The sequence below is a fragment of the Prosopis cineraria genome, unplaced genomic scaffold (genome assembly GCF_029017545.1).
Source record: "Prosopis cineraria cultivar Desert tree isolate PC_DT_omini unplaced genomic scaffold, ASM2901754v1 PC190, whole genome shotgun sequence".
Taxonomy (NCBI): Eukaryota; Viridiplantae; Streptophyta; class Magnoliopsida; order Fabales; family Fabaceae; genus Prosopis; species Prosopis cineraria.
Genome location: NW_026555517.1, coordinates 1 through 63,779, shown reverse-complemented (window position 1 = coordinate 63,779; position 63,779 = coordinate 1). Strand labels below are relative to the sequence as shown.

General features: G+C 35.3%; 6 protein-coding genes, 1 long non-coding RNA gene and 1 other non-coding gene across 10 annotated transcripts; 7 read left to right on the top strand and 1 right to left on the bottom strand.

Moving 5' to 3' along the window:
- The first annotated feature begins 356 nt into the window (after positions 1-356).
- Positions 357-4,147, top strand: LOC129295798 (E3 ubiquitin-protein ligase SIS3-like). Its single transcript, XM_054934372.1, has 7 exons — positions 357-409; positions 1,250-1,388; positions 1,469-1,561; positions 1,752-1,817; positions 2,551-2,670; positions 2,972-3,085; positions 3,401-4,147. The coding sequence occupies exons 1-7, from the start codon at positions 369-371 to the stop codon at positions 3,800-3,802; spliced, it is 975 nt and encodes a 324-aa protein (XP_054790347.1). The 5' UTR covers positions 357-368; the 3' UTR covers positions 3,803-4,147.
- Positions 4,148-5,997: 1,850 nt separating this feature from the next.
- LOC129295795 (protein EXECUTER 2, chloroplastic-like) lies at positions 5,998-11,519 on the top strand. Of its 2 annotated transcripts, none has more exons than XM_054934370.1 (11): positions 5,998-6,421; positions 6,895-7,011; positions 7,116-7,181; positions 7,787-7,893; positions 7,964-8,045; positions 8,488-9,174; positions 9,739-9,865; positions 9,963-10,132; positions 10,231-10,305; positions 10,861-10,953; positions 11,080-11,519. In XM_054934370.1, exons 1-11 carry the CDS (start codon positions 6,089-6,091, stop codon positions 11,179-11,181), a joined length of 1,959 nt encoding a protein of 652 aa, XP_054790345.1. In that variant the 5' UTR covers positions 5,998-6,088; the 3' UTR covers positions 11,182-11,519. The 2 variants fall into 2 exon arrangements, with proteins under 2 accessions (XP_054790345.1, XP_054790346.1); XM_054934371.1 differs by having other exon boundaries at positions 6,011-6,326.
- Positions 11,520-11,995: 476 nt separating this feature from the next.
- On the bottom strand, positions 11,996-12,868 carry LOC129295797 (uncharacterized). Its single transcript, XR_008589646.1, has 2 exons — positions 12,662-12,868; positions 11,996-12,207 (listed from the first exon to the last, which is right to left on the bottom strand). It is a non-coding gene; the product is annotated as an uncharacterized LOC129295797 (long non-coding RNA).
- An 11,256-nt stretch (positions 12,869-24,124) lies between these two features.
- Positions 24,125-27,166, top strand: LOC129295799 (CASP-like protein 4A2). The gene is made up of 3 exons (XM_054934373.1): positions 24,125-24,881; positions 26,043-26,178; positions 26,759-27,166. Exons 1-3 carry the CDS (start codon positions 24,331-24,333, stop codon positions 26,951-26,953), a joined length of 882 nt encoding a protein of 293 aa, XP_054790348.1. The 5' UTR covers positions 24,125-24,330; the 3' UTR covers positions 26,954-27,166.
- A 4,069-nt stretch (positions 27,167-31,235) lies between these two features.
- LOC129295800 (serine/threonine/tyrosine-protein kinase HT1-like) lies at positions 31,236-34,443 on the top strand. 2 transcript variants are annotated; one of them, XM_054934376.1, is made up of 4 exons: positions 31,236-31,694; positions 31,780-32,259; positions 32,628-33,083; positions 34,173-34,443. In XM_054934376.1, exons 2-4 carry the CDS (start codon positions 31,900-31,902, stop codon positions 34,410-34,412), a joined length of 1,056 nt encoding a protein of 351 aa, XP_054790351.1. In that variant the 5' UTR covers positions 31,236-31,694; positions 31,780-31,899; the 3' UTR covers positions 34,413-34,443. The 2 variants fall into 2 exon arrangements, with proteins under 2 accessions (XP_054790351.1, XP_054790350.1); XM_054934375.1 differs by having other exon boundaries at positions 31,776-32,259.
- A 2,747-nt stretch (positions 34,444-37,190) lies between these two features.
- Positions 37,191-37,270, top strand: TRNAL-UAG (transfer RNA leucine (anticodon UAG)). The gene has a single exon. It is a non-coding gene; the product is annotated as a tRNA-Leu (tRNA).
- Positions 37,271-44,678: 7,408 nt separating this feature from the next.
- On the top strand, positions 44,679-48,380 carry LOC129295801 (protein KINESIN LIGHT CHAIN-RELATED 3-like). Its single transcript, XM_054934377.1, has 3 exons — positions 44,679-44,940; positions 45,494-47,640; positions 47,936-48,380. Exons 2-3 carry the CDS (start codon positions 45,548-45,550, stop codon positions 48,174-48,176), a joined length of 2,334 nt encoding a protein of 777 aa, XP_054790352.1. The 5' UTR covers positions 44,679-44,940; positions 45,494-45,547; the 3' UTR covers positions 48,177-48,380.
- Positions 48,381-53,799: 5,419 nt separating this feature from the next.
- On the top strand, positions 53,800-54,917 carry LOC129295794 (transcription factor WER-like). Its single transcript, XM_054934369.1, has 3 exons — positions 53,800-54,059; positions 54,154-54,283; positions 54,505-54,917. The coding sequence occupies exons 1-3, from the start codon at positions 53,942-53,944 to the stop codon at positions 54,890-54,892; spliced, it is 636 nt and encodes a 211-aa protein (XP_054790344.1). The 5' UTR covers positions 53,800-53,941; the 3' UTR covers positions 54,893-54,917.
- Positions 54,918-63,779: the final 8,862 nt, after the last annotated feature.

The window sequence follows — 63,779 nt, the reverse complement described above, 5'->3', positions numbered from 1 at the left end:
TTTTAATTTCTCTGCAAGAATTGAGGTTTTGGATTCTTTAGTTGCATACCATTATCCCGCATTTCGAATTCACTCACGGTTTCTTTGTTTTCAGCGCCACCCTCACCTTCACTCCCTCCCTCTCATACAGAGGATTATAATTCTATTGTTTTCTTAAGTCATTTGACTTATAGAGTTATTGTCGCGATTAATTGAATCGGTATCATACCTGTACACACCCTTTGCACATATGGATTGTGGTGAGTTCCTCCATTGTGATATGCTGTTCGGCTTTCTATTCCAAGTTATGGAAGTTTGGCCACAATAATGAGTTGCTGTCTATTTCGTTGTTCAGGTTGACTACTCTACTGTGTTTTATCTTTCGGTTGATGATGTTTGTTGATAATGGACTTTCTGCCGGAATGGGTTTGTAAGGCCTTCCATCTAAAAATTTTGCCCTGACTATATGATAAAGATTTGTGTTGTATTTTTCTTAACATTTATTTTAATTTTAAATGTTGATTGAGCAGAATTACTTTGGGCTTATGCTTCAATGAAGGAAGCATTGATAAAAACAGTATGAAAGATGAGGCGTGGAAATTCATAATTCTCATTTCTTCCATGTTTATAATTAATTAAAGATCTGCCAAATATGATTGTACAAATACCTGTATTTTGTGATTAAGAACAATGCACAAGATCAAGGTGATCACAGCATCAACTAAAAGCCTGCTGATATTGGTGTTGAACTCAATCTGCATGACGCTAACACAGCTGTATTTGATATTATATGGAATTATGGATTATAATAGCACCACTTGGTTATAAAATTGTAGAGAAGTTGATGCGATAGCCTAGTTATCTAGTTGGAATATTCAATGCAGGAATGCCTGGAATGTGTGGTGTGGAGTGAGATAAACCCTGTTAGGCAAGAAAAGAAGGGGTTTAGTTGAGATTTGTGGAAAATTAGATGTGGCCATGGGATTGTTATGCCTGGTGGTTCTATGGAAAAGACTCTTCCAAAATATGGAATTCTGGAATATAATGCTTGCATACATGATGTAGATCATTTAAATGCAAAGTCATTCATGGTCACTTTCTGTCATGGCTGACTTCTAGGATTTCACTATATGGTTAAATCCACTGTAGTGTTTCTGAATCATTAATATGTCGTCAAGGCAAAATGAAGTTCAACAAGGTTATGACCAGTCAAATCCAGGTGCTGATTCAGTGTTGCTTTCATTTTCCATTTTTCCTGCTGTTCTCGTAGAGACTTTGGGTGGCAACAGAGATATGCCCGCTTCTGTGGAAGAGTAGTGGTCCTTTCAATACTTGCTTTGCTTCTATATCCATTTCTCTGGGCTTGGACTATCATTGGTACATTGTGGTTCACTAGTGCCAGGAACTGCGTATGTCTTATTTTGATTCAAACCTCAATGATGTTTTTGTAGAAAGATTTTAGGCACATAATGCAAATATTTATCTGCAGTTGCCTGAAGAAGGTCAGAAATGGGGCTTCCTCATCTGGTTACTTTTCAGCTACTGTGGACTACTTTGCGTTGCTTGCATGTCATTAGGCAAGGTTAGTGGTACCCTATTATCTGGTTCAATGAGAAAAGTTTATTTTTATTCTGCATGTTATGCATTGCTTATGTCCAGGGGACTATCTGCTGCCCCTTCCTGCCATTTGTTATTCATCTTTGTTGTCTGCTGGCTGCTATTGTGGTATACTGGCATTCTCTTCTTGATCTAGTTCAACTTTTTTGTTGCAGTGGTTGGCCCGAAGACAAGCACATTTGTTACGTGCCCAGCAGGGTATTCCTGTGTCTGAATATGGAGTAAGCCTTCAACATATTATACATGGCAGTAATAGTTGCATATCTCTTGGAAACTCCATATAGTTTACGGCATGAGGCTCCTCAAATTGGAGCATTTCTAACATAACCATGAACAATATGGAAATGATTTTCTCCTTTTCTTATTTTTGTTTAAATGAGAGGGACTGAAAAATTATTTTACTGTGTATTCTTGTGGCTTTTTAGTCTACCACTGCCCTCTATTGATTGTTGAGATTTGAATTTCTATCAATCTGATATAGTATTGAAGCTTGCTCATTGACAAATTTGTATTGTGATTCTTTACTATTTCCTTTCTAGTTTTTATCATGATGTTGTACGCTCTAACTTTCTTATCTTGATTTGGTTTTTGGGAACCTCATCATTTTTAGCATTTTATGAATTTGAATTATTCTGGTAACTGCGCCTTTTTTAATGCACGTTGTGATGATTGTGCTCTGAGAGAAGTATTTCATTGCCATCATGAATAATCTTATGGACAATGCATTATTACCATGGTCTCACTTCTGGCTTCTTTCTCGAGGCAATAAAATTAGCATTACGCTGTCTCTTCATTTCATGGACGTTTCATATACAGCATGCATTGGAGTGTGGCCGTGATTATGTTCTTAGGTCTAATAATCTAATTGTATATTCATTTCCGTTCTGTTTTGTGATTATGTTCTGTTAGTAATCTAATTGTAGCAATTACTCCCCCCCTTCCTTCTCTCTCTAGGTTCTGGTGGACATGATCCGAGTGCCTGATTGGGCATTTGAAGCTGCTGGTCAGGAAACAAGGGGTATGGGCCAAGATGCTGGCGCATATCATCCTGGTCTATACCTAACCCCAGCTCAGGTAATTTTAGCTGATATTTGAAAACGCCTTATTTTCTATTCAAAAGTTCTGTAAAGCAGTGTTACCTTACTTTGTTCTAAGCACAGTGAACATCACAAATGATCATGAATAAATTCCACTACTTAAATTTTCTTCATGAAATAGTCATACTTTGTTCTTTGCTAGCTTGATGTTTATAGGCGACATGGATGTGAATGACTATGCTGTGTCATTTCTTTGTAAATCATATTTAAAATTATCTTTTGCATATTTATTGACTTTCACAACTGATATTTTGAGTGCTTTTATGGGTTTGGCACAGAGAGAAGCAGTTGAAGCTTTAATTCAGGAACTCCCAAAGTTCAGGTTGAAGGCTGTTCCAACTGACTGTAGTGAATGCCCCATCTGCTTAGAAGAATTCCACGAGGGGAATGAGGTATGCTTTTCACTATTTAAGGGTCTAAGCATAAGGGATGCCTTAAGATGTTTGTTGTATTGTTGCTCAGAAACATGTTCTTTAATCAATTACTTGAAAAGCTAATGGGCCCTTTTGTACCAACTGAATATATATGGGGCCATATAGGGCAATAATAAACAAATTAAATTTTAAATTGCTTTCAAATTGCTTTATATTTTCCTGTGCATTTTGATATTTAATTTTCTGTGTACCTCTAATTCTGGGAGCCATATACTTGTAAGAAATTTGAAATGCTATAGGTGTATAGAAAATAAGGTTTTCAACTTGATGCAGGTCCGTGGCCTGCCTTGCGCTCATAATTTTCATGTTGAATGCATTGATGAGTGGCTTCGCCTTAATGTAAAATGTCCTCGGTGCCGCTGTTCAGTATTTCCAAATCTTGACCTTAGTGCTCTGTCCAATCTCCGTCCTGAATCAGAACGATCTTCTGCCAGTGTTGTGACGACAACAAGATATGTGAGAGGTCAACCCTCTAGTCAGAGTTATTTGTTGAGATTACAGGGTCTGCTCCGCCCAGTGCGTTCAGAAATCGCTGGGCCGGGTGGTGAGGTGCGTAATACTTCAGAAAATGCAGAGAATGGTAGTGTGCCTGTCGTAACACGAAATGCATCAATTGGAGACCAAGGCCGTTCAGTCGAATGCATGCCTGTCAGTCTCTCCTCTGCACCAAACTAGAATGACATTTTCATTACTTCTGTCATACTTTAAATCCATTCTAAGAAATTGAAGTCGAGTATCCATATCTGGCCATTTTATGAAGCTATATAAAATGGTATATACATAACCAGAAATTTTCGCATTTGATCCATGATGAAATGGATCTATTTCCTTCTGCGGGAAGTGACAGAAACCTGAAAATACTAGCCCGCCCGGCCCAAAAAGGAAAGGTGGGGCGGGCATCCGAGCCTTTTGGTATTTGTTTTTCTCTTAGCTAACGTAGATTAGAGATGTAGACGTGTAATTGTTTTTTGTTCAGTGAAATGTAAAGAGTTAAAAATAATTGTAAGTTGAATTTGGTCCCTTCTTTTGCGCCCATTTTCCCTGACATCCCTTTTTTCAGTAGTTCCTTGTACGGAATAAGTTCTTTTTACTTCAGGGCTGCAAGTGATTCTTGAATCTTGATAGATCAGTAAGTTGGAATATTTCATGGAAAGCTTGGTGATTAGATCAAGGGCATCACTTGATTTATAATTTTTTTAAACCTTTCTAAGAATCTTCTGTGTATGTTTGCTCTCATTGATGCTGGCCCGAAATTTTAGGAAATGTTTGGATATGTGCAAGGTATGATTTGGCGTTCACGTCTTACGGTTCTGGACAGGGTTCTATCCTTTATGTCCCCATGTTTGTTTGACCCCGCAACTTCCTTGGAAACGTGGTTTTCAATATTTCATCATCCGGAGTTGATGGCGTCAAAAACACTTATTTGTTCTTATTTATTGGAGAAACTCTTACTTTTATTTTTTTATTTTTTACAAGTAAAATCATATACACATTTATTTATATTAATGAGAAATAATTAATGTATATTTATATTGATCAATATAAGGTATTTTAGTTTAACTTTTTTATTTTATAAACATAATTATTATAGTTAATTAATTTTTTAAAAAATTGAGTGACACACACACAAATATATGAAAGGAAAGAGCACCCAATTACCCAACTTTGAGGGGGTTATAAACTGTTAAAAATGGAATTTCGATTTTGGCCCATTCAAGTAAGTGTGGTGTAAGAACCACCCCGGGTCTGCTTCAAACATCTCGAGACTATATCTGCTAGGGTTAACAATCAGTGGACCTCCCCCTTGATTCATTTTACACAATCAAATCAGATTCGGCCACTTGGGGTTGGCTAATGGACAACTACAGATTTTTAGGAATGGAACCTGCACACATGGCGCCGATCCTTTTATTTCACATTGCCATGATTTTTAAAGAATTTTTGAGTTGTGGAAGCTGTTGTGCTTAGAATAGACATATTTTTTTTTTTTTTTTTGGTAATATTTGTTTATTTATTTTTGATCCAAAATTTGCTTCTTCTTCTTTTAACCTTCAAAAGCATTTCCTTGTTTCATGGTTATTTAATTTGATAAGAGAGATGTAATAATGTAAATAAAATAAATTGAACAAGAACCTTATTTTGGAAAAAAAAAATTATTCTTTCTGCAAATGCATAAATCGTGTTTATTGATAGAGCAATAGCTTTCCTGCCCATAGTTTGACCGATATTGAGATTATAAATATTTTTTACTATTATAAAAATATATTAATTTCTTTATTTTAAATTTACTTATTTTGAAAAAATATATTTAAATAATGGATATAAAAGCATAAAGATCAAATATAAAAATTAAAAAAATTCGTGAATAGTGTTTACTAATTTCATATAAGTGCATGAAAAATGCAATATTCTGTCACCAAATATGGGCATCGTTTCCATAAAAAATATGGGTAAGGCATGTCATCCTATGGGACAATGTGTGCAGAATTTAATCTCAGTAACATAAAGAGAATAATTGGTAACCATTGTTTTTTTTTTAAATAGCGAGAAAAATACCATGTTTTGGACTTAAAAAAAAAGGAGAGTAAACTATGCTATTTAACTAAAATAAAAGTAAATTATTATTCACTTTTTAAATTCTAAAGAAATATCCCTCTTAATTTGTTGTAATTTCACCCTTTATAATTTGTTTTTTTTGGCAAACATCCAATAATCATTTTATCATGAAAGAAAACAAATTCAATTAATTATTTATATTTGCCATCAGGAGAGCAGATTTACTTTTTATCATTAAGCTCTTGCCAACGATTTTTCTAATTTTTTCCTGTACCATGATAATGACGTACGAAGACAAAGTTTATCTCTATCCTCGCTGAGTCGCTTGTTGCTGTTAAGTCCAATTCGCAAGACAGCTTCCCCTGAAAATCGAACCCTTGCCTGAAAATAAACGGCGATAGACTGATGGTGGTGACGGTGGCGAATACGTGGGCAGTGGGACAACCTCTCTCCAGCTCACAACCAAGACCCTTCTCTGGTTTCGATGTCTACGCCAACCCAAAGAAATCAGTCAGCGTCAGCTTCTTTCTTGGTTGGGGCTGTGCTGTTCAAAGCAGGCTATCGATCTTCTCCCGTCGGAACCGCAAGAATTCAGACTTATGTTGCCGTTGTGCGACCACCACTCACGACAGCAACGACAATGGTAATGTTCCTTCTTCTCTGGATTGGGATTGGAACCGATGGAGCCGCCATTTCTCTGAAATTGAACAGGCTGAGAACTTTGCCTCTGTTCTTAAGGTGCACCTTTTGATTGCTCATCGTGATTCACTTTGGTTCGCTTTGATTTCTCTAGCTTCCTGTTTCTTTTCTTTCTTTGTTTTTCCCCCTGGGTGTTTGTGTGTTTTTTTTTTTTTTAATTTCTATTTCCCTTTCCACCCTAGCTCTATAGACTTAAGTGTACATTTTATTTTGCCAGTCTCTCAATCGATCTGACTGGTCCATGATGAGTGAAAAGCCAAGAGCACTTTTAGTTGTGAATATTTTCGAAATTCTTCTATATTCAGCGAAATTGTCTCTACGAAGCGCGTTTCCGGATTCTCCAATTATCATTTGTTCATTAAAGTTATGAAGAATGCTATTTGAGCGTCGTTACGTTAAAGAACGATTGCCTTGCCGTTAGTGAGAAATCGAAAACCGTAACAAATTTTGGGCAGCATTTCAAAGATGATTTACTGATGCTTAAGTATATGCAATCATTCTATGCTTTTCAGTTTCAACTTGAAGAGGCGATTGAAAAGGAAGACTTTCAAGAAGCAGCAAAATTAAAAAGGGCTCTGTCTGAAGCAACATCAATGGATAGTGTTGCTGATATCATGTCTCAGTTGAAGGCAAGATCAAATTTCAATTAGTTAGAGTCTCCAGACTCTCAACCCTTCTAATTATTGTAGGGTCTATAATCTTTATTGGTGACAAAATTTTCTCTATATTGCAGAGGGCCATAGATGAAGAGCGATACCATGAAGCTTCAAAATTATCTAGACATACTGGAAGTGGACTGGTATCTTTCTCAATTGCTACTTCTACCATCCGTTATTCTACAGCGCTTTTTCTTGTAGTTTTTTATGATCTATTCTCAAGAACATTGGTGTCTTTTTACTGAAAGATTTAATTTTTTTTCCCCCTCTAATGATTATTTCTGCTGGCAGACATCTGTGCATTTTGCCCAAGGTAAAAGCAGGAGTAATATTTGAATCCTAATATTATAGATATTTATCTTCTTTTCATAAATAAATAAATTATTGGCGATAGAGTGAAAACAAGACAAGATTGAACTTGGAATCATTGTAATTTGGAAACATTTAATTGGGAAATGTTACATGGTAGGAGGAAGTCAGCTTTACTTGTCTCCAGATTAAGAATCTTAAAAAAGGAAATTGTTCCCCTGATTTAGCTATTGAAGGAACAAGTATTTGTTAATAAATCTATGCTGCGGTCTGGGAAGAACCAATGTCCATCCAGAAAGATGGCTTGTAAATGGCAGCACAAATGCATTGGTGATTGTGAGAAATAATGATGGTCCTAACCGAAGCTTTACTAACAGATATGTAATTATTGCAAAGGGCTGTCTTAATGTCAATTAATTATTCTTGCCATTATGTGCAGGTGGGTTGGTGGGTAGGCTACACCAAAGATTCAGATGACCCCTTTGGCAGAATAATACGCATCAGTCCCAGTATGGGCAGATTTGTTGGCAAGAGTTACAGTCCAAGGTACGATCTTTCTTATTTCTACTTTGCCCTTCATTAATTTTTCAGCACTGCTTACTTTTGTTTGTTACAGACAGCTGGTCACAGGTTCCCCTGGGACTCCAATTTTTGAAATTTATGTTGTAAAAAACTCCGACGACTCATACCATATGCAGGTAATGTTCAAATTGTTCAACTAATTTGTTTTTATTTTTTTCCCAATAAACGATGCATGCTTTATATTTTCTGTAAAATGGCACAAACATGAGTTACTAAGATAGTCGTAAGGGGTACTGTCCCTCCAAAAAAATGTTTACTAGTGGAATTTGTCGATCTAACAACTAGAAATACCTCCAGGAATAGGGTGGAAGGATGAGCTTATAGGTTCAAACCTACTATATGTTTGCTTGTTGGTCTCTGACTACCTGTGCAGTATGCACAGTGGGAGAACAATCCTCGCAATGAAAATTTGTATTTGATGGGGATTTTTGGCGGTCTTGGATAATATCAGCAAAAACTTGCTTTTTCACTGGCCTGCATTTAGTGGGATTCTACTGTATTCATATCTTCCAGGTTCTGTATACTTCTGTAAGCAGTACATGTCATGTGTTTTGACAGGTGGTGTACTTGCGACGAGCTAAAGGAAATTCAACGGGTAACTCTCCATCTGTGCTTGCAAAAAACCCGTCCAAACCTGAAGTTGATAATGTTCCTTCAGTTGAAGTGCAGCAACATGAAGAGAAGGTTGAGAGAAGTGATGAGAAAAGCAGTAGTATTGAGGGAGCAACTGAGGAGGGCATAAAAAATGTCATCAACTTTCTCAAAGAAAAAATTCCAGGATTGAAAGTTAAAGTCATGGATATTGATGTTGAAGAGGAAGGGACTGAGGATAATGATCCTGTGAAGCAATTGATGGAGGAAGAGAGTAATAAAACTAACTCCAATGAGAATCCTGAAGAGGAAGCTAGTAATCTGGATGAAACTGATGAGGTCACTTTACACGGAGATAGTGATGCCGCTGGAGATGAAAAGGATTTGGATATGAAGCTTTTTATTGGTGGGGTTGTACACAATAATGAAGAAGCTCCTGCCAAAGATGAATTTATGCGTCTTCCAGCTGAAATAAAAGATTTGGAAAGGGATTCTTTTGTCTTGCATATCCCTAGAAGAAATCTAGACTATGATATTAGAGAAAATAAAGTATCCAATATCAAAGTGGCAGCTCTGGCAACACAAGGAGTCTCAGAGCTTATGCCTCCTGATGTTGCCAAGGCATTTTGGAGTTCTGACAAAGTCTCTTCCAAGGTGAGATGAAACACGTTAAATCATTTTTAAGAATGTTAATATTTTTTCCGTTAAGTTATATAAATAAGAAATATCTATTGTGATGATCATAATTATGATATTGTTTTTTGGTAAGAATTTGAGGTTTTTCATCATGATAAAAATGACTCTCCCTGAATTTTCATGCTAAAGTATTCATATACTAATTATAGACAGATGTCTAGTACTGAATGAATGATGCTTCTGGCCGGAAAAAAGAATGAATCATACTTCATCTTGATAAAGGCAGAACATTTGGACAGTCATATTATGAGCTCATAGTTACTTTTCTAAATAGTTTGACATGACTTGGTTATCTTTGCCATTGCATATGTTCTTGGTGATCTTTTTTCAAACTAAACAATGACAGTGAGTAGTAAAATATGGATTCCAGTCATGTATTTATGCATCTAAAATTACCTAGAAATATGAGATCAGATTGTGGTTTCTGCCTGTCCCTCTTATGAAGTACTCGTACTCTTAACTTTCAGTTACAATGTTATGTTTTCCTTGACAATAAACTGAAAAATATTTTACTTGAGTTAGGTGTCCAAAAGTGTGCGTGAAATTGTCAAACTTGCAATTAGTCAAGCACAGAAAAGAAGTAGATTATCTGAATACACATCTTTCAGTCGGATTATGACTTCACAAGGTGATTTAGACCCTTTTGATGGTAAGATTATTTGTACTTTTCTTTTGATTATTTTCTTCGCAAGATGAGCTGAGAATGGCTAAGAGAATGAAATGGAAATCTGCTGGTTGACATTTAGGCCTCTATGTTGGTGCATTTGGCCCTTATGGCACTGAAGTGGTGCAATTGAGGCGCAAGTTTGGACACTGGAGTAATCTGGGCAAGGAAAACAATTCCTCAGATATGGAGTTCTTTGAATATGTAGAGGCAGTGAAGCTGACTGGGGATCTTAATGTTCCTTCTGGCCAGGTTTTTGCATTTTGAATCCCTTGATTCCTGCCATATTACATTCTCATATAATGTTCAAACATATTAATAAAATTTGAATTTGTATACTTGGTATTTAGGTGACATTTCGTGCTAAAATTGGGAGAGGCAATCGCAACACCAACCATGGAATGTATCCAGATGAATTAGGAGTGGTAATTACAGTTCATTGTTTGAATTTTTTTTTTTTTTGGTACGTATATGGATATGGATGCGTACTTTTCTTTTTGGGCCACGTATAAGCATGCATATTTATTTATAAATTTCTTTGAAGACAAGACCATCATGCCAGAGGTATGACCAATATTTGAAGTTAACAATTTAATTTCATGCCTGCTGTTCTCATTGTTTAATTTATATCTTTTTTTGAGCCCAGGAGTTAACTTCTATATTGTTGGTAAATTGGAATTTATCAATATTGGCACTTGGCATAAAAGAATTGCTTTTTCCCTTCCTCTCAAAAGAGTTTTATTCTTTGACTGTCAGTCAATTTAACTTCTGTCATCTCATTTTTCTTCCCATCTTATTGTGTATGCTTTTCCCCCCAGTCAAAGTGCGTATACATGTACTTGAAGAATGCTTTCTCTTTACCCCAATGTGTAGTTCTTGACATTTTTTTATGGCCTTCCTTATCGTCACCCTTTGTACTGTTTTGATCGCATGCAACTTATTTTGAATATCAAAATATTGAATCATTTATGAACAAACAGGTGGCAAGTTATAAAGGTCAAGGGAGAATAGCTGAGTTTGGCTTTCGAAATCCAAAATGGGTTGATGGGGAATTGCTCCAGCTTAATGGCAAGGTAAATGAATAGTTAGATGTGTGGTAGTATTTCTTATGTGAAAAAAATAACACTTCTTCTTGCAAACCGGAATGTATCAGCGTGATTTCTTTTGACATTTTTCCTTTTCTTCACTAACATATTCAGGGCATTGGACCATATGTAAAAGGCGCAGATCTTGGTTTCCTTTATGTTGTGCCAGAGCAGAGTTTTCTTGTCATATTTAACCGATTGAAATTACCAGAGTGAGTCACGGTATTCTAATCCAATCTCGGTCTTTCTTCAACAATATGAGACGGCACATCGGACACTCTGACACTTGCCAAGAGAGTACCATCTAGAACCTTTATGAGAGGGGGCGATAATTTTACCCAGTATGCAGGCCATTGTACTTTCTTTTAGCCTCTTAGCCGTTCATGATGCAGAAATTCTTTTGTTCCTTTTTCCTTTTTTATATGATAAGATATCTTGTGTATATCAATTTTGCTCGTGAACCAATTAATGTGATAGGAACTCAGCAAGGAATTAAACAGAGCTTATTTCCCCCATGCATTCTAGGTATTAATGTGATTTTATCTTTGAAGACTTTTTCTTGTGTATGAAGCATCTATAAAGCTCCTGCATGATGTTTTGCCGTTTTGGTTACATTGTTTCTTCTACTAAGATAGAAGACAAAAGTCGTGTTGTATAAAAAAGATAGATCTGCTATTCTTATGGATCCTTCTAGAAGGATGAGCATAGTTAATGTAACACACCAAATTTTTTTTTTTAAATAATTTAACTCAACCATAGTTGGGTTAAAGCCACCGAACACATTTTTATATCAATAATTTCAATATAAAATATTTTATAATTAACATTTCAGATAAATTTTTACCTCCTACATGCCATTAGGTTAAATCACATTTGTCCATCCTTATACTCCCAATAAGTAAACTAAATCACATTTGTCCATCCTTATACTCCTAACAAGTAAAATAAGCAATTTAATAAATTTTCAACACAAACCAGTTATTTGGCCTTATAATCATGCCATTTTAACCAATCCAAAGTAAACCAAATATTAAAATTACAGTCATCCAAATTGTACTAAAAATAGAAATAGTTTGAAAGGCATGATTACATTTATATATTCATATAATTGACAATAAACAAAAAGCCCTAATATTGGCAATATAACACATTATAAATCATAAATTAAATACCCAAAAGAGACAGTGGATCTATACCACTAAGCCTCTGGGACTCCTCCACGTGTCACTCGTGGCTCTTCTCCTGAAAATTGTTAACCACATAATGAGACTCAAAAGTCCCAGTAACCAAAGCCAATTTATGATAGTGTATACAAACAGTTAAGTGTGTGCTTACTAAGTGAAAATTAAAAATAATATAATTCCAACAAATATATGAAATATTACAATACACACAAACAACCATCCTTATATCCCTCCATTAACCTCGAGCCGTAGCCCTCACTCGGTGCTAAATTACCCGGCCAAAGGTAGATTAGCCCGAGCCCTTACAAACCACCTATTGAGCTCCAATAGGGGCATACCACGTGGCACATAAATACAACAACAATAGCAAGTCTCCCAACACCTCCCACAATAGTCAAACAAATTCATAATAATAATATTGCACAATATACAATAAAAAAAATTCATAATTTTCTCAATAATCACCCAATTAACATGAAGTAACGCTAATCATAAATTAAAAGCATGGTTACCTTGTGGCTTTTTCAATAAATTATTCCTTAAATTTCTCTCTCACCACAATCTTCACCAGTAATACAATCTACAAATAACATATTATTTATAAATATTAGTTTCAATTTTTGAAACTAATAAAATAATTCTAATAATAGAATTAAAAATATAACATAATTCTTAATCTCAATCTTAATACAAATCTATAGTTAATACTATTAAGTAAAATTTTTAACTCCTCTTTTAATTATCAATAAACATTAATAATCTAAAAATCAACTTCTAAACTAATTTTTATTATCAAAATTTTCTTTTTATTTCATAAATTCGTACCTAAAATACCCAAAAATTAAAAATTAAGTCTCTAGCTTAGAATCATAATCCTATAACCATAATAATTCATTTCTCATCCCAAATAATCATCTAAACCTCAATAAATCAACATATATTTTCAGATCTAGTTTAAAATTTGATCCATAAGCCACGGATTCAAAGATCATCAATAAATTTATACTCTAGAACATTTATTATACTACTGACAACCTCAAAAATCATATTTATTCAACATAAATTCATCCCTCTTCCAGATCTTAAATTTTCTACCACTACAAACTCAGAAACTAAATAAGAAGGATGACTAAGAAAAATTTTTAGAACACTTACTTAGTCTTGAAAAGCTTAAAATCACACCCTAAATATCCTATTAAAAACTCTTACCTTAAAAATTTAGATATTTCGCACCGGTTACTCGCGTTCTCTCCGCCTCAGCTCGCGCGCAGGAATGAATGAGGAAATGAAGGAAGGTAAGTTTTTATAAAAATTCAGTGGGTCCCACACATTTTTTTTATTATTTCTTCTTCTCTCTCCCCCTTTTTTTTATTATTATTTTATATTTACTATTCATGCGGCGCCGAAAGCAAATTCGTTTTCTTTTCTTCTTCCTTTTTTTTTGGCATACCTTTTCCCCTTTTTTTATTATAATAATAATTTAATAATTTTTTTTAATTAATTTTTTTAATAAATTTATTTTTTTTTAAAATTTTTTTTAATTTAAAATTATATCCTAAATTAGATTTAATAATCATTTTCTATTAATTTTCTTACCTCTAAATATTATTTTTTTTTAAATTTCTATTAATCTAAATTAATTATTAAAATTTAAATTGAAATATTACAGTTAAGGCGTTGTAATTGCAAAGTGACCCCATGTATGGTGGGGAGAAAGATGTTTCTTGATGGTGGTAGGTAGATTCCTGCACGTACAGAAGAGGGCTAGAGTGAAGCATGAAAAGGTGTTTTTGTGAGAAGTAGAGCAGAGTGTGGCATCCTGTGGCAGGTTGCTTCTCATGGCGGTCTTATATATGAATAGGATTGAATGTAAATGAAAAGGGTAGGAGGAACCTTTACAGCAGACGCTTGTCTAAAGTCCAGTGGGAACATTTGCCTTTAGTTCACTAAAGATAACCCACTCTGAAAGAATCAAATCTTCTTGTTTGGTTGAAGATTGTGGAAAATTTTAATGGATCAACTTGGGGTTTCTTGCGTTTGTTCTATGCGTAATCTAGTAAACTATGTCGTGGACTTATCAAGATGCTACAAATCAAATGGGTTAAAGCGTTAGCAGTTGGTGGGTCCAAGGTAGAGGAGCATGTCATGCAATGCGTAACACAAAGCTTGTCCCAATCATCAACCACATTATTTGGGAGATTTTAAATTCAAAGACTTCAATTTAATAAGGCTAATGGTGAAGGATCTTGTCACAATCTGATCATCTCTAGTTTAAAAACAAAACTTTCCCAATTTATATTTCAAGTAGAAAAATAATTTTTAGAGTTAATTGTCACGGATGATATTTCCGTGACCGTGTAAAGACCAAGATAATGATCGGTCCGCTGGTTAGCCTCGCACAATATGGGTAAAGGGGGCGACATTAGCATTGGGGGTGTTCTGCCTCAGTCTTCGGACTGTGTGCACAACTGGTCGGGGGGCTAGTGCCGCCTCCCTGATGAGCCCATGGCAGGGCGAAACCAGTGTGATCCGTACGTGGTAAGGCTTGTCCTGAGGATTATGGGGTCCTCCAGGACGCCGCACGGGCGCCGTGTGCTGCGCCAGACTCTCAGCCCGTGACACAGTTGGTACCAGAGCTCGGTTCTACCGTTGTGTTTGAAGGAAGGTATTGTACGATGGCAACTGAGGAAGGAAACGTCGTTGGCACGGAAGCACTGGAGCAAGCTCATGCACAACAGGAGCAAGCTCACCCCAGGTCCAAGCGAGAGCGAGGCCGGAGCAGGGCACCCGCAGGTGAGTCTCTTGAACCTCGTGTTGGTAGCTTGGAATCTAACATGGAGGAAGTGAGAACTACTATAGGGGGACTCAACGATCAACTCAACAATCTCCTCCAAGAGAATGCTGAGATAACACGGGCTGCCAAGTTGATGATTGCAGACCTTAACGATGATTTAGGGGAAGACATTCGTTCCCTCAGACGTGATCTCGCCGATCTCCGCAAATATGTAAGAGATGAGGTACGAGGTCTACGCTCTCAAATGGATGAGATTCGTCATGAATGGGATTCTCATCACTGTGTGAGTAGCCCTATTAGTGGTAGTACTTCAAACGCCACTTCTCAGGGTCTGAAAGTGCCCAAGCCGGCCATGTACAATGGGGCTCGTAGTGCTACAATTGTGGAGAATTTTCTCTTTGGCCTAGAACAGTACTTCGAGGCCATGGGAGTCTCTAACGACTCGATCAGAATCAACAATGCTTCAACTTTTCTCCGGGATGCAGCCCAACTATGGTGGCGCAGAAAGCATGCCGAACGAGAAAAGGGCCTTTGCACTCTCAACACATGGGAGTTGTTCAAGTCAGAACTCCGCAAGCACTTTGTTCCCCACAATGCTGAGACAGAGGCTCGAGGTAAGCTTCGTAGATTGAGACAAACTAGTAGTATTCCTGACTACATTAAAGAGTTTACTACCATTATGCTTGAGATTGAGGACCTGTCCGACAAGGAGGCTCTTTTCTACTTCATGGACGGACTTAAAGACTGGGCGAGAGTAGAACTCGATAGACGTAAAGTGCAAACTCTAGATGAGGCAATTGCTGCTGCTGAGTCTATAATCGACTACTCCACCAAGTCCAAAAAGCCTAATCCTGGTAGCAGTGGAGGAGACAAAGGAGGACAAAAGAAGAATTTCGATCGTAAGGATGGTGGTAGATTCTTTGGTGGGAGTTCTAGACAGGATAAACCACCCTCAATCAGGCGTGATGCCTCAAAGCCACCGAGGCCATGCTTCGTGTGCGATGGTCCACACTGGACTCGGGACTGCCCCAACCGCAAAGCTATGAATGCCTTGGTTGCTGAAATGAAGGATAACCGGGACAAGGAGCAACAGATCGACCTTGGTTCCCTCCAACACTTGAATTCCTTGACTGGACTCTTTTCCCCATCTAAGAAGGAAGAGAAGGGTCTACTTTATGCTGATCTTGCCATTCAAGGCAAGTCCGCCTCTGCCATGCTCGACACAGGAGCATCCCACAACTTCATGGAGGCTGAAGAAGCTAAGAGATTGGGTATCCAACTCAACAAAGGAGAAGGCACCATTAAGGCGGTGAATTCCCCAGCCAAACAAGTCCTTGGGATTGCCAAGGATGTGAAGGTGAAGATCGGGGACTGGCAAGGTAAGCTAGACTTTACTGTTGTCCCTATGGATGATTTCAAAGTTGTATTGGGACTTGCTTTCTTTTGCAAAGCACATGCCTTCCCTATTCCCGAAGCCAAGTCTATGGTGGTCATTGACTCTAATATGATCCGGGTAATCCCCTTGAAACGCTTGGAGAAATCCAACCCTATGATTTCTGCCTTGCAATTCAAGAGGGGTCTCAAGAACTCAGAAGGGTATATTGCCACTGTACGTTCATTGGCCGAGGAAGAGGATGGCCCAACCAAACCACGGGAAACCTTGCCACCTGGTATCCAAGAGGTACTACAGGAGTACAAGCACGTCATGCCTGATGAGTTGCCCAAGAAACTACCTCCCAGAAGAGAGGTAGACCATCAGATCGAGTTGGAGCCTGGTGCCAAACCACCTGCCTTGGCACCTTATCGCATGTCACCTCCAGAACTTGAAGAGTTAAGGAGACAACTGCAAGATCTCCTTGATTCAGGATATATTCAACCATCTAAGGCCCCATATGGTGCTCCAGTCCTTTTCCAGAAGAAGAAGGATGGATCGTTGCGAATGTGCATCGACTACAGGGCCTTGAACAAGATTACCATCAAGAATAAGTACCCAATACCTTTGATCGCCGACTTGTTCGATCAGCTTGGGAAAGCCAGGTACTTCTCTAAGCTTGATCTCCGATCCGGGTACTATCAAGTACGCATCGCCGCAGGTGATGAACCGAAGACAACCTGCGTGACGAGATATGGAGCATTCGAGTTTCTTGTCATGCCCTTTGGACTGACGAATGCCCCGGCAACGTTCTGCACACTCATGAACAAGTTGTTCCACCCTTACTTAGACCAGTTTGTGGTGGTATACTTGGATGACATCGTGGTGTACAGCAAGACTCTTGAAGAGCATGCTCAACACTTGAAGAAAGTCTTCCAGGTACTCTCTGATCATGAACTTTACATTAAGCTGGAAAAATGTTCTTTTGGTAAACAAGAGGTGGACTTCTTGGGGCACAAGATCAAGGATGGAAAGCTCATAATGGACCCAACTAAGGTTCGAGCCATCCAAGAATGGCAGCCTCCTACCAAGGTCCCAGAGTTAAGATCATTCCTTGGTCTGGTGAACTACTATCGGCGATTCATCAAGGGGTATTCAACTATCACTGCTCCATTAACAGATTTGCTCAAGAAGAACAAATCTTGGCATTGGTCACAAGATTGCCAGGATGCCTTCAACAAGCTGAAGCAGATGGTCGCGCAAGAGCCTGTTATGTCCTTGCCCGACTACTCCAAGCCGTTTGAGGTACACACTGATGCCTCAGACTTTGCAATAGGGGGCGTGTTAATGCAAGAAAGACACCCTATTGCGTACGAGAGCCGCAAACTCAATGACACAGAGAGGCGCTACACGGTGCAAGAAAAAGAGATGTCTGCCATTATCCATTGTCTACGAACCTGGCGTCATTACTTACTTGGGAGTAAGTTCACTATTATGACAGATAATGTTGCTACGAGCTACTTCCAAACACAAAAGAAGCTCAGCCCGAAGCAAGCTCGCTGGCAAGATTTTCTTGCTGAGTTTGATTATCGGTTGGAATACAAGCCAGGCAAAGCAAACGTAGTGGCGGATGCCTTAAGCCGGAAAGCCGAGTTAGCCACTCTCTCAACAAGCATGCCCCAGAATGACTTCCTTGAACGAATCAAGGAAGGTATGTCTCAGGACTCATCTGCAAGCAACTTAGTAAAGCTTGCTACTGAAGGCAAGACTCGAAGATTTTGGGTGAATGATGGAATACTCTACACCATTGGGAACCGAGTCTATGTGCCGAAATGGGGCAACCTTCGAAGGGATGTCCTAAAAGAGTGCCATGATTCCATGTGGGCCGGACATCCAGGTATGGCACGAACACTTGCTCTCGTACAAAATCATTTCTATTGGCCACATATGCAAGACGATGTCGAAGCATATGTGAGAACTTGCTTAGTGTGCCAGCAAGATAAGGTTGAACAACAACATCCTGCTGGTCTACTCGAACCTTTGCCGGTGGCTGAGAGACCATGGGAGAGTGTCTCCATGGACTTCATAGTTGCTCTCCCTAAGTCTGAAGGATGTGGGAGTATCATAGTGGTGGTTGATAGATTCAGCAAATATGCCACCTTTATACCAGCCCCAGCAGATTGCAAGGTTGATGAAGCAGCACGCTTATTTTTCAAGCATGTCGTGAAGCTATGGGGGATCCCTCTCAACATCGTCAGTGATCGAGATCCCCGATTCACCGGGAAATTCTGGAGAGAACTTTTCAAGCTCTTGGGGACAGACTTGAACTTCTCAACAAGCTTTCACCCTCAGAGCGATGGACAAACGGAGCGAATCAACGCTTTGTTAGAGCTCTACCTTCGCCACTATGTGAGCGCTCATCAACGAGATTGGGCTAAGTTGCTCGATGTGGCCCAATTCTCTTACAACTTGCAGCGAAGTGAGTCGACAGGTAAGAGCCCTTTTGAGATAGTTACCGGACAACAACCTCTAACCCCCAACGCACTTGCCACTCCATACAAGGGAGACAATCCAGCTGCCTATAAGTTTACCAAAGAATGGCAAGAAGAAGCCGACATTACTCGTGCATGCCTGGATAAAGCTTCTCGAAAAATGAAGAAGTGGGCAGACAAGAAGCGGCGCCCCATTGAATTTCAAGTAGGTGACTTGGTCATGGTTAAGTTATTACCGAATCAATTCAAGTCACTACGCAAAGTCCACAAAGGCTTGGTCAGGAGATATGAAGGCCCTTTCCCTATCATTAAACGTGTGGGAAAGGTTGCGTACCAGGTACAACTCCCTCCCAAGCTTAAGATTCATCCTGTCGTCCATGTTAGTCTCTTGAAGAAATACTATGGAGACGAAGAAGATCCATCTCGAGGTATCTCTAAGAGAGCACCGACAGCGGTCATCACCGAGTACGACAAGGAGATAGAAGAAATCCTCGCCGACAGGGTGATCAGGAAGAGAGGAGTTCCCAACTACACCGAGTACTTAATCAAGTGGAAGGGTCAACCAGACTTTGAAGCTAGTTGGGAACGTGAAGACCTCCTGTGGCAGTTCACTGACCAAATCCAACGCTACAAGGAGGAAGGCGCGACGAGGGCGTCGCGAAATCAAGTGGGGGAGAATGTCACGTTTCGTCATTTTTCACAAGGTTAAAGAGGTCCGGAATGCTCCAGAACCCTCCAGAAGGCTCCCAGCTAACCTTAAGAGTGCTAGATAGTGCAAGAACATTCTAGAGAAGCCTACACAACTCTAGCCTCAATATTTTAATATTGTCTCTAGATTCTTCCATTAAAATATCTAGCACTATCTAACGAGAAATCAAGTGGGGGAGAATGTCACGTTTCGTCATTTTTCACAAGGTTAAAGAGGTCCGGAATGCTCCAGAACCCTCCAGAAGGCTCCCAGCTAACCTTAAGAGTGCTAGATAGTGCAAGAACATTCTAGAGAAGCCTACACAACTCTAGCCTCAATATTTTAATATTGTCTCTAGATTCTTCCATTAAAATATCTAGATATTTGTTAAGAGAATTCTAGAGAATCAATTGTAACCGTAGGATAGATTTAATCTCCACCGTCCATTAAGGAGGTGGGAACATTCTAGATCCAAGGGGAGGCCTATAAATACCTCACCCCTCCTCATTTGTAAATCATCCTTGAGTTCTCAAAGCTATAGAACTCTCACATTCTCTCTCTACTCTCCTTTGCCTTCAAGCTTTCCCTTTCCTCTTCTTAGCCAAGCATCCTCCTTTCATACGAGTTAGGCTTACTTAGCGACTTCCAGTGAAGGTTGTCTAAGTGCCGCACGGGTCGAAAGACTAGCCCCGTGACAGTTGGTATCAGAGCCGGACGTACTTTACTGCCGTGTGCGCGTGGGGTCCCACGTTGGGATTGGTCGGCCTCGGCACCGCTCCAGAAAGGCCTCCGAGCAGGTGGGTCCAAAAGTGGGGACTCGGGCGGGATGGTTGGCCGTTGTCGACTCCACTCCTGTTGGCTCGCGGGTGCGAGTGGGTCCGAAGAGTGCAGGACTCGGGTGGCCACTCAGCAAGTAAGCTGGTGTGTTTGTGGCAGTACTGTACGTACGATCCTTGGGCGGAGTCGTTCTCCCCTAGCACGAGGGCGTGCTAGATTGGGTGTGGGAGAATGTCACGGATGATATTTCCGTGACCGTGTAAAGACCAAGATAATGATCGGTCCGCTGGTTAGCCTCGCACAATATGGGTAAAGGGGGCGACATTAGCATTGGGGGTGTTCTGCCTCAGTCTTCGGACTGTGTGCACAACTGGTCGGGGGGCTAGTGCCGCCTCCCTGATGAGCCCATGGCAGGGCGAAACCAGTGTGATCCGTACGTGGTAAGGCTTGTCCTGAGGATTATGGGGTCCTCCAGGACGCCGCACGGGCGCCGTGTGCTGCGCCAGACTCTCAGCCCGTGACATAATGCTCTTGAATATGCTTCTCCTTTTTTTTTTTTGGTTGTTGCATATAGTGGGATTCTTTTATTTAAGGACATGGATATCCTCACCCCACAAAAAAAAAAATAGTAATAATAATAATTAAAGCACATGGATTCCACGAAGGAGGGCCGGCTAAATATGAATCCTTCGAACTGAACATGGACTCGGACCATCTTAAACATTTCAATTTATTTATTTTTTGGTAGATTATTTATTTATTTTGTGCTGTTCTTTTTAGGTTGTGTAACTTAATTTATTTCTTTCATATTAAATTTTTGACTGAGACATGCAATGACCGATGTTTTATATGTGCCGCGCCCACCAGATGAGATTGCACAGCTGTTATTCTGAGAAATGCGGTAGAAGGCTCATTTAATTTTCTGAAATGGAATAACCTCCAAAATTATGCAATATATAAAAAATAAATTATGTAAAAGAGAACAGTTTGTGTGTGTAAAGCTCATCATCGTTACTGTTTATATACAGTTAATGAATAGTAACAATGGTGTAAAAAATATTTTGTATACTATTTTATGAAAAAATATAATTTTAAATTCCTACACTTTGTCTGCATTTTGTTATTAATTTTTAAATTTTTTTAATATTTTTTATTCATATATTTTTATTTTTTTAATATTTGGTCCCTTTAAGGTCCCTACACTTTATTTATGGAGGGACCTAATATAATGAAAAATAAAAATGCAGGGATAAAAGCTCTAAAAAAAATACAGAAACTAATAGCAAAACACAAACAAAGTATAGGGATTTAAAATTATATTTTCTCTTATTTTATAAATCTTACATATTAAAAACAGTATATTATTTAAGTCATTAAAATTAAATTTTGAGTCCCACACCGTTTTTTTTTCTTATGGGTCTCACAAGGATTATATTTTTAAAAAATCATTATTTTTGTCCATCCACCTGTATCACTAAAATTAATATCATGTGTTGTTGTTAAAATATCATGTGGGCCTCATAGTTAAAAAACAAAAATAAATGTGGGGTGCATGGTAAAAAATTAATAATAGATATAAAATTTATTGTAAAAATAATGGATATAATATATATTATTTGTTGCTTACATTTTGTATAGCTATAAAATAATACATTGTATAATAAAATACAAAGTTAAATGACAAGTTATAAGCTAGAATGTTTTATTTTTTAAATTTTAATTTGTATGAGAATAACATATACAGAAATAATAAATTATTTTTTATATTTTTAATATATAGAAATAAAAATTTATATTTGTAAATTTATGTGAAGTTTGCCTTTTCAAGGAAGAAAGAAAATTTTTTTATATTTTATAAAAAAATAAAATGAAAAAAAATTAAAAAAATAAAACCTCAATGAAATTTATAGATATTAAATTTAGAGATTTTTTTGTCAAGAAAAAAATTTAGAGAATTTAAATCCAAATTTTTAATATGCAAGGGATGTTATTTATGTTTTCAATATATATGTAAGAAAAAAATTTAAAATATGCCCAGTTATTTAAATTTTAATTCATATAAAATAATAGATAAATTTCAAAATTTAACTTATAAAATATAATTTTATTTCAAAATAACAAAACGTAAAGTAGAATATCTTGTTATTTAAATTTTAGTTTGTGAGAACAACATATCATAGGGTATATAACAAATTGTTTATTACATTTTTCATATACACAAGAGTAAAAAATTATAAAATAACATACATGAAAATAAAATAAGTTATTGTGGATATTCTTAATATGCATGAGGTAACACATTTATTATTAATCTATAGTTATATACAAGTATATTACAATTTGAAAACCTACTGAAAACACTAGAATCGTGCACTACAAATTTAATCCTATAAGATTAATGAATTTATTTTTCATTGTACATCTCCTAATCCTAAACTTCTTTCAGTCATTGTTTTATCATTATAAACATATATATGATTAATAAATAGTATTATGATATTGGTTATTCTACTTGCTTAAATTTAAAAGTATTATTCATATTTATTTTTACTTTTGGCTATGATTATGATTTATAAATATTATTATGACATACTCCCTCCATTAAAAAATGTAAAGCATTTTTTAAAAAGTTGGATGTTAAAAAATATAAAATATTTTTAATATTTCGATGTGTAATCATTATTTTTTAAAAAAGTACCTATATTGATAATGATTTTATATTTATTATAAGGTGATTAATAAGGATAAATATAAAAATATAATACTAGTTTGAAAGTAGGTAATTATTTTATTGAGAGTGAGATTCAGTTAAAAATGACTTACATTTTTTAACAGAGTGAGTAAATTGTAAGATGTGATTCATTATGATACATGTTTTATTTTTCTCAACATGCGTTGACCAAAAAAATTCTTAAAGAAAATAAGCTAATTTTATTTTGCATGATATGCTAAATTTAAAAAATATATATAGCGTTTGGTATCCATGATGGCAATACATTGTAAAATTGAAACTATTGTTTAGAGAGTTGAACAAAGAAAACAATGACAAATCTAATAATATTTGTTGGGGAATAAATTTTCTTATTGAATTAATTATGGGGTAGAACTTATCAGAAAATTTATTCTTTAACCAATGTTAAAGTTTCCCCTCACATCAATTGAAGGAAGAGCACAAAGGTAGGTGTTACCTTCTTAAATTCATTATGTGAGCAACATATTTTAAAACAAAAATAAATTATTATTTATATCTTTAATATATTTGGGTAAAAAAATTTAAAATTTTATTTAAATTTAAATTTACATGAAGTAGTATATTACAGGTACATAAAAATAAATTATTTTAACATTTTCATTTTTTAAATTTTATACTTCTCCTTCAACTGATAAAAGACTCTTATAAATGCTCAAATGTATCTCAAGCAAGTTTTTATGGTATCTATATACAAGTAAAAAGTATTCCTGTTCATAGCACCGGTCAAAACCTAATTAATCTATTAAAAATAGAATTGCATATTCAATAATCAGATTTTTTTTTTTTTTTTGTGTTGAAGTGAAAATTCCTTGCTTGCGGGAAGCCACCTGATCTAACTGCAACTGCGAGTACGAGGGCACTGACAGAATCTGAATCAATGCGGTAGAGCTGTTATCTAGTACGGCTAGTGACCATTTTCCTCTCTTTAATTCAACAATGAAATCATGACACGTATGAACATGTCTCATTGCGGCGAGTGATCATTTGTTGGACTTAGTCTTAGCCTCGCCAAAAACTCTAGCCTTTAGCACAAACAAAGATTCCCTTGGTTGACGACGGTGGAAGAATCGAACCATTGCTGGATGGTCCCACTCTAAATTTCTCAATGGGATCGACACGAAGCTCAAGCTTTGTGCTTTTTCTTTTTCTCTCTCCTTTCTTGGCACTCAATCAGACTTTTCTGTAGAGTGTTCAATAATTTTTTATTTATTTTCCGTGAGGCCGAATTCTCTCCGCCTGCGTTTAAAATCCACGAACTCGAAGGCATTTAACGGTACCGTTATTGGAGAAATTCAGCGCTTCAACGATGAAAAAGCAATCGTCGAAGAACTCCGAGGCCTCCGCTCAGGTGGACTCGCCTCACTCCCCGCTTCGGTTTCAATCGCCTTTGCGATCCGAACAGGGCGACCCGCCTGAATCACCCGAGTTCCGATCGCCGGAGAACTCGCCGGACAACTCTAAGGCCATCGTAGCCGTCAGCAAAGTTAATCAATACTCTCCCGCTAGATCCGCCTTGCCTCCTTCGGACCGCCAAAAGGTGCCGGAGAATGCGCCTCCGGCGAGGTCCCCTGTATCGATGATGACGGTTAATCGGGCCATGAGGGAGGAGCCTCCGCCGTCCGTGACGAAGGTGGGCCCCGCAAGCGGCGTAGGGCGTGCTGTAGACGGTGGTCACGGTAGATCGAGGGGGGCGGGGTCTACTGTGGCAAGGTTAAAGAGGGATGTTATGTTGAGGAGGGCGGCGTTAGGGTTTAGGTTGAGTGAGGTGTTGCTTTGCTTGATTTCTTTTTCGGTTATGGCTGCTGATAAAACCCAAGGTTGGAGTGGCGACTCCTTTGACCGCTACAAGGAATACAGGTATTCTTCTCTTCCTCTATTGAAGATCTTATAGCTACTATTTTACAATGCTACATTTTCAATTTTTATTTTGGGAATTTGGACTGCTCTGAATGTCAATCTTCATATGAAAGAGAGTAACAAGTCCACGTTGTCCCTTTGCTTAGCTTTTACTTTTCTATTTTTTAAGTTCAGAGTCAGACGAAGCAGGAGTTATAAAGACTGACAATATTAAGAGGCATCCCCATCTTTTCTACTAGGTTCCATTACTTGCTTCGGTAACATAGACATATCTAAATCTATCGAACTGTCAACGTGGCTGAACTGCTTCTATCTTCTCGTCCTGTTTATTCCCAATTCCTATGAATTCTGTTCTTTGAAGCTAGCCGTACATCCTTTCATAAGGGAAATGAATCATACTGAATACTTATAAAATAAATTACTCTTTCCTGAAAAATATTTGTGCCCCCTCTCCAAATCTGGTTGTTGATGCTTCTTCCCCGATCAGTTTGATGTACCATTAGTAAGTACTGCTGGACACTACAGTCACCGTAGACTTTGCATTAATTCTAAATTATAGTTCAAGCAATCTCCGAATTATTAGCATTCTACCTTACCTTTTATTTGGAATATTGGGCACAATGATCCTGATTCCTGATGTGTTTTATTTATTTCAGTTTTATCCCCATTTGGAGTATTAAGCCCTCTTGCTCTGCATCTTAGGCCTTAGCAACCCTTGAATGTTAGTAGCTCCTTAATGTGAGCTGTCTATAGGAATGCTTGGGGACAATATTCCCCAGAATGTTAATTGAACTGACAACAGTGATGGTCCCAGAAGCATGTTTGTCCTAACAACTAGCGTAACTTTGCCTTTATTATTTATGTCAGCACCAAAGTGCTATTTGAACTAACAGTGGTGGTCTTGGATTAATTTATAGGACTGGTTTGTCCTTGTTGTATCCAACTATCCACGAGTTATTTGAAAATCTTGAAAGCTATGGTGTTAATGATAATAGTAAAAAAGGGCATTGTAACTGTATTTCCAAACCGTAGTCCTTGCCGCTTCGTATTGAATTCTAGGTTTCTCTGCATCTCTATCAACCATCAGTTTGTTGTTTGTTTTTTACAATCTCTCGCTTTCTTAGCTAGATTCTAATGACAGTAATTCTTATTTTTGGGCAGGTATTGTTTATCAGTGAATGTTATTGCTTTTGTATACTCTGGATTTCAAGCATGTGGTCTGGCCTGGCGATCAGTCACTGGAACAAACATTATCAATCACCATCTCCGCTGTCACTTTGATTTCTTCATGGACCAGGCAAGTTAATGGGCTCAAAATCTAATCGTTAGTTTTGTTTCTGTCAAATGGTGGCCATAATCCTTCCTCTCCTCACTGGTTCCTCTCTATTACTGGAGAGGATTTGGTCTCATGGAAGACGCAGCTATTGGCTTAAAAATATTCGCTATTGAATAGAAGTAAGAATAAGAGTAGCGAGGGAGATAGAGAGAAGTTGAATGTAGGGACCGAAAGAGAGAGAACAATGAGTTCATCACTTTATTGGGTTGTGGTACTACATTGATATGCTACATGAGTGTGAAACAGAATTGACTAACTGCTTTGAGTTAACTGAGTTTTTAACAGAAGACTAACATGATCTAACTAAAATCAGAGTCTAGAAACTTCTCAAAACATTCCTTACACCAATACAACTGTACCTCGAGAAGATTTCCCGAACAACGAACTATCCTGTCACTGATTTAAATCCATCGAAGTGTTAATTCCGCAAGGAACTTCTTCTAGTGTCTGTGATTTGCATCACTGTGGACACTATGAACTAAAACGAGACTTGTATTTGTTGGAATAACGTTGTTGTGACTTGTGATATTGTGGTTGACAGATTCTGGCATATCTTCTAATATCAGCATCGTCATCTGCAGCAACGCGGGTTGATGACTGGCAATCAAATTGGGGGAAAGACAAGTTCACAGAGATGGCCAGTGCTTCCGTTGGAATGTCATTTCTGGCTTTCATTGCCTTCGCCTTCAGCTCACTCATCTCAGGCTACAACCTCTGTGCCCCTACCTCCATTTGACCTTCATCTATACGCACCCTCTAGTCTCTGCTCTTTTCTTCTTGTTCCCCTATTTATGTTTCGAGGGAATGGATCGTTGGAGTAAAATGTTGGAACCCGACATGATTTTTTTTTACTGTACAGGCACACACAAAAATCTTGTTAAAATATACATGATGTATTCCAATTCCCATTACCATAATGAAGCAGAAAGGAGGTCTTGTTTTCTTTCCATTTGGACTCTGCATCTACACCTAAGATGATTGAGAGGAGAAAAATTGATGATCTCAAAATGGTAAGATGTTTATTGATTGATAATTAGAGGAGATGAATTATAAAATAAGATAACGGAGAGTGAAGGAGGGAGGAGAGAGGTGATGTCTCGATCAAAGAAGCAGAGAAGCAGAGAAGCAGAGAAGCAGAGGGTATGGTTGGCGGAGTTGTGTGACAATGTTGGGTGTGATCTTGTGGGGTGTTGGGGTCTCCCGGACATGACATCCCTCCTCTTAACTAATTTATCTTCCTTCTGTCCCCAACAGTAACACCAACCCACCTTGCCTCCTCCTTTCTCCTCACCCTTCTCACTCATTTCTCTTAAATGACCCCACCTTGTCCTTTTTTCAGTTTTTGTCATTTTAATGTAATGACATTTTCGTCCCCTGCAAAAGAATTATTGACATTTTGGTCTCTTCAACAATCACCCTTTTGAGATTGGCAACTATTATGTGTTGTATCAGCAACTTTTTTTTTTTTTTATAGTGGAAAAAGGGAATAAAAATGTCAGTAATTCCCTAACAAGGACCCAAATGTCATCTCCCCGCCCCCCCTTTTTTAAAAGATTAAGGGTATCCTCCACTTGGAATTATCCTCAGTATAGTCTCCTTTAGGTTGTGGAGGGTAAATGGAAGCCTCTTCTAACTGTGTTTCTTACTCCATTCAATTCTTATTATAAGTCATTTAGAACTACTAACAAGAACGAAGAAAAATTAGTTGCATAAAAGAAATTGTCTAAAAAATTATTTTTATTTTTATTTTTATTTTTATCCCTAATAAATACCATAATTTAAAGAATCAACATTCTCCATCCTCATTTGAAATTTGAAACGGAGAAGCGAATATTTGAAATAAAGTAATTATTGGCAGACAAGGTTTTATATATATTGACATATATTAAGAATTACAGAATTCTTCTAAAACCTGACTAATAAATAGGATTAAAAAGAATATATATAAGTTGGTATGCACCATAAATTTTCTTTTTGCTAAAAAAATGCATACGAATGAATTTTGAAATGGAGAGGAAGTACGTGCTTGAAATAAAGTAAAGTTAGATAAATTTTTATATAAATTAACTTCTGTTAAGAATTACAAAATTCTTCTAGAGTCCGACTCATAAATAGGATTAAAATTCCAAAAGGAATATATATAAGTTTGTATGTCTGCTAGAAAAATTGCATGCGAACGAAGATTGAAAATGAGCTCAATGAAGCAAGTAATTGACAAGTCTGAAAATGGTATGAAAAAACAGTTTCACGTGGTCGATTGCATGAGCCCAGCTCGTGTCCTGGAAACTAATGTTCACCTTTAAACCGAGTGACCGATATTCTTACCCTCTTCTTTTCTCTCAACTCTCAACTCAGCGCAGCCCCCGTGAACACCTCTTTATCGATTTCTGCGCTATTCTTTTCACTTTGCTCATATTTCTTCAAAGCCCTTCCATTTTTCCATAATACGGATAGAGCCATCACATCACATGATTTCTAATCCACGTGTTATTGGGTTTTGGTGGGACACATGTTACTCTGTTTAAATCTTCTCTACATGTAATTTTCCTTCAAAAGAGATCCAAAATGTTTTGACTATGCGCCAAACTTGATTAAGGTACCGTGGAGGGCTTAACTATACGTACCAACAGCCACGGGTTTAGTAATAATTAGCAATAATTGAACTCGAGAGCCGCTCGTATCTGGACACGTGGCATTTAGCCTGTCTTATTTCATGTGCTTGAATCTTAAGATTTCACGAAATCTCTTTGAAATTACTAAATGACAAACAAAAATAATCGGCAACCACCATTCACAGGTGCCTTTTATGATTCTTGGAAAGAAATTAATGTGGCCTTTGATAAAGATTTAATTGCATCACTTAATTGGTGATTATTGATTAAATTTACCTCCATACCTAAATAAAATAGTGACATTGATTGAAAGATTCAATGTTGACATCATTAATTATCACCTATAATTAATTACTCTTTCACTTTGTTTATCCCTAATTTACAGTTTAAAAGATTTTTGTATGGACTTGATCCACCTCATTATTTATGCTCCATCTAATAAAAATGTGATATTTAAATAATATTAAATATAAATTAATTATATTATTGATAACAACAGAGAAAGAATAAGAACTTAAATAATCATTCCACTGTAAAAATAAAAATCATTAAAAATAATGACAAATAGTTTTTTAATTTAATTAGTGTAATTTTATTAGATAGAGCATGAATGATTTAATGCATTAGACCTATGCAAAAATTTCTCATAAAGTCTAAACCTATTAGTTTGGATTAAAAAAATACAATCAATTTTTTATATTTTTAAAATTTTTCATATGCGTTTAATTTATGATGAGTACGGGAAATTGTTATGAGAGTATTATATTAAAAGATAATCATTAATGTTTTGGGACTCTTTATTTTGTTCGGGTAATCTGAATAAAAATATAAAACATCAAGAAGAAAAAGAGAAAAAGATAAATCATAATGCGTGGTTAAGTATCTCTAAAGATTATTCTACTATGATATATGATACTTGATATTTTGAAGTCAAAATTAGAAGATGGAGTAATTTTTAAGGACTATTATGAATGGATTGGGAGTTTAAAAGTAAATAAAATCCATATATTTAAAAGTCTATTATGCATAGATCTTACAATAAATTTAAAGAAATAAGGATATGCCAATATCGGAGGTTCATCCTAAAATATAATCCTAAATATCGCATCTCAGAATTTAAGTTATCTCATCTTTTAAGTATTTTATCTTAGAGAAACCCGAGCTCCAGTCTTTCTATAAATAGAGGCTAGGAGAGCGCAGGCCAAGGAGGTAGAGAAAAAGGAGAGCTCGCTGCAAAGAGAAACGTAACACTTGATTAAGGTAAAAGCATAACTTAAATTTTCACTTGTCTTTTTCATCTTGAATTCTCTTATTTCTTAGCCTGTTTTTAAACGCAGCTCTCAGTTTTTCTGAATACTAAAATAATCTAAGAAACGAGTAGACAATTTAAATCTATAAATTATATAAAAACAATGCATCCTACAATATTTTGATCTTCACTCGTAAGAGGGGATACGAAGGTGTTCACGTTAGATCAACAAAGATTCATCTAGTTTTTAAAGATTTAATTTACAATTCATAAAATTATGAGATTAAATCATGTTATAATTTTATTGATAAGCGATTTAAAAATATTTATTTAAATAGATAAAAAAATAAGGCGCAGGCGTTGGAGTTTGACATTTGTGGGCAACTTATATTAAGAATTTAAAGCCAAAATCGTCGGCCAAAAAATTAAAATTAAAATTAAAGGGGAACAAATAGGACGACACTTCCCAATAAAAGAGAGAGAAGGGTCTCTAAAGCATTCAATTGAGAGAGAGAGAGAGAGAGAGAGAGAGTTCTTCCAAATCCAATAAATAATTTTTTTTGGGGGGGGGTTGAAGTGAAGACCGTATACGGAAGAGGACCATACGGCTTGTCCGACACTTTCAGGGATACCAACACCTCCGCGGGCCCAACTCTTCTCCATTATTACTCTCTCACCCCTCACCCTCGACCTTCTTTCAATTTTATTTTATTCTTAATTTCTCATTTTTAATCTTAGTATGCTTCCCTGAGTTTGCTTCACGGCACCATTAAACTTCCCTTACTACACAAAAATCTGGCCCAAAAAAAATACTGCACCAAAAAATTGCATGATTAAAATTAATACAACAACGATTTCGACCAAAAAAAAAATACAACCTCGATCATCAAGTATCTATTATAAAGGGAAAAGATAAAGAAGAAAAAAGAATGGCCATCACATTTGGTAGGATGGTTGGAGTGTGGAGGGCACACGCGCATCATGATTGAAGGCTGGAAATAATGGAGGGGCAAGGGTAGTATGGTAAATTAGGGGATTGGGAAGGGAATAATGGCATTTTGGAGAATATAGAGAAAGAGGAAGGCGAGAAAGGGAATGAGGGATAGGAGGGAGGGTTCTAAATCCTAATCAGAGCGACCCGGGTTGTCTCCTCAGAAGTGGATCTTCTCACGTTGTGAACGTAGAGCAGTGCAGTGTACTTGCGAATGGCAAGTCCACAATGGCCCCCTCTTCTTCTTCTCCTTCCTCTTCTCCTTCCACGCTTCCAACTTCTACCCGCACTTGTCTTCCTCACATCCTCTTCTAATCTCTTCTCTTGAACGTTGAAAAAAGCAAAAATTAAAACTTTAAAACCAGAGCTTTTCCTCTGTCTTCAGTTTCCTTCGTCTTGATTTCAGCTCACTTAGCTTCAGGATTTTAATGACCCGGGGGACCAGCTTCCTGACTTCTCTCTTCCCCACGGAATCGTACTCTCTCTCTCTTTCTCTCTCTCTTCCAAAAACAGACTCGGTCTTTCCTTTTAATCATGCTGGATTTTGCTTCCCTGATTCCTTCCCCTTACTTAACAACAGTATAGTCTCTTGGTGTTTGTTTACACAAGTACAAAACAAGATGAGGTAGTTTGGAGCTGATTAATCTCTCCTTTTCTGTTTTCCAAGTGCGTTACTTACTAACGATAAATACTTCTCCACATGTAGTTAGCTCGGGAACTGGTTAACCTCTTCAAAATCAAGCTGGTTCTGGATCTACATTGGCCTTCAAGAAGAGAGGTTAGGAGGGGTTGACGATTGTGACTGGAGCTTCTGATAATAACTCTGACCCATGAAGAACTTTCACGGCTTCACACAGATTCATAACCCCAAGAGGTCGGGGAGGAGGCTGTCGCTTGGAGAATACAAGCGAGCTGTGTCATGGTCCAAGTACTTGGTCTCTTCAGGGGCTGCCATAAAGGGAGAGGGAGAAGAGGAATGGAGTGCCGACCTGTCTCAGTTATTCATTGGATCCAAATTTGCTTCTGGAAGGCATAGCAAGCTCTACAGAGGCATTTACAAGCAAAAGGATGTCGCCATCAAGCTCATAAGCCAGCCGGAGGAGGACGCCGACTTGGCTGCTTTGCTTGAAAAGCAATTCATTTCCGAGGTTGCTTTGCTCTTTCACTTGCACCATCCCAACATCATCACTGTAAGCTCTGTTTCCTCAAGCCATCCCTATCATTCACGTTCTTGCAAACTTTTTATTTATTTATTTATTTTTTTACACTGACTTCAATTCTCCTGTTTCAATTTTTATCGTCATATATCGTCTATTTCTCCTTGTTTTCCTGTGAATTCCTTCCATCAAACCCACATGTAAGAACTGATTGTAAGTTAAGTCCATTCTGATGGTATGGTATGTAGAACTATAGATTGAACTTAAAAGCTGAGAGTTATCTTTAGTTTAGCGTCTTGTGGATGTTGTGGCCGATCAAATATTGATGAGCGGACAATGTATGCATTCTTGCTTGTTATTAACCATTTTCTAGCAGCTATTGACTTCTTGTGGCCCTGCAGTTTTTGGCCGCTTGCAAGAAGCCTCCTGTGTTTTGTATAATTACTGAATATATGGCCGGAGGATCACTGAGAAGTTACCTGCATCAGCAACAGCCTAATTCGGTTCCGCTCAATCTTGTTCTGAAATTAGCCCTAGACGTTGCGAGGGGAATGCAATATCTTCATTCTGAGGGGGTGCTTCATAGGGATCTTAAATCAGAGAACCTATTGCTTGGGGAAGATATGTGTGTAAAAGTAGCAGATTTTGGAATCTCGTGCTTAGAATCACAGATTGGTAGCGCAAAAGGATTCACAGGAACTTACCGTTGGATGGCGCCCGAAATGATCAAAGAAAAGCATCATAGCAAGAAAGTAGATGTCTATAGCTTCGCCATAGTCCTGTGGGAGCTCTTAACTGGACTGACCCCATTTCACAACATGACACCGGAACAGGCAGCTTATGCAGTCTCACACAAGGTACTTGCAGCATTAGAATTTTCTTAATCACATGCTTCATTTTCTCATTGTTATTAAATTGAACTGCCTCAATTTCATGAGACTTCCATAAGATTAATCTTCTTATTTACCTCCTAAAAAACTATACGTGAGCTTGAGAAAAGTTAGGACTCTTCTGCTGCTGTTGTTTACATTGCTGGCAGAATAAGTTTCTTGATTAAATCACTTAATTTGTGATTCTAAGCATCTTGATATAAAAAAGAAGTGCACTTTTGATTTGTTCCTTTTTTGCTAGTCCTAATCCACTTGTAAAGTTGCTGGTAGTGGTGATGTTATTATCAGATATACTGGTGTACCTGTTATTCAGGATGAAAATAAAAGATTGTCAATCCACTTGAGTGATCAACGAATGAAATGCAAGTAAAAAAGAACTTGCACGACTATAAAGGCTTAGGAAGATGTGAAATGCAGTTATATCCATATGCACGTTCATGTTCAAGCACTTTGGTAGCACTATAGAGGATTCATTTCATTTTGATAATATCTGTCCTTGCACATTCTGATAAAAAAGATTGCCATGTATACACTTCGTTTTATATAAAATAAGTCACGTTATTTATAAACTATGAACAGTATAACTTATCTTAGAACCTCATAAAGTAATAGCTCCAAAGTCTAGTTTGCATATAAAAAGAGATATAGGCACATGCATATATTTAGTAATAGTTGGATAGAGATTCTAAGGTTCCAATTAAAACCAAGAGGAAATATAAGTTAGACTTGGTCTATTAAGTCAATCATAATTCAACCTTGTCCATTCATAAAACGATTCTGTACATAATAAAGTTGCTGTATGCTTGGAGTGCTTCAGATGTGAAACCACTGAAATTATCTCATAGTGCAGATTTGCATGCGCATTTTTCTTATATGGTATGGTTGCATATGAGTGGGTCCTTTTAATGTTGATATGGCTGTGTCTTTCTCAGATATTGCTCTGTTGATGATTAAATTGGAAAAAAACCTCTAGTTTACAACAATGAGTGCTTTGTCCTCTTTGAGACTTGAGATTCACTGTGTATTGTTCCACGTTTTTTTTTTTCCTTTTGGTAGAATGCAAGGCCGCCGTTACCAGCTGAATGTCCAAAGGCATTTAGTCATCTGATAAACAGGTGCTGGTCAAGCAATCCAGATAAAAGGCCACATTTTGATGAGATTGTTTCTATTTTGGAGAGCTATAGTGAATCCCTTGAAGAAGATCCTGAGTTCTTCTCAACTTATAAACCACCTTCTTCCAATTCTCTTGTAATGAGATGCTTGCCAAAATGTAATAGTAGCAATGGATCTTCTTGAAAGGCTTATCAGGTTCCTTTTCAGTTTGTGACGTGCTTACCAATCCTATGAACATCATGCATGGTCAACTAGTAACTAAGATCTTACAATAATCTCTATTCTTGTTTTAATTTAACGTTCTTTTTAGGTTTTACAAGCAAAGCAGAGAATATGATGCAGCCATCAATTATTGATGGTTGGGCAAGGACTATCTTGTATATGCATCAGTTTCACCTTTTTTTCATAAAAAAAAATATTAAAAGAACTTTTAAGTTAACTTTACAGAATATTTTTATTTCTGAAATATTTAATTAAATTCTTGTAATTTAAAACAATTTTATATAGTCTTTACTGTTTTATATATATATATATATATTAGTATTTTACCATGTACACTAATACTGTTAACATAAATTACATATTTGTATTATTAAGATGACGCATAATTATAGAAATAGAATTTTAAAAGCATATAATGTAATTTTAGTAATAAAGATTAAATTTAAAATGTAAACATTGAATTTAAGTTTTTTAAAATGTGATTATTGAATAAACTGTTAGTTGGAAAAAATATCTAACTCAAAAAATTAAGAGTAAATTAGTTCAATGACCTCAAAAAATATAATTTTCATAAATTATATAAATTAAATTTTTGAATATTTTGAAATATGGTAGATTCATAAAATTAATTAGATGTGATTTTTCTTTTTTATCTTCAGAATAAATATATTATTAAAACACAATATATCTTTTGTGATTAATTTTTAACTGATTGGATTATGTGTTCACAATCGTTTTTTTATCACAGAGAAGGAAAGTCTTATATGCTAGTGCTTTTCTTCCCTCTCCCTCTCTATTTTTCCCAGGTATATTATAAAGTTGAGATTTAACATTGAAGATTGAACTCCATCATCATATTTTGCATTCCGTAATTCAAGATCTAAATTGAAGTTGTGTTATATTCTATTTTTTGAAAGTTGAAGAGTATTATCTATTATCAAAATTTCATCATCTTCACTTATATGGGTAATATATTCACTAAATTAATAAATCATTTGTTCATAATGTGTCATTGTTGTCATTGATCATGAAATTTTTTTTAAATTACTAACAAAAAACATATATTATTCTCTCATTGTTCATGATTTTTTTATTTTAGGTATTTGATTTTCTATGATAGGTTAAGGTGTTTAGAAATTTTTACGAACCTGATTTGATCTATTTTGAAAAAATAATTATGTTGTTTTTTTGTTTTTGATTTACGATAGTCTATTGGTATACTCTTGTAGATCAATATAATCAAACAATTAAACATAAACTTGTTTATCAACCATATATAGCCACATATCAATGAGATAGTATCGCATATCAATATTGCAAAAAACACATAATCATTTGCGCAAGACGGATCAAACGTAATCTGTAAAAAAATTCTATAGCACTGTCTCCTTGCAGGTGTGCTTCGTTTTATTGAGTGCCATCAATGTCTCTCGCTGTTGTAACTGTGGCTCGCTTAAACTGCTATGCTTTCTTTCGTCTTTGAGTTTGATCAACTTGTTTCTTTCATCGTGATTGTAGCTCGAGTTTGTCTATCTCATCTATCTAATTTCTCGCATTTTGAGTATGTTGTGGTGTTTGTAAAAAGCAAAGTGTTATAATTTTAAAATAATAGTTTTGTAAATTACATATCAACTAAATATTAAAAAGGTTATTTTTAAATTTAAGAAATGATAAGCTATTCCTTTTATTTGGTTTTATAATATAGATTGTGTGTGCAAAAGGCCCAAAAATTAATTAGAATTATAAGGGTGGAAATTATCAAATTTGAAATGCACTTTTTTGCCTAGTTAAAAAGTCAGCCTCATAACCTCATTGCTTTCACAAGTTAAGCCATGAGTTCAAACACAAGTACTCTCAATCTTAAAAAGTCATAGTCATATACTTCTTCGATCATATTTATAAGATAAAAAAATTAATTTTGGTCTAATTTATATGATACTTTATTATTTTTTATGTTCATCCTTATTTTTCTATCCTTATTAAATTTTAGAAAAAATTATTAAAAATAAATATTTTTGTCCTTATTATGGAGTAGAAATGAAAATTTATGAAATTTTAAGATAAAATTAATGACATTTAATTTTTTTTTAGTTCTAATAAAATATGTTAGAAGTAATTTATAAATGAGATCAGAGAGAGTGCTCTTTATATCTCAAATTACAAGAAAATTTAAGATAAGATTACTTATATTGAAAAAATGCAATAATGTACTCTACAAACTTACTTTTGAAAAATAAAACTATAGACCTTCAAAAATACATTTACACATTTAATTATTATGCTGCAATATCATTTCAATTCTTTTTTACTTAAAAGATAATATTAAAAAAATTATAAATAAAACCTTATTTTTTTAAAATTATCTTGTATTTTAGAACAACAAAATTCTTCCAAAGTTACTCCTTCTGTGTTTATATATATAAAAAATATCACTTGTTATTTTATTTTTATTTACAAATAAAATCATTTATCTTAATAAGTATTTATTTAATTTTTTTAAATTATCTTTCATAAACTCATAATTTTTATTCATGAGAAACAATTAATGCAAACTTATTTTAATGAAACATAAGGGTATCGCGCTACAAAAATTTTTATTTGTAAACATAATTATTATAATTAATTTATTTTTAAAATTTTTGTTATACAATTATTTTATGTTATTTGTAGAAAGTGAAGGGAGTATGTTATAGCATGCAACAAAATAGTAATCATCAGGCCTGCTAACCAATCACATAAGACAGTTTGGCCGAGTGGTCTAAGGCGCCAGATTTAGGCTCTGGTCCGAAAGGGCGTGGGTTCAAATCCCACAGCTGTCACTAATTTTTTTCCTCTCATTGCGTCAATCTGACTTAGAATTGACACGCGTCTAAAATAATTGCTTTCTCTGAATTTCCTGCATTCTGGACAACACGTGTCAGACTAATGGAACAACTAGATTTTTCACAGGCGGTATTTATTCTCTCAGGTTTTGAAATTGGAAGATTTACATTAAACCACCACCCAACTGCAAGGTTTATTGAGAATTAAATTAAATTATTAATTCTTTTTTTAAAATTTTAATGAGTTGGGTTTAAAAAAAAGAAAAAATATCAATAAAAGTTCCTTGAGCAAACCTATTTTGAATTAAATCTCCTAAATTTTTAAAACATCACTGCATTTTAAAAGGTTGTGATTTGATATTAAAATTTTGAAGAAATGAGAAAATTATCCTTCATTTACATTAATATTAGAATTGTCCTGTTTTATTTATTCATTTACTTATAAAATATTTACTTCACTTGTTTATTTTTTGGAAGAAAATTAAGCGAAAGTCTGTCAATGAATAAGTAAAGCAGGGTAATAAATAATATTCTATAAATAAATAAATAACATATAATATAAAAATAAATAAGTTCTTTTAAAATGATTTAAATACCTAAAATAAAATCAAGTAAAAGTATGACAATAAATAAGTAAAACAGAGTAATGAACAATAGCTCGTGAGTGAGTGAACAATATAAAGTATAAAAATTAATAAATTATCTTAAGATGATTTAAATACCTAAAATAAAATCAAGCAAAGTTGGGCCATTAACAACATTTTTTTAAGTAAATAAATAAGTAAAGTTGAAAAATTTTAATATTAATTTAAATAAAAGATAATTTTATTATTTTTTTAAAAAAATCTATATTCAATTGAGACCCTTATGTTGTAATGATATTTTAGAAATTCAAGGGTTTGATTCAAAATAAGTCTAGTCAATGTGTTTTTATTGATATTCTTTTCAGAAAAATAGATAAACATGGTTATAAAATTTCAATAAAGGCCTATAGTCTAAAAACTTTAAACTTCACTCTTCTTTTTTAATATAAAACTCATAAAAATCCCTCTCATTTATTTTCATCGAACCAAATGGTTGAGAGAAGTTAATATTTAACCAACCACAGATAAGGTTTATTTTTATTGTTTTTTTTTATGTGGTTGTCTAATTGAGTTAAATTTAAATATTATTAAAGGCGAAATGTAGATAACTCTTTGGAAAGAATTTTTTTTTTTTGTATTCACACGAATTTAAATCCAAAATTTCATATTTGAACGATCATGTTCTCTTCCACTGAGAATCTAGGATACTCGTTGGCGTGAAAAATATTCTTTTATCATACTCCCTTCATTTTAAATTATAAGATATATTTAAACAAAATTTTATATATTAATAAATTTTATTAAATATATTGAACAATTTTATTTTAAACAAAATCTCATTTTAAATTTTATATATTTGAACAATCTTATTTTTTAAAATAAAAATATAAAATTTTTAAAATATCCATTATTTACTATATTAAAAAGAAAAAAGACAAAAATTAATTATAAAAAAGGCTAATATTAAAATTAATACATTTAATAAAATATTAGGCTTTGTTTAATTGGAGGGAAGGGAAGAAGAGGGGAGGTGAGGAGAGGGAGGGGAAGAAGGAGGAGGAGGGGAGGGAGGATCCCTCAATTTGGAGAGAGGTAAAATTTTTCCTCCCCTCCTTTTTAATCAAATTATTACTTTAATTTATTTAAAGTATCTTTTATTTTAGAATAAATTTTTTTTTGTAAAAGAGTTCCATAATTAGAGTATATGATATATACTAGTGTTCTTGCATGTGTCTCTATATAAAATTAAATGATGAAGTTATTCCATATAATCCCTCTTGAGATGGGAAAGAACGTATGTAAATATTGCTTCCAAACAACGGGGGCAATAATTCGAAGTCATGAATAGAAATATCTTATTTTTAAATTTTACAAGGCTCATTTTACGTGTGGACATAGATGATGACGAGTGGAGGAGGGTATACATGAAACGTGGTGTACATATACAACATTTGTTGTTATTATTTAAAAAAACAAGTACAATAAATAGTATTTCCAAAAGATGGGACTGCACAGCCAAAGGGTGCAAATAATTAACAGAATGCTGAATTGCTGAGTCAGGATCATGCTCACGTCTCTTTAAAAAGCAAGACAAGTGGGACATTGTTTTTGTTTTTCGGAAATCTGTCTCAAAAAGAGCTCCCTCAATTATTCAGTCTTGGACATCGCTGCATCAGTTAATCATCCATGCCATGCTGTCCGCTCTAAACTCACTTGCTTGCCTCCATAATTATTTCATCATAAAGTAAAGCTTATTTAAAGCAGTAAACCCCAGCCTTAAAATTAATGTGCCATTTAAAGGATATATTCGTCACATTCATTTCAAAAATATAATTATTTATGAATTTATTCCAATATTCGGCTGAATCAGATTCAAATCGTTATCGAAATAACTCTCCCTTCAAGGGAAATTAACGGAAGCTTAAGAGTGGAAGTTCAAATGAGACGTGTTACTTTTCGATCGTGACTCCCCGTCTGTCTGACCGACCTCTTTTCCAACTGCTACCACACTGCCCAAGCAACTGAAAAAGGATCCATCTGTCCTTTTCACTTATCCGCGGGGACATAATCGTCCTTGAACATGCCAGAACCTCAAATATAAAACTCTTGGCTATCACTTTTCAGCCACAAATATATCATGTCCCGTCCCCAATTTTATATAAATACTCCACACTCATTCCAATTATTTTTCAAGCCTTGCATTTGAGTTTTTTTAACAAAATAATTTAATAGAGGATAAAACAGTGTTACATGCATACATATATATAAACTTCAATATCTTTTATATGGTAATTTTAAATTAATTTTGATAAAAAATATGAAATCTAAAAATTGTCCGAAATAAAATTCATAGAAAAATTACTTATGCCACGCGGCAACTTGCAGCTGAGGCGACGAAGTGCAAGAACGAACAGATACTGGACATGCGCAGATAGGTCGGTAAGAGAAGTCGCCTTCTTCCCTCATTTCTGACGCCAACTCTCCGAATTTTCAATTTTCTTAAATAATCATATATGAGACTTGGACGGTTAAGTAACTCTTAACTTCTTAAACACTGCGTAAAGAATAATTATGATTTAAAATAGTCTTTAATTATGTTTGGGAAAATTATTTTGTTGGTACTTATAGTTTCCCTCATTTTTTAAATTTGGCACCAATAGTTTTTTTTTTTCTTTTTTTTACACCCTTAATGTTTCAGCCGTTAAACCCATTGCCCCTTCTACATTTGGAAATAACTAGAGGGGCTTGCGGAATTGTTAAGTCTGACAGAAGCACTCAAATTTGAACTTTGAAGGCAGCCTAATGCGATCAGGGTCCTTCATTCAACAGAAATCTTCGACTTGATCTTTATTTAACAGAAAGCAAGAGGATAATTAGGATTTTCAATCTCATTTGATATGATAAAAGAGTTTTTGATAGAATTAAAATTGAAATCAGAATTAGAATTGAAGTAAATTTTAAAAGTATATTTGGTATAAAGATAAAATTATGATATAATTTTAATAAGTATACGTATTTAAAATATAAAAAATTAAAATACGCTTTATTTTATTTTTTTAATGACACATAAGTCAATTTCATGTTGAATTAATGGATTTCATGATCTCTACAATGGAATTGAATTCCATCAATTTTGATAGAATCAGATTCCTTCAAGAAAGCAATTTCGATATATCAAACAAGTTAACTGAACAATTTTATGTCTGATTCCATTTCTCTTCTTACAATTTTAGTATACCAAACATGGCCTCAGTTCACAATAGAAAGCCCAATATTTCCATTCTATGGAAAGTGAATGGGTGATTTGACTTTGTCTTTTGTGATTTGGGTTTGTGTTCATGATTTGTGCTCTCTTTGCATTCAGATTCATCTTTGTGCGAGAGGTCGATCTCGTCCACTCGAAAGAGATTCTTCTTTTCTCTATGGTGTTCAATAGCTTTGCGATATAGGTTCTATTGGTTTTCCTATAGGTTTAATAATTGCTTGAAATTTGACTTCAACTTCCATAGTGTTTTGCCATAAGGCCATGTTTGGTATGCAAAAATCATCCAGAAAGAATCAGAAATGGAAACGGAATCCTGAGGAAGACAAGTTTGGTACATTTGAATTGTGATTTTTGGGAATCCAGATTCAAGGAAATTTTCCTAAATTGGATTCCATCATAATGAAGATGGAATAGGTCAGATTCCATGGAATTAATCTTTTCAGACCACCATACCCTCCATCTTATCTCTGCATTTTTTTTTCTTGTTTTGTTCGCTTTAAAATCTTCCTCTGCTAACATCAGCGTCATCTCCCCCAGAAATGGTAGAGTTTCTTCAAATAGTAACGAGCATTCCTCCTTCTCTCGATTCGCCTTCATGCTCCCGGAATACATCTTCAACTTCGGCTGCCTCCGCCTTGCTTTCTTTCTCTGATTCTCATGCCCTCTGTAGCTTGGTCTCTTCACTGTAATTGCTTTTGAATTGCAGAACTGACATGGGAGATGGTAGACGGTGTGATTTGTCGTCAGAATCATAGCCGGAGCCGGACACTTCTAACTTCACCACCACATTCATTTTCATCTTCACCGCCACCTCTGCTTCGTCGGGCTTTTCTCTCGATGGAAGGGTTATGAAGTTTGTCAACACGTTCGGTCCATGTATCTTAATCACTGCATTATCATAAAACCATAACCTTGAAGCACCCAACTCTAGTGACGGAGGCGAAGGTAGCTTGCAGGGACTTGCAGCCGTGGATAGGGCCTAAGTAGTTGAAGCAAGTGTCATCGTCTGTCATGGCGACGCTCACACAAGTCTGGGCATTGCTTATCTACATGCAGGACAGCAGAGGTGCTTGAGCTCATGGAGGCTCATGGGCACTAGCCACCGCCGACGACGTCTCTCCCCCTTGGCTCTCTCTCTCCATAGCATCTCTCTCTCTCTCTATACAGTTGAACTGTCAAGGTCGTGGGTAGTGGGAGGAAAGGTGTGGTGGGGCTTTTTTCTAGCAAGGGGCATTTTGGTATTTTTATTATTTTAAATACATATAATTATTAAAATTATATCAAATTCCATACTCATATGAAACAAACTTTCATAACCCAATTCAATTTCAATTCTGATTCTAATTTTGACTCCGATTCCAATTCCAATTCCATTAAAAACTTTCTCACCATGCCAAACGAGGCCTAAATTATCATTCAGATGCCATGACTTTGATTTCTATAGTGTTATGAACTTGTGGATTGACATAGTAATTTTGCTTCTTATTCACTCGACATGTGCAATGCATATTTGATAATTGAAGCTTTTTTTTTACTGCTGACATCCTCCTTATTGTTTTCTAAAATTGTTATTGCATCCTTGGTATTGCTTCCATTTCACAACCAGCATCCTTGTTTTTGCATCCTTGGTGTTATAAAATTATTTAGAGGCTATGGTTGTGTATTACTTTGAAATTGTTGGATAATGATAATCATTGGTTTTGGGACTTGGATTAGTGTTATGTGGTCTTGTTTTCAATGTTAAATTTTGCTGGAGGCTTGGAGTTGCAAATGAAACAAGAGATTATGCAGATGAAGAAAAAGAAATAGAATATGAAGCAACAAAATGAGCACTCATAGAAGAAGAGAAACAACATTTGAAGGGAGATAAAGAGCACCTGAAATAGGATAATGGGAGCATGAAGCAAAAGAAAAAAATTTGAAGAGCTTAGAAATTGTTTTGTTTATTATAGCTTTTTATTGTTATATTGAAAGTAGAATATGAGGTGGGTAGATAGGCCATTACTATTGTAATTTATGGAACCATTATAATAGGATGAAGATGAGCTTTATTACTACTTCTTTTTGTCACTTTTGCTATCATTTTCTTTTTTCTGTTGCTACTTCTTTAATTCCTTGTTTGTCCATGTTGGAGGCACAAGACCATTATATATTACATACTATAGATGCAACTTGCTGTCAGAGGACCAATTCTATGTATATGTAAAGACCGCATTTTGTTTCCTCATGAAACAATATTGTTGCTGTCATATATATTCAAAAGCTACCCAATTCATTTTCTTTACTTGTCACAAGTATATGAAACCCAAAAACACTAGCACCTTGAACTAAAATTGCTGTGACAATATAAAACACCTATCACACCATCCCAGATATGTAACAATGTCAACTACCTACAGGAACTGCTGTGAGTAATTTTTCTTACTCTTTAAAAATAAAATGTCATAATATAAAATGCTGTCACACCATCCACATGCATTACTATATGAAATTGTCTTTTTAACTTGACATTAAAAGGGGTTTATGTGTGCCATGGGCCTCAACTTGAAAGTAACATATCTTCAATATCATTTAATGAGAAAAAGACATTATCCTTGTTAATAAAAGTGAGTTTTATAATGCAGACATGGCTATATCCTCAATTCTCTGCCTATGATATTTTCCAAACATCACAAATAAAAAAGTAAGTCTGAAGAAATTCTCCTAAAAACTCACAAACTTAGATCTCCAATTGTAGTCTAATGCAAGTTTTCTTTTACCTGTAATCATTTTAATGCAAGTTTTCTTTTACTTGTAATCATTTTTTATTTGCCAATTAAATGTCTTTTATGACAAAGTGCGTGCGCACATAAGCACTTACTTGTATATGGTGCTTATGAATATGGTTTCCATCCAACTCAATGAATGGTGACAAATATATAAACTTAGAAACAGAACAAAACAAAAATGCATGCATATAGAAGAATGCAAAACAACCACGTGGGGGGGGGGGGGGAGGAACATATTGCTCCATTTGGCTCAATGAAGTCATATATGCACATATGGAAGATGATAACATGTGCACACCCATGCAGTGGAGATTATAACGGAAACACTAATAGCATTCACACCTTGTTTTGAATCTCAAAATCGAATGTGAAGATGATGTTGTAGTTTAAATTTGCTGCTTGAAGACCTAAACTATTGGCGCCATCTTCATCATTTCGCCAAGAATAGGGAACACATTCTATAACATCACTTGTGAGCTTTCAATTTCTCCCTCAAAGTTTTTAGAGATAACGGTGTTCCTTTCATCCATAAGTCCTCAAGCTATTTCTAAATGTAGAGGCGCAACGTGTTTAACGGCTGAAAGATTAAGGATGGGAAGGAAATTAAAAAAAATATAGGTACCAAAATAAAAAATGAGAGAAAATGTAGGGACCAACAAAATGGTTTATTCATTATGTTTTTAGTAACGCCGTTAGTGTTCCGACTTCCAAGTCTAGAACTCACCCTTTTTTTAAAACGTCTTATGCACAGCGACTGGTCTATTTGTTTTCTCGGCGGTAAAAGGGAGTATTTGCTTTCATGCTCAGTTGCTCACTGCTAGAGTGCTAGTAAATTGTCCACTCTGCCCTCTTCATCCTCTTGAAAGCTTCCAATTCCGACTCTCTCTCTGTCTGTTTCATTCGTCGACTCCGCATAATGGATACGTCTCACCAAAAAAGTCCGATTTTTCTTTGTCTGACCGTTTGCCTATATATACTTACATTCTTTCATATCTCTTTCAGTATGTGAGGCAGCTCAAGTTTTGCTCACTGCCATGGCCGGTTATTAAGGTATGGCTTCTCTAGTCCTCGTTTGCGAGTTTCACTCCATTAACTTGTGCAGACGTATTTTATGCCTCCGAAAATGGAGAAAGGGCCCCTTTTCCTCTCTGCCCATAATCGCTTTCTAGTGAGACAGTTTCTTTAGTTCTTGTTTTCATACTGGTGCTTTCTTATCTCATTGCATGGTATGGGCTGTTTTTTTCTAAATAATTTTGTTATCTGTTTGTATAAATTCTCTTCGATTTAGTTCTAACTTATTCTGGTAGATCCCACAAGTACCTTGACATTATTACAGAAATGGGGAAAATTGAACCGGCTGAAGCTAGGATGGATCTCCAACTTCTTCGTTTATGTCTTCTGTGTTGAATTTAATGCCTGTGTTTTGGATAGATATTGGCTTCATAAACATGACATCTTTATTCTTTAACCAAAAGCAAAACACCATCTATTGACGCTTTCATTTGGATTTCCTTTCATCCTTTATTTTTCGATTTGATGTAGATTTTAGGGGCGTAGTTTTCTGTCTCTCTGTTGTGTGTTGTGACTATTGTTTGTTATGCAGATTAGCTGTTTGATATTGGTTCTCCCAGTGAATTTGGTTCCTGAAGAAGTAAAGATGCCGGGAATCCTTACAAATGGATTTGAACATAATGAAAGAGCAAATGAGATGAACGGGAATCCTTCTCCTTGTAAGGAAACCGCCACTCCAGTCAAGCCCGAAGGGAGTTCCTTTGGTCAACAAAGTCCTCAGAATGCAGATCCAAATGTACCTGTTCTACCAGTTGACACCTCAATTGAGCAGCTTTATGAAAATGTCTGTGACATGGAAAGTTCTGATCACTCACCCTCCAGACAAAGTCTCGGATCTGATGGCAATGAGTCTAGGATCGATTCAGAATTGTGCCATCTAGTTGGAGGAACGATGAGGGAAGTGGAAATAATCGAAGAGGAGGTGGCTGAGAGGTCGAGAGGTGATTCCTTCAGTGAAACATCTTCTAGGAAAGGAACATCAGAAGACGGTGAACAGTTGGTAGAGGCAGATGAGAGGATTCAATGTGAGAAGTTGGTACAGGAGGATGAGAAGATTCAATGTGAGGAGTTGGTACAGGCGGATGAGAAGATGCAATCTGCTACTACAAGTTCTGTTTCTTCAGACAAGTCAAACAAAGAGTCAAACTCACGGGCAGACCTTATCCCTAAAACACCACCAAAGTTGAAACCCAAGGGAAAAAGTCCTCCAACAAAGCCGCCCACTGATAAGAGGAATGATAAACCTCTGAGAAAACAAAATGCTGGAGCTACTCCTGTGAAAAAATCTAAGAATTCTCCTATTAGAAGTTTAATATCACAAGATCAGAGTAGGAATTCGACTGAATCTACATCAGACAAGCCAGAGATGGGACCAGTTTTACTAAAGCAAGCAAGAGATTTGATTTCATCAGGAGACAATCCACAGAAGGCTCTTGAATTAGCTCTTCGAGCAATGAGATTGTTTGAGAAGCATGCTGATGGAAAGCCAAGTTTGGAACTGGTTATGTGTCTTCATGTTACTGCAGCAATATATTCTAGCCTAGGCCAATACCATGAGGCAATTCCAATTCTTCAGCACTCCACTGAAATTCCTGCCATTGAGGAAGGGCCAGATCACGTCCTTGCTAAGTTTGCAGGTCACATGCAATTAGGTGACACCTATGCAATGTTGGGCCAGCTTGAAAATTCAATTATGTGCTACACCATAGGGTTGGAAGTCCAGCGGAAAGTCTTTGGAGAAACAGACCCAAGATTTGGTGAAACCTGCCGGTATGTGGCTGAAGCACATGTTCAAGCGTTGCAATTTGATGAAGCTGAGAGGCTCTGCCAAATGGCTCTTGACATTCACAAAGCAAACGGTTCACCCCCTTCTCTTGAAGAGGCAGCTGATAGGAGGCTCATGGGCCTCATATGTGAAACAAAAGGAAACCATGAAGCAGCTCTTGAGCATCTAATTTTAGCCAGCATGGCAATGGTAGCTAATGGCCAGGAAGTGGAAGTGGCATCTGTTGACAGCAGCATTGGTGACACATACTTATCCTTGTCTCGGTACGACGAAGCTGTTTTTGCTTATCAGAAAGCACTCACAGTTTTCAAGACCAGCAAAGGAGAGAACCATCCAGCTGTGGGATCGATCTTTGTACGTCTGGCTGACTTGTATAACAGGATAGGGAAGATAAGGGAATCAAAATGTTACTGTGAGAGTGCACTTAGAATCTATGAGAAACCTATGCCTGGGATCCCTCCTGAGGAGACAGCAAGTGGTCTTATGGATATTTCGGCTATCTATGAGTCAATGAACGAGCTTGAACAGGCACTTAAGTTACTTCCTAAGGCACTGGAGATATATAAGAATGCCCCTGGTCGGCAAAGCACAGTTGCAGGAATTGAAGCTCAGATGGGAGTCATGCACTACATGTTGGGAAACTATACTGAATCTTATAACACGTTGAAGAATGCTATCTTGAAGCTTCGTGCTACTGGGGAGAAGAAATCAGCTTTCTTTGCTGTTGCTCTTAATCAAATGGGACTTGCTTGTGTGCAGCAATATGCATTGAGTGAGGCTACAGAACTGTTTGAAGAAGCAAAGAATATTTTAGAAAAAGAGTATGGTCCCTATCACCATGAAACGCTTGGGATTTACAGCAATCTTGCTGGTACATATGATGCAATGGGAAGGTATTCATATCCAAGCCTTGTGTTCTTTTCTGAGTTACATTGTTTTGTTTGCAAATTTTCTCTCTTTGGAAGAACGGGCGTTTCCCTATAAAGTTATTCTCCTTGCTGCATTATATGAATTGTGAAGTAGACTTTGCCTCGAGTTTTTGATGTTATTTAGGATTTAGGATTACTAGGCCCCAGATAGATAGGCGTGTGATGTTGTCATGTCCCTGATATGAGGAAAGGCTGAACTAATAATTAGAAGTTGACACAAGAAATTGTTTTAGGCTTATGCTTTGATTTTGTATTTCAGGGTGGATGAGGCAATTCAAATTTTGGAGTATGTGGTTGGAATGAGAGAGGAAAAACTTGGGACAGCGAATCCTGATGTGGATGATGAAAAGAGAAGGCTGAGTGAATTATTGAAGGAAGCAGGTAGAGTTCGGAGCAGAACAGCCAGGTCACTTGAGACCCTTCTTGACGCCAATGCACCTTCTGAAAACGGTAACATGGTCATCAACGTTCTACAAGGGGAAGCTATCCAGGACTTGTGAGAAGTGCTTATTCATTCTTGTCATAAACCCAAGAAGGAGCAGAGTGAAAAAGATCAAGTTGTGACAGTATTAATTTATGGGGCAAATCAAATGTTTAAAGAGTGAAATGGTTGTTGCGTAAATTTTATGTAGTATATGTAGTAATCGTGTATAGTTACGATGTCATTAATTATGGTATACGGAGGTGCCCCCATATTTAAAACTTCTCGTTGCACAATGCATGCTCACCTTGACAAATTGGTTACGCCCTAAATTCGTAAAAGGTGAGTGCATGCAGTGTATTGGATAAAGAAAAAAAGAGACAGCACAAACTTAGAATATGGGTTGTTTTAAAATTTGGAATATTGGTGTTTCATAACTCATGAATTATTTTTGTAATTGCAAATAGTTATTTTCTCTATTAAAAAATGTAAGGCATTTTTTGTTTTTGAGGTGTAATTATTATCTTTTTTTTTAAGTGTCTTTATTGATAATAAATTTATATTTATTGTAGAGTGTTTAATAGGGATAAATATAAAAAATATAGTTAATTTAAAAGTAGGTAATTATTTTATTATAAGTGAAATTTGATTAAAATTTTTTTATATTTTTAAATAGAGGAAGTGTATATAACTTTCAATTTCAATTCCATACCATGTATCATGTTTATACAATAAATTTTATTCACACCACATCATATAATTTGATGAAGCTTCAAGATATTTGGAAAAAGAAGAGCTTTTTCTTTATGACCAAGTTTATACTGGATCAGTATAGTTTCTCTTTGTCCGCTATGGCACGACCGTCTTGATAACTCAGAAAAAGCCGCGTCCTAAAGTCTATTTAATACACAAATTTATCCTAATAGGTAATAATATTAAACATCAAATAGTATGAAAATGAAAAGCTGAGGGACATGCTGATCTTGCAGTATGGTGCGTTTAAGACATACAGGAAAAGCAAAAAGAAAAAGGATAGTTGATCAACAAACTTAATTCACATCCCCAAACGAAAAAAATCCGGGGGCAGTGCCAATCATCAAAAGTTCATCTGCAAAATAACTGGTTCAGAGAGGTTTTTTTTTTTTTTCCCGTGAATGCCCCTTAAATTCGATAACCAAGAGGTGTACGGCTGCCACAATTATTGATTTATTAAAATCATGACTCTAATTAAGGTTTAAAAATAATCCACCGAGCTCGATCAGCCATGTAACAGATGTTATGAAACATTTCCAATCAAAGTCTTTCATATATAGATAAAATGTTTCTCCATTGATGAAATACTTATTGATCATAACCTTTTGTTGCTATTTATCAATGTCCAATAGTATAATTCTTTTCTTTTTTCTTTTTTTAATATATGAATATTAGCATGATCTAATTAAGAATAGTTCTCTCAAAACTTTTCTGCATTCATATAACTTCAGCCAGGTGAGGATTATCTCCTCCTCCCTTCCTGTCCTCTTCGTCACTTCCTAATTCTTAATCATTAGATCAAGATTTGAATAGTTGATATTTTATTTCTTATAAAATATTTCATTTCATTTTGTTTTTGCTGTTTTTTAATTGTTCATATTAAATATTAGTAGTTTGAATTTTATTATTTTATATTTTTAATATTTTATAATAATTTTTTAGGAGATCCAACTTAAATTATTCAAATCTTGATCTAATAATTAAAAAGAGAGAGAGGGAGAGATGATGAGAAAGGAAGAGGAAAGCATGCTTCCCTTGAACGAAGACTACATGTAAATACACGCACACGTCTCAACCGGTGTTATTTCTTTGATAAATCGCCCGACACGTCCTTTCATCTGCAAGATTTGATCACTCAACTTCGTTCAAGGAGCCTTTTTAACTCATCGAATCATCATTCTTCACGTCTCATAACATAATATGAACTGGATCTAGAGAACATATTGTCCTGTCAATAAAGTTATCAATTTACAGTAACAAGACGAATTTCAAGCAAAAAGAAAATCAAATGCGCTGGTTAAAAAATAAAATAAAATCAAATGCGACAAAATCATCATGATCGAACTCACCCTTTCAAGTTTCGTCTTCATCATACATAAAAAAAATATGACGGCTAAAACTTCCACCAAAAGTCAAACATTTGATTTGAGAAGTTAGGGCTCATCGTCTCCAGTTGAAGCCAACACGTTTGGAAGAGTGAGTGCGTATAGTCTGGGTCCTCTGTACTGTTGCCTCTTGGCTCTCGTTGGAGTCCACAAATAACCTTTCTTAATTTTTATTATTATGCACAAAGCTTTCCCTAAAACTTGATCATCATCATCGTCAATGTAATTTTCTTAAATTTAGAGTTTGATAGCATGCTGGGATGTTCAATCTGGGTCGAAGAGTCTGAGGGCCTAGTTTGGTTTCTATTCTTATATTTTGTTTTTAAAAACTGCTTCATAATATAATTTTTTAAATTATTTTCAAAACAAAATACAATAAAAATCTGTTTAGTTATATCAATTAAAAACAGCTTTAAAATTTAAAAATGAAATGATAATGATAGTTATAGACAGTTAATGGTGATGATTAATGATAAAAATTAATCAAGATAAATGTAATTTTTAACATTCAAATGTAGTGTATTTTAAAAAATGAAAACAGTTTTAAAAATGATTAAATGAACAATATTTATTCAAACAAGTTTTTTAATGCTTTTGTTTCAAAAAAAAATAATTTTTAAAAATAGAAAACAACAGGCTCTAAGAATGCAAAAATTGGCAAGCCATGTTTGAATCTGTATACAATAGCATTTATAACGTACGCTCCGATATATTCTTGATGATCGAGAGGGACAAAAAAATGAAAATATGCAAGGACGTGATGTGATCATTCTTGGCCTCTAGCTTAATTTCAGCTGCCATTTGGAAGAGAAACAGGACATGAAGCAACAATGATTCAATGAATAGGTTTCTTCTTCTTCTGTATGGAGAAAAAAGAATTGGAGTGAGTCCTATTTACTATTAACCTCATTTGACGAGGAAATGATATTTATGGAACAAGTTTGAAGAACAGTCGGTGACTATTGATCTACATTTATATACCACTCTTGATATATATGTAGATTTTAAAAAAAGCAAATTAAAAGGTTAAATGAACTTCAACCTCCACAAGGCCGTATATAATCATATGTATCAGTGGATCTCTAGAGCTTTTTTTTTTTTTTTTTAACAAGAGATTGCATAAAAGATACGGAGATGGAACCTCGATCGAGTATCGAGAGGACCAGTGACCTCTGGAGTTTTAAACGTATGCACAAAGCTTGACCCATTTTGATCCTTTTCAGATTAAAATTGATGAGAAGAATATCAAATTAAAAGTAATAATAATTACACTTTCAGCACGTGGATGTAGGCATAATATGTATTAGGTTGTTCATGAGTGAATTAGAGACAATGGATAAAGTTAAGCTTAAGAAATAATATAAAATAAAAAATTCATAAATTTAAGTTTTGAGTTTTTAAGTTAACATGGCTACTTTTGCTCGGTTTTTTGTACACATGTTTTATATAATAAAATTTCTCATTCGTTACCCGTGGATTTACATTGGAGAATTTTTTTCATATTAAATTTCTTATGTCATTTTTTGTTATTTGCTTTAGCTTTTTAATATTTACAATTGTTTTATTTTGCTTATTTCCGATTATTATTTGCACAATTCCCAACAATATGTTATAAATGGCATTTCATGAATTATAGTGAGAAAGCAGATGTTTGCTGTTTGTGATGATATATTTTGGCACTTGTTTTATACATTAAATATAAACGTGGGTATCGTTTTTAATGAGAATTTAAATTTGATTTACTGTATTATGAGAAAATAGTTCCCACTACCAGGCCCAACATTTGTTGGTAGTGGTTGGTTTTTAATTAATGAATAGGTACTGATGTTAGGGTTGAAACGAATGAACACACACAAATAATAACAGGGTGAGTGATCAAGCGCTGAGGGTGCATTGGTGAATTTGGGGAAGGAGAGGAAGAGACAAACAAAGACATTGATTAAGACAATGGATGGATACGGCCATGTGCTAAGAAATCACACCACACCATACGGCTCCATGCAGGATCCTAGGATCTGGACAAGTGTATGTTCATCTTATTTCTAAAATTATAATATAAAATATCTCTTAAAAATTTTATTTAATTTAAAATATATGATATTATTTTAATCTGGAATATATTTTTACTGACTCTGTCACGCTGGCAAAGCAAAGTACTCTGCAAGAGTTCTGCTCTTTTACTCACTCACAGACACAAAGCTGCCTCGGCTGTATTCCTTCCGTTTTCCAACGCCTCCGGACACGCCCCAAACCTTTCCCCTCATCATTTCTCTCTTGCCTCCGCATGTGACACCGGCAATTAATATTACTTCTTCCATCATAAATTATAAAATATTTTTAAATAAAATTTTATTTATCAATAAATTTTATTAAATATATTTAATAATTTTATTTTTTAAAATAAAAATATAAAATTTTAAAAATATCTATCATTTAATATATTAAAAAAATAATAAAAATTATTTATAGAAAGATAAAAGATAAAATTAAAATTATTACATTTAATGAAATTTTAATCTATTTAAAATATTTTATATTTAAAATAAAAAACTCTTTTAAAAATATTTTATAATTTAGAATGGAGAGAGTATAAAAATCCGTACGGATTAACCGTAATAACGTCGTCATTACAAATTACAAGAGCCAAGCTGTTGAGAATGATTAGGTCATGGGATATAGATGACACCATTTTGCTGGACGGATTATAACCAAAGACGTAGAGGCTGAGTGAGATGACAGTTGTGCTATTTTTAACCCCTCCGGTACCCAAGCAGGGTTAAAAAAAAAAAAAAACACACAAGGGAAATTCTACCCCCCGGAGTCATGGAGAATAAGATTCTCTGCATGTAAATCGAAAACCAACAACGGGGTCGTACGCGATGACTCACTTGCACGGGAATGAACAATCCTAGAAGCCTACTCATGCCTGATCCTACACCCTAGCTCTCATTACTCCTTGGTGAAACTGAAAGTGATCCAACAATTCAACAAATAAACCATCATGCACTAGTCTTGCTACTGCCTCTTCGAAACACAACCGGTCTTTTTATATGCAGGAATCCCTCCACACAACCCCCTCATGCCTACAACCCTCCAACTGTCTTCATTCCGTACGTATTTCTGCTCCTTTTCACTGTCAGCTTCTGTAAAGAATCTACACCCACACACACACAAGCAATTACACCTGTGAAATGAATTGGCCAGTGCGAGGAATTGCTCGTCAAATGACAAAAGCACAGAAAGATGGGTGTAAAACGTAAATTCTCAGCTTCTCGCTCTGTAGAAAGTTAAAAAGCGGAAAGAAATAAGTAAGAGGAGGAGACGTGTACAATAATTGGAGCAAATCTTGATGAAGGGATCAGGTTAACTGCGAGAGGAAGAAAACAAAACAGTGGTGTGTCTCAGTGTCGAAATTGGCCCCTACGGTCAGTGAGAGATCTCAATAATGGCTCTTCTTTTTCTTACAAACAGACACATCGTACAGGAGACTGATTTATTACGAGTTCACCGCTCATATGAACTCGGAACACGCGGTCTATCCCTCGACACTATAAAACACGCTGCGTCCAATAACTTCTCCATATCGAAAAGCCAGCGACCCCAGAGTCAATCAAAACTATCTTTATTTCTAAATTCCTTGAGAAACATATATACCGGCACGCAATAGTACTCTTCTCGACGTAATCTCCTTAGTAAAACAATAACAATGGAAGGTAGGCATGAATATAAGAAGGGGCTGTGGAATTCCCAGGAAGACAAGATTTTAATGGAGCACGTGAAGCAGCACGGGGTAGGGAAGTGGAATCGTATTGCTAAAGCCACTGGTATATATATATACATACATGCACACACACACACACGAAACCTCGTGATTGTTTTACATATATATCTTCGGTGTGCTGTTTTGTGTCGGTGTAGGGTTGAAGAGATGTGGCAAAAGTTGCAGACTGAGGTGGATGAACTATCTGAGTCCGAACGTGAAGCGTGGAGATTTCTCCGAAGAAGAAGACGACCTCATCATTCGCCTCCACAATCTCCTTGGAAATAGGTCTCTTCTTCTTTTTCTTTCCTCACACACACAGATATATGCATGTCTATCATCAACCGGATTATAAAAGATACAAGTTACAACAGTATAGACAGCTCTCACAGTATATATAATCACAGAAATGGAGAGTAGACAGAAATTGTGATGAATTGATTGTTCATTCAAAGTTAGATACAACTAAACTAATGAACTCTATTGTTTGAATGTTTGTTGCCTTGAAGATGGTCATTGATAGCAGGGAGGGTGCCAGGAAGGACAGACAACCAAGTGAAGAACTACTGGAACACTCATTTGAGCAAAAAGTTGGGTGTTAATAAGAAGGAAAAGATCAAAACTTGTCAACATTCAAAGTCACCCTCTACCAAATCAAATGATATGGCTCTTAACATCAAGTCAAATCCTTACAAGGAAATTTTAAATTGCAGTGAAAATAGTGAAACTAGAAAGTTTCTACAAGATAATTCTTTGCAGGAGATGATTATAATTGATGATTTTGAGACCAACTTCTTATTTGCTGGCAATGGAATTGGCTTTTATGGTCCTTCCTCCTCCATTGAGCCTTTCCAAGACTACTTTGTTGACCCTTACCCTGATTGGGCTGCCTTGTAAATTAATAAATCCTTTTTCCAATCAATCATCTTAATAATGATACTGGATCTCCTATTATCTGTTCCTCCGAACTGCGCACATGAATTCCTTTTCTACCCGATCTTTGCATGCGTGTGTTTAAATGGCATTATATATCTCTGCTTATAATTCGTAACTATAAAGTAAAGATGCTGATATAAGGAGAGAGAAACTAATAATGTATCACGAGTCGTCCTTATTCATCATATGAGGAGAGAGAACAACATGCAGATATCTAAAGTCTAAAGATAATGTAGATAAGCTGCTTTTCTTCCAATCATAACATCTAATGTTAATCTCTCTCTATCTCCATATATACAAACAGAAGGGAGACTAATTCTAACAATTTCAAATTTCAAATTAAATAGGAGTTTTATTTTCCCAAAAACATATACTCCCTCCATATCTCTGTATATAGGAAGTCTTTTAAAATATTTTTTATTTTTAAATATTAAAAGTTGTTAGTATTTTTTTAATAAATGAACCATTATACTTCTACCAAGTTGAAAAAAAAAAGGATAAATATCCTCGTTAATTTACTTTAGAAAAAAATTTATTTTTTTATTTATAATACTTAAGGATAAAATTGAAATGTTCTCATCCTTTTAATAAAATAATTAATTTTTATTAATTTATATGATTTGATTAAAAAAAAATTTATATGTAAGGATGGAGGGAGTAGGATATGATTGAAATTGCGCTTGATTTAATGTGCGCGCTCGAGAATCTGTTAGTTTGAACTAAATCAATAGTGTAAGAGTAGTTTTGTTTCAAAACTGGTAATAGCTTATTTTTAACGAGTAATGAGTGGAAGCATCGCTTAATGGATCAGAGTTTGCAATAAGTGTCAGGCCTAGCGAGGTCTAACAGACGAATCGCTTTAGTGCGCGTTTTTCGAGGACTATTGTGAACAACAACGGCTCAATCAATGAACTTTTTTGTTGACCAAAAGAAAAACGATCAACTTTTTTGTCCTGCCATACAGGACTAGCTGCTTTTCAGTTGCATCTTTCGCATTTTGGCATATTTCAGGCAAAAAAAAAAAAAAAGCATTTTGGCATATAAGTCAGGCAATGTGAATACTAAAATAGTAATTATTTTTAAAATATCACAGTACTATGACGGTATGATTATTTTATCTATTTTTTTCCAATTATCCCTCTAACCTTATAATTAAATTTAGTAAAAATAATTACCCAAAAAAATTAATAAAAATAAGAGTATAAATGAAAAAACAGCGATTAAACTGACAAATACATTTTTTCTTCAAAAATGAGAATTAAATCTTTTTACTATTAGGATGAAAAAGATGATACCTTGACCCTAAACCACAAGTCTTGGGTCATAATTTATCTTCTCCCAGAAAAGTTCCATGAATAAATTGACATTCGAGACAACATTAATTAAGTAGATCAATGTAAAAGAAAATTAATTAATAAAATGATATGTAATTAAGTAGTAACACGTGATGTGTGCGTGCATGGGTGTGTTTGTCTCTCTCTTTTTTTTTATGGGAAAGGGTTAAGTTAAACATAAATTTTTTTGTGGACAAAATTATATGAAATACATTGATAGTGGATTTGAATGGTAAATAATCTAAATCCACTCACTTTTTTTTTTTTGGATCCTAGTTCAAACTTGTGTATTGCAATTTAAGAACACAAAGTAAAACTATTAAATCCACTCACTTTAAGAACTTATTTGGTTCAATTCCTCGTTCTTTTGAAAAGACGCAATGCAATACAATCCTAACATCATTTTAAAATTAAAAGATGATAATGAAATATGGTGAGTATTACTATTATTTTGGTGATAATGTGTAATAGTTATTACCACGAATCCACCTAAAGAGTTAACCACCCCCAACTTTGGTCAAAAAAAAAAAAAACCACCCCCAACAGCAATGCGGTACAGATTATCATTACACATGTACAATGGCATTAAATTAAACAACCTATCATCTCACGCATGAGAATAAATTGGTTGTCAAAGGTTTTGTTACATAATATAAAAAAAAAAACACTCAATCTCAAGTTTTTTGAAGGACAACATGCATGAAGAGTATACTAATTATAATGATTAGTTTGAATTTTTGGAAAGAAACGAAAAATTTAAATGATTATAATTGAGATATTTATTCAATAAATTAATTTAAATCGCTTATCGAACCCAAATCTGTTAATTGTTGAATCTTAAAGTAAAGAACTCCAAACCAACCGGTCTCAAAGCTCTGTTTTTAAAAGTAAGTCGTAGAATAAAAAATGAAACACGTGTTTATAAAAGTGGGATGGAATCTCATTGATAAAGAAAAATGAGAATCAAGATGGCGTGCGAGTTCGAAGGTTGTAGTCCGAGGAAACCCCGATGATAGCATTAACCAGTCCCCTTTTTACTCGTGACTGCTTCATTCAGAATGCTTCGCCTTCTGCTTTTTCTAATGGATTCATCATTCACCTTTAACCTTACGACTTGTCTCTCTTTCACTCTCTCTCAGTCCCTCCTTTGCCCCAGATTCATGAAATGTTGCTCTCTCCACTGTCCTCTGTTTTCGTCCTTGTCCTTGGCTCCTTGTTCTTGTTTCTTTTGAAACTTTGCATATTTTCCTTCACTCCACTCAGCTCTCATATGTCATTATCGCCTAAATTAACAAAAACCAATATAATTAGTAATGTGGCCATTAATGTGGCGTGTGATCTCAATGTCAGTATGTTTGAGTTGATCTTTTCTCTTAAATCTCTTTCAAACGTGCACATACGGACCAATCTTCGACTGTAAGTACTGCAATAAATAATGAAAACCAGAAATTCAACACCTCCGGAACAAGTCGACGTTTTCGCTTCACCACATTAAAATGGTTGAGTTATTAATTGGTAATTAACTAGGTTTCACTACCTGTGCACTGCACAGGAGCTTATACTTAATGTATAAATTTTCTTTGCATGTCAATTAGATTAAAATGTGATAACCTTTTTCATAAAAAATCCGGCATATGTTAAAGTCCTTGTAAAAGCATATGCCTTATTTAGATCCATCCATGCTAAGATCATATGTGATCGGTGGATTATTGTTACTTGGGTGAAGTTAAAACATGATGTGAAGCTTTGATTTAAATGCAAATAATTATGAGAACTTCAATTATAATTTTCAAAAAGGAATTTTTATGGGTTACTGTCAATTGTTAATAGGATATTGTATTTAAGTCTCTCCCAAGTTACTATAACGAAAGAACAGCGTAAGGACATTAAAGTGCAACAATAATCCTGAATAGCACCATTTATAGTCATAATTTTAAATTACAAAATTTCGAATCACAAACATTCACCATCTCTTCTTTGTAAATTTCAAAATATCTCATGATGCACTGTATTTATTGTTGTAATTTTCACACAATTATCATCATCATATAAAGACATTTATTGCCCCCTCAAGGCATTTGTTGGCTCTTTGGACTAATTGTATAAATTATTTTTATAAATAAATAAAGTATACTTTCTCCTGTCCCCCAGGATATGCTTTCAACTGTTTCGCATATTTTAAGAAGAGTTAATTTTTTTCAATATTATAAAAAAATTAAATGTACTTTCATGTTTGTCTTTGACTTTAAATTATAATATAACTATATTAAATACCTTTACGTTAATTAATAAAGGATAAAATTAAAAAAGTTAGTTTAATTATTACAAGGCATCTTATATTTTGAATTAAGAATTGTTTTTAGAAAGCATCATATAACGAGGATTGAAGGGAGTATATTATACTTCTGTTTAATATACTAATAAGATATCATGTGCATACATTTGTATGCATGAATGACTGAATGTGTAAACATGTGATCATCAGCAAAGTAGATGTTTGTTGAAGTATTTGCGTGAGGGAAAAATATGTGCGCAAATTATTGTTACTGTTGTTGCTATTAAGAGAGAGGGGTCTGCAAATCTTTATTTGTCACTAACATAAATTAAAAAGTATTTTTTGACAAACAAAAAACATTAAAAAGCATTTTCTACCCAACATTAACATTGAAGTCCACTTGAAATGAAGCTAAGACCAAAAGCACCTTTTTTCAAAACAGAAGATTTTTTTTTTGGGTAAAAAGAAATAAGTTTTTACAGAAGCAGGCATGAAACCAATGGAGAAAACTCAAGATTTAAGTCCTCGGACAAAGAGTAAGCGTTTGCGTGCTCTACTGCAGTTAAAGCCCTGCCACGCCACCTAACACAAAGTCCTCCAAAATTCTTGAGCAATTTATCAATGTCACAAGCAAAATCGAGTTCGAACATCTGAAAGTTTCAAATCCATTGATTTTAGGGTATATACAAGTGGGAGCCTTCACACAATTATTTGTTTAGTAAAAAGAAACCAACTCTATTTTGTATATATCAGACATTTAACATAATTATTGCCACTAAATCTCGCACTCAAATTATTAATAAAATGCCAAGAGATATTTTATTAATAATTTTTGGCCATCATTGACAGGCCTAGTACGTACAAAGTGGTTGCCCAGTCATTGATTATTAAAAAAAAAACTGATTATCAGTATTTGGTCTATATTTGTAAATATTTGTTTGCTCATAAACCCTAAATCCCATATTTTCTTTTTATATGTACAATTAATGCCTGCCTCCAATGAATCTTAGAACATTACCAGTAGATCAAAATAACCAAAAGAAATAACATAATTTCTTGACTGAATTTTTTTCATGTATCCACATAAAGAGAAGAAATTTTTCTACCTTCTAAAGAGTCATTGAAATGAATGTACGCAATAATAAAATTGCACTTCCATATACCTTCAGAAGAAGCGAGACTTAACTCAATAAATTTCTATAGAAGTTACTTAATGAGTAGACTGTAAGATTTTTATTTTGACATAAACAGTACATGCAAGTTTATACTCAGAAAGATTAAATAAAATTTTCAGCTATGGCAATCACTTACTTTTTGAGTTTGTTGTGGCCAGGATATAAATCCCATACCCTCTTTCAATAGGGTGCTCCTGCATTTGATGGCCATGCTTTTAGAATGATGGCTTCCGTTTTAGTCTCATTGATTGAGGTATTGTCATGCATATTTACATTACGTATCTACTTTGCATATAGAAATTCATTGTTGGCCAGCGATGAAGCAAAGTAATCCTTTCTTTGACAATCAACTGGGGCATATAAAGCGACATTGCGTCTAGCAAGTGCCACACCACGTCCTGTTCATGTTGAGCCATGGTTTTGGTTGGCAGGGAATTGGAATCTTGCTAAATGGGCTTTTTGGAACATTGACCGGTTCAACAGTCTTGGTGTAAGCACCACTTCTTCATGCCCTTAGCTTTTACTTCTCATCGGACATGAAACTGATGTTTTTAAGGCTCTTAACAGGGAGAATGTGGGGCTTCTAGGAAGCACTCGAGTTGGAAGCGGCAGGGTCATTCAAATTTCAGCTGGTTTTATGATATTCTTCTCAATGCCTTGTTAGTTCAAGCTCGAATATAATTTGCTTGTTTCTGCAGGAAAGTTTGGAGCTTTGATTGCTTCAATACCCTTCCCTCATTCTTCATGCTAACATCTTTATGTGTTACTTTCAGCTTCTTTTTTCCAGCTTCTGTTGGCCTATCATTTTTGCAATACCAACATGAACTCGATGGGGAATCTATTACTGGGGTTGCCCTTTTCTTGGGTTTGTCAATTCCTGATCATTTTAGAGAGTTCTCAGCCAAGGCCCTTCATGGTCCTGCTCATTCCAGGGCTGGATGGGTGAGTTTGATGCTCTATCATCTAATAGTTCAATTCATTATTTTTTTAGTATCATCAATCATCATCAAAGGGCAAACTCAAATTAACTTTTATTTTTCCCTATCGTCTTTCGCAGTTTAACGATTTCTGCTGCCAGCTAAATTTGCACTAAAAAGTCTTTGTATATCTTTAGAGCCCATGAATCCATAGAGTTAATTCCATCCATGCATACCTTCATACAAAGCAAACTAGAACTATATTTCATAAAATCGGTATTCTCACATAAACTAACAAAATAAAAATAAAAAAGTCATCTTTCTTAAATGAAGAAAAAGATGGCAAGCAAAATAAGAAAATGGCAATAATACTTTACAGGAGATGAAAAAGTCATTGTCAAAAACTAAAATGATATATCACCAAAATGGCGGTGAGTCTTCAAGCAACGGAGTTCGATTGACCATTAAAAATCTAAATCAAATAAACTATTTCTATTTCTATTATTAGAATTGTTGAATGGTTGAACTTAACGCTTCATATTTCTTCATAGTTATAAAACGGTTTGTATAAAAACAGATTAATTGAATATGAAAAATATCCCACGGAAACACACCGTGTATTTATCTTTTCTAATAACACAGTTATGAAAAAGACTCTTCATTTCACTTTTGGCATTCTCCAATCGATGGCACAGAGAGCATTGAATGTAGATCGTTCGATCAGGCATGATTCAATGTATCTCCTGCTGTGCAATAGTAATGGAAACATCAATTAAATGTTTCATGATTTGGGAGTAAAAAGATTACTGAGTACATGAGGTCATAGAAAGTATGCATGATGAAAGGCATTTATTATCATCTTTAAAGGTTCACAAAGTAGTCAATCAAATAGCATCGTCCATGCACAGCTTCATTCAAAACAACATAGGTTTATGTACATATCAGATAAGTGTTTGTGATAAAAAAAACACATCATATATGCAGAAATACTTCACATGCGCGAATTATCATTCTCCTCATTTGTTGCCTTTAGTAAAAGGCTGTTAGGATTCAGGAATGTCATTGAGTTAGAGAGATGGAAGAGATACAGAGAAAGATGCCTCCGAGGCGAAAAGTGGGGGAGGTTAAGACAAGGAAACTTGAATAAAAAGCCAGAGGAAAAGTTATAGAGGGTTGGCATTGATTCTTGCCCGTGGGTTGTTAAGCTCGGTTGGTACTTTCATCTGCCTTTGAACTCTTATTCATAAAAATCGAAAAGTGGCCAGAGTTTCTTAGAATAATGCGTTGAACAGATGTAACCAGTCCTAAATGCAAGTATTCTTTCTACATCCTTGATATGGAGTTATTCCCGAAGAATTCGAAGAATATTATAATAGGGTGAGCAATAATGGCTAGCATAAAGTCTCACATAGGCAAGTGAGATTTCAATTGCATTCTTTAATGCCCAAATAAAAGGCACGCACCAATTCATTTGCTCATTAGTTTTACTTATTAATTATAAGGGTCTAGCTAATTTTTTATGCATCATGTCTAAATTCATTTAATAATATCACTTTTACCAATACAACGTTGGCTTGAATGTTTTCTCTATTTCACACTTCTTGTTATACTCTTGTTAATCATTGTATTTCCCATATCCAGCTGACTGCTGCAACCATCCAATTGATTGTTTTAAGTAGAAACTTATGAATTTATAGGTTGCAACTAAACTTGAGAAAAATTTCTTCTACCTATCATCCTATTTCTTCAATAAGGCATGAAACACCTTTCAGGATTGAAGAAGATTAGAAGTAGAGCCATTACATAATGTTAGTATTTTCCAATTGCTTAGTTTAAGGCAACTTTTGAGATCAACTTTGAGGAACTATAACTAAATATGCAGGACAGAAGGGATTGATTAGTGTAAGTTAAGGGGATTGCAGACAATTATTGGCTTGTTCATAAATCAAATTATTCCTCGTTGATATAGTGGTGAAAAAGCTTCACAACAATGTTATTGTAATTAAGCAGGTTTATTTCTTTTTTTTTCTTTCTTTCTTTCTTTCTTTTTTTTGCAAAAGAGAGAAGCCTAACTGCTGCTATTACCCAAAGAGTCTAGAACCAACAGGGTGCTGATCTCATGGGGATCACTAACTGACAATGACCCAGCCATGCTTGCACAGCTTGTTGTGCTAAATAGTCAGCTACTTTGTTCATCATCCTTGAAGTGTGTGAATCACTGAATGGCCCTATCAACTGTGCAAGATGCTCGAATGTCTTCAACCAGCCTTTTTATCCTGGTGCGATTCAATATCACCCCCCTTCACAAGCTTGGCTACTTCCAAGGCATCAGAGGCCCACCATAATCTGACGGAATCCCAGATCCCAGGTTTCGTTGAGTCTCATGAAAATTGCCCACAATTCTGTGCTCAGGCTATTCGTCCCAATCGATCCTAGCATGAACCCCGATATAAACTTTCCACTGTGATCTCGAACCACCCCTCCGTAGCCACCTTTATTCTCCCTAGGTTTATTTCCTAGTACAGGGAATATTTAAATTTTAAAGGATATCAACCAAGTTACCTGTTCTCACTTTTTATATGTGATTTACATTGTTAGTTGTTGACATATCATGTTTTCCATTAGGAAAGTGACGTTTTCTTCAATATAAGTTACTGAGAACCTCTCACCTAGTAACCTTTGCTGCATAGGCGGACCTACATTACATTCCCCTTTTAATTTTTGTTGTAGATACGTCAACGAAGTTGCCTTGACAAGCCAATTGATTCAGGCAACTTATTCAAGCCACTGAAGAATTACCATGACAACACTCTTGCAATTTATGATCTTCCAATTAATTAAAATGAAAATTTTTAAAACAAAGCAAGAAAAGGTGATGGCATCCGACGCAAGGTTGACAATGAACAAGGAAGCCCAAGAAGAAATTTTTTAACGAAAGTAAATGAAAGACTTGAGCTGGAAAATTCAATACTCAATAGTAAAACAGGAGAAAATAGGAAAGTCACTTAACTGGTGCCAAAACTTTTGTATGCTTAACAAACCTAGCAGAACAACAATTTGAAACAATGACCCCTGTTCTACAAGAAACACGAAATTCCAATCCATTCACTTGTTCTGGAATATAGATAAAAGACAGTGTTCTTGAAG

Bases quoted from the DNA above. Each gene is read 5' to 3' on its own strand.
- LOC129295799 (XM_054934373.1), top strand. From the start codon at position 24,331: ATGAAAAAGCAATCGTCGAAGAACTCCGAGGCCTCCGCTCAGGTGGAC. The intron at 24,882-26,042 runs GTATTCTTCTCT...ATTTTTGGGCAG, and splicing joins GACCGCTACAAGGAATACAG to GTATTGTTTATCAGTGAATG. The intron at 26,179-26,758 runs GCAAGTTAATGG...TGTGGTTGACAG, and splicing joins TTGATTTCTTCATGGACCAG to ATTCTGGCATATCTTCTAAT.
- LOC129295794 (XM_054934369.1), top strand. From the start codon at position 53,942: ATGGAAGGTAGGCATGAATATAAGAAGGGGCTGTGGAATTCCCAGGAA. The intron at 54,060-54,153 runs GTATATATATAT...GTGTCGGTGTAG, and splicing joins TCGTATTGCTAAAGCCACTG to GGTTGAAGAGATGTGGCAAA. The intron at 54,284-54,504 runs GTCTCTTCTTCT...GTTGCCTTGAAG, and splicing joins CACAATCTCCTTGGAAATAG to ATGGTCATTGATAGCAGGGA.
- LOC129295801 (XM_054934377.1), top strand. From the start codon at position 45,548: ATGCCGGGAATCCTTACAAATGGATTTGAACATAATGAAAGAGCAAAT. The intron at 47,641-47,935 runs GTATTCATATCC...TTTGTATTTCAG, and splicing joins ACATATGATGCAATGGGAAG to GGTGGATGAGGCAATTCAAA.
- LOC129295800 (XM_054934376.1), top strand. From the start codon at position 31,900: ATGAAGAACTTTCACGGCTTCACACAGATTCATAACCCCAAGAGGTCG. The intron at 32,260-32,627 runs GTAAGCTCTGTT...GTGGCCCTGCAG, and splicing joins ACCATCCCAACATCATCACT to TTTTTGGCCGCTTGCAAGAA. The intron at 33,084-34,172 runs GTACTTGCAGCA...TCCTTTTGGTAG, and splicing joins CTTATGCAGTCTCACACAAG to AATGCAAGGCCGCCGTTACC.
- LOC129295795 (XM_054934370.1), top strand. From the start codon at position 6,089: ATGGTGGTGACGGTGGCGAATACGTGGGCAGTGGGACAACCTCTCTCC. The intron at 7,182-7,786 runs GTATCTTTCTCA...CATTATGTGCAG, and splicing joins GACATACTGGAAGTGGACTG to GTGGGTTGGTGGGTAGGCTA. The intron at 10,306-10,860 runs GTAATTACAGTT...ATGAACAAACAG, and splicing joins ATCCAGATGAATTAGGAGTG to GTGGCAAGTTATAAAGGTCA.
- LOC129295798 (XM_054934372.1), top strand. From the start codon at position 369: ATGATGTTTGTTGATAATGGACTTTCTGCCGGAATGGGTTT. The intron at 410-1,249 runs GTAAGGCCTTCC...CTGTTCTCGTAG, and splicing joins CTTTCTGCCGGAATGGGTTT to AGACTTTGGGTGGCAACAGA. The intron at 1,818-2,550 runs GTAAGCCTTCAA...TTCTCTCTCTAG, and splicing joins TTCCTGTGTCTGAATATGGA to GTTCTGGTGGACATGATCCG.